At 42.1% G+C, this 72089-nt stretch overlaps 1 protein-coding gene across 1 annotated transcript; it reads left to right on the forward strand.

Annotated features, from left to right (window-relative positions):
* Nucleotides 1–2832: 2832 nt before the first annotated feature.
* Nucleotides 2833–46270, forward strand: htra1b (HtrA serine peptidase 1b). The gene is made up of 9 exons (XM_078564800.1): nt 2833–3388; nt 17779–17878; nt 19173–19377; nt 34485–34679; nt 34787–34819; nt 35276–35390; nt 41976–42033; nt 43829–43924; nt 44675–46270. Exons 1-9 carry the CDS (start codon nt 2959–2961, stop codon nt 44841–44843), a joined length of 1401 nt encoding a protein of 466 aa, XP_078420926.1. The 5' UTR covers nt 2833–2958; the 3' UTR covers nt 44844–46270.
* The last annotated feature ends 25819 nt before the right edge of the window (nt 46271–72089 follow it).

A 72089-nucleotide genomic window follows, 5' to 3' on the forward strand; every position in this document is an offset into this window, starting at 1 on the left:
GAAAACATGAACGAGAATTTTAAAATCAACATGTTCCTTCAACAGGAGCCAATTTAGGTCAGCTAGCTCAAGGGAGTTTGATGGATGGAATGTGGTACGAGTTAAATCACAGGCCTCAGAGTTTTGATGACCTCAAGTTTATGGAGGGTAGAATGTGGTAGACTAGCCATGAGTGCATTGAAATAATCAAGCCTGGAGGTAACAAAAGCAGGAATAAGTGTTTTAACAGCAGATGAGCTAAGGCCAAGTTGGGTGATGTTGCAGAGGTGGAAATAGGCAGCCTTTGCAGTGAATGTGTGGTCAGAAGCTCATCTTGGGTTCAAATATGACACCAAGGTTGTGAACAGACTTACCAGGGGGAGAGATGGAGTTGGTAGCTCAGGAACAGAGTTTCATGAGGGGACTGAAAACGATGGCTTCAGTCATCGCATGCTTTCGGATGATGTCATTGAGGGGCGAGCTGTAAGTGAGAAATAGGAGGGAGCCAAGGATAGATCCTTGGGAGACACCAGAGGTGACTGTATGGGAGCAAGAAGAAAAACCATTGCAAATGATAGATAAGAATGGAACCAGGTGAGAACAGTCCCAACCAGCTGGACAACAGTGGTGAAACATTGAAGGAAGATTAACTGTGTCACAGGCTTCAGACAGGTGGAGAAAGATGAGGAGGAATAGTTTACTCTTATCACAGTCACACACAAGTTCATTTGACGAACCATTTTTGTATTGTGGCATAGGTGGAAACCTGATTGGACGGATTTAAATATGTGTTCCAGGATAGATGGGCATGAATTTGGGAGGTGATAACATGCTGAACGACTTTGAGGAAGAAGGGAGGTTGGAGATGGAGTGGTGTTTTGCAAGGACAATGAGGTCAAGGATTGTTTTTTTTTAGTAGGGTGATGATGGCAAATTTAAAGGACAGAGGAGACCTGAGGAGAGAACTATTCACAATATCAGCTAACATGGGGGCCAACAGGGCAAGTTGGGTGTTCAGCAATTCAATGAATAGAATACAATAGAATAGGGTTTGGGAGCAGGAGGCGAGTCTCATGAACACGGTAAGTTTGAAGAGGGTATGAGGGGAGATGGGAGAAAAACTAAAGGAAGATGCGAGTTCAGGGGAGGGTGGGGGGGATGCTGTAGAAGAGATTTAGCTCGGTCGGATAGTGGAAGGAAAGGGCATGGCAGAGGGCAGCTGATCGAGTGGTCTCGAACTTAGCGACAAAGTAGTCCATGAGCTCCTCACATTTATAGTTAGATCAGATACGAGCTGCATAGGCAGCAAGGGTTAATATTTCACAGTGTAGCTATTACAAATGATACGGACTGGCACTGCCATTTACATCCAGGTCTTTAGTCATTTTGAAATATGAGCATTCAGAAGAGGAAGCACAATTAGTATTGTCAACTTGGTAAATAGGATAATAAAGGACCATTCATAGTAGGAGACTGGTACAGCTGCTGCAACATGTTAGCACATGGTGCAAGTTCTACTGCAAATATTCCAATCATTTTTAGGACGGATGACAATTTCTTTTAAAATACACTATCCTGGAATTAGCCAAACATGCTGGAGTGAAGGTCACAACCTGAAATGTTAACTCCGTTTTCTCTGTCCACAGTTGCTCCTGGATTTGGTGTCAGTATTTTTTGTTTATTTCAAATTTGCAGCATCTGCAATATTTTGATGTTGTGCAGAAGTGTTATGCAGTGATTCCATGTTGTGGCACAAAAAGGGGTGAGATTATTTTTAGGAGAACAGCCCAAAAAATGTACAGACATTATCTTATGCAATTAATTAATTTCCATCTATAAAAAAGTTCTTGAATACTGTTTTACAGGGCTTCCTACTCTGTGCCTTACGACCCCTAGTGGGATCACGCGATGAGATTTTGGGCTGAGGAGCTCAGACTGAATGTTAACAGCTGTGAGGTCTCTTTAAATCAGCATTTCTCCACCCCCACCCCCCCCCCCCCCCCCCCGCCCCCAACCAGTTTTGGATGCGGCCTCACTGACTGATCTTTGAGGCCTGATTCCCTGCTTCAAAGAAGCCAGTGAAAAGGCAGGTGACTTGGTTGGTTTAAAAAGCTGGGGTTCTTTTACCAATTCCCCTTCTGCTCTCTCAGGTCTCCACCCCACCCTCTCAGCTCCATCCCACCTGCCTCACGCTGGATTCACAGCAATTTTCAAGTTTCAGAATGGGATCACAGCGGGGAAAGGTTTGGGAAGTACCGTTGTATTATTTGCCCCCACCCCACCAATTAAGACAAATTAATTTTACAAGTTGTTTTTCAAACTAAAGCCCAGCAATAAAATAAATGGAATTGCCTTCACAAAGTTACAAGATCAGACATCTAGTATTATGTTGTGCAGTGCAGGCTTCAGGGAGATTAATAGGATCATTTGGAGAGGAACTGCTATGCCCAAACTAGAAGGAAAAGGTAAATGCCATACAAGTTTAGTCACCAGTATACTGGGGCGATTTTAACACTTTCCATTTAGCAGCATGTATTAATAATTACAATAGTTAGCTATGTAAGGTCCCTTCAATTTTCAAGTTAATTGACAGGCAAGAAAGCCGGGATGCTGAGCCGAGGAGGGCGGATTGGGGCGGTGACTGAGAGGCAGAGCTCGTCACCCAGAGCAGACCAATGAATGCGGGCGGGTGTTGTGTTGTGCCTGGAGAGTTTGATCCCTCCGACTGTTATAAAGAAGCCGCTCTCGCTGTTATGAAATTGGACCTCCGGGTAAAGCGGACGGTCCCTTGTTCGAGTCGCAGACAAGGGGAAATAACATTTTTTTAAGATCTTAATGCAAAAACTTTGAGTTTTTGAGCTGCTTTTCGCTGTTGATTTCCAAGTTTGTGTAAAGTGTTGAGAAAGAAGCTGTGTTAATAAGGAACAGTTTTTACTGCACTTTGTCTTGCAGAGTTGGTGAAGTTGCCCTTTGCTGAAGATGCTGCTCTCTGCAGTGCTGTGTACCTGCTGGCTGCTGGTAGGTGGCAGGATTACCAAGCGCTCCCCCAGCTGCTCCCAGATGTGCGAGGTGTCCCAGTGCCCCGACCTGCCCCCGGTCTGCCAGGCCGGGCTGGTGCTGGACTCCTGCGGCTGCTGCCAGCTGTGCGGCGCCGCCGAGGGCGAGTCTTGCGGCGGCCTCTGGGACGAGGCCAGGTGCGGAGAGGGGCTCCAGTGTTCGGTGCCCCCGGCGGCCAACCCGGCCAAGCGGCGGATCAAGGGCGTGTGCGTGTGCGCCAGCGGCGAGCCGGTGTGCGGCAGCGATGGCAGCACCTACCGCAACGTGTGCGAGCTGAAGGCGGCAAGCCGGCGGGCAAAGTCATTCAACCAACCGCCTGTCATCTTCATCCAGAGAGGAGCCTGCGGACTGGGTAAGAGAACCCACTGGGAAGGGGACAATTGTGTTAATTTTCACTTCATCAGCATTTCCTTTTTCTTCATTCATGGGATGTGAGCTTCACTGGCTGGACCAGAATTTATTGCCCACCCCTAGTTGCCCTTGAGAAGGTGGTGGTGAGCTGCCTTCTTGAACCGCTGCAGTCCATGAGGTGTAGGTACACCCACGGTGCTGGTAGGAAGGGAGTTCCAGGATTTTGACCCAGCGACAGTGAAGGAACGGCGATATATTTCCAAATCAGGATGGTGAGTGACTTGGAGGGGAACTTCCAGGTGGTGGTATTCCCATCTATCTGCTGCCCTTGTCCTTCTAGATGGTAGTGGTCATGGGTTTGGAAGTTGCTGTCGAAGGAGCCTTGGTAAAATCCTGACCATATGTAACAAGATAAATACGTGGACTAGTGGACAATGTCTGCATATAAGTAAATAGTGTGTAGGCATATCCATATATTATTAGTGGGTTGACCACAGTCTAATCTTTTATCATGTATTTTATTTCGTAGTTATTTTACACCTTGAGTCAGTGATTGTGTGTTAAGCATTCTTATCTACAATCAGGATACACATAAGAATAAGTCCAGACTTTTTCTAGTGAGCCATAATCTGATATTCTATATATCATATTGGCCCAGAACTTCCATTCCGGAGGGCCGGGTGGGGGTAGTCAAACCTGGGAGGTAGCCCAGAAGATGCACTGGGGACTCCCGAAAGTTCCCAGGCAAGGACTATATACCGGTTGCCCGGGAAATTTAAATTTCTAATGGGCAAATACCCTGCACCTGGAACCATCCGATGCTCCGATTTAAATCGGAGACTTCAGATGCTTCCGACTCTCTTAGCAGAATAGTTACCCAGGAAATGTTAGAAGGATTAAAATCACTTCTAACTCCTGGGTAACTATGGCACTGATAGCCCCAGCCCCCCAACTCCTCCAGCTACTCTCCTAGTTGGAAGTGTAAAAGTGTAGTAAAAAGGGGCCGTGGGTTTACTTCCCCTGATGCTGCTGACCTGCACAGGAGAGTCCCAGGAGCTGGTATGCTGCACATTTCACACCAGGCCCGAGTCAGAAGGTCAGGTGAGAAACGTGCAGCTCCCGACTAAGGTAAGTAAAAAATTGACTGTGATTGCCAATCCTTGGAAGTTCTGCCCCATTGTGTTTAAACGTGTACTGTACTGTGATCAGTTTTATGTGTGTATATGCCTGTAAACGATTATGTTTGAGCATCAAATCCTAATGCTGTTGAAGAATGAAACTCTTTCAACTGTAGATTACTCCTGATAATTTAGTCCTTTTTTGCTAAAATTGAATTTTGAATTATCCAATAATTTGAATTAAATGTGGTTGAATTGAGAGGAGAGGTTGTGTGTGTGTCTGTGTGTGTGTAAATGTATGTGTGGTCTTCATTTGCAAATCATTCAGGATGTTTTTGTTGCACTTCAAGATTCTTTCTAAGACTTGTTTTATTCATAAAGTCAAGCCCATAAATATTTTCTATGGCAATGGGCCTACTCTGTCTTCCAAATCCCAGCACTATACAGTGCATAAATTGGTGAATAAGTGTTCTGGTACCAGTGTACATAGAAAAAATGCACAATGAAATCTTGTTCGTTTATGGCTTATGAATTTTCCGCAAGTTTAATTGTGGCGTTGTTGTAGAATGTTTGTGTTAAAGCTGATGGGAACCGAGATGATTGTGCACAAAAGACAGTAGGTTTTTTGTCCACTACTTGGATGGTAAGTTGGCAGAATGCCTGCCCATTATATAACCTGCCTAAGGGGCAAGGTAGATATGTACATGAGAGTGAAAGAAATAGAAGGATCTGTTGACAAGGTGAGATTTTGTAAGGTGGGAGGAGGCTCATATGGAGCATAAACATCAGCATACAGAGCTGTTGGGTTGAATGGCTTGCTTCTGTGCTGTGCATTCTGTGTATTTGTTATTTTGTTACATTGATTTCAATAGAATTATAACAGTATGGTTGATCCACTCTGCCAGATAACAGGAAGTCCTCGCTTAACATCATCGTGCGCGACATCGTTTTGCGTTAAAGTCAATCTCCAACAATGCCCTGTATTTGCATTGCACTGCTGCTGTTTCGCGTGAACGTCACCGTATGCCTGAATGTTCCTGTGTAACTCCCAAATTGAGCCTGCAAGAGCTGAATCTTGGGTGAGATGGGGAGTAGGCAATCTTGGGAAATGTTTATGAGCCTCAAACAGATTAGAAGCAGTCCAGCTTTTCATTTGTGCTGGACCCAGGTTGTGCTGTCCAGCAGTGGTTTCTAGTGATCCTTTCAAAGACCATTGGCTAAACACTCACCTTCTTGTACAGTTTGGCGGGTGGAGTGTGCGCTGTGGAATTTTGTGAACTGCGCAAAACAACAGTTATCTCCCTACCGCCATCTTGGTTGTCTTGAATTGTGAGGTATTATTCATCAATCTTATGGTTACAAAACCATGTTTTACATTTTAAAAAATGACTTATGAATTTACTGGCTGGAAACCACTGATTGGCTTCAATCTTTTTAAAATCCACTTTCCAGTGACTTGAAACCACAGCTTCTAAGATGGTTGAAAATTTACATCACTGATCCTGATAAATTGCAAAGCCATTAAGTAGAGCCAACCTGCCGACTACCCCAGCAGAGCCAATTACTGTGAAGGAGTGTAAGTGGAATCATCTCCTAACCCACTAACAGGACGTTTTGACAATCACCTGGATGGAGTCTCTGCATTAGATATAATCACCTTAAACAATGACCTCTGTCTGAGAAAGGAATCAACCCTAGTCATAATCTAATCAAGTTGAACCAATCCACCTGGAATACTCTAGCCATGACCATATTTGGGTCATTGGCCTGTTGGAGTGAGAGGATCATGTGACAAGCCACCTAAATCTTTTTGTGTTTAAGAAGCAGTTTTATTTCCCTACCAGAAGCAGAAAAGACTCTGAAGTGGCAAGACCTCTCTCTCTCTCTTATAAAAAACATGCTGTAGCCAAATTAGGGTCGGGAAAGAGAGGAGCCATTCAACCCTTCCTCACCTGATTGAAACAGAAATCTGGGGCCTGCATCCATAATGGAAACCATAGACAAATGAGAAATTGGAAGCAGGAAATCAACTTGATCCCTAGAAGTATTTAAAAAACTTTCATACATGTTTTCTTGTGGTTTACAGTATTAGATACTTAAAATGTCTGCATTTGAGGCCAGTACCCTCCTAGAACAGAGTGAAATACTTGGGGCAGTGTACAAGCCTTATCCATTGAAGAGTTAAGGAGCACAGCCAAACATTTAGAAATAGGTTCTCGTCCAAAAGCTAGAAAATCCAAAATCCTAAAACTTGTGACTGCCCGTTTTTCTATTGAATCTGAAGATCAGGAGATGGGCATGGAATCTGAAATGGACAGGCTAGCATGGGCAAAGATAGAGCTGAAGCAGTGGAGATTGGAGTGAGAATTTCAAGTTTTAAAACAAAATGGAAAGACCAAGACAAGAAAAAAGGTAAAGCTAATTCCAAAAAAAAGGATAAGAGAGAGGAAAGGAAGGAGGAAAGAGAATTCCAGGAAAGGGAGAGAGAGCAAACTTTCCAGAGGGAAAAGCAAGAAAGGGAATTAAGGCAGCTCGAACTGAGTAGAGAAAGATCCACTGTACCCAGTGAGGACACCACTAGTGAGGTAACTGCCCCTAGCTCAGGACTAAATATTGATCTCTTAAAGCACTTACAACTGATATCAACGTTTGATGAGGGGCATGTGCAAGTATTTTTTGTCTCACCTGAAAAGCTTGCAAAGAAGTTCAAGTGGCCAACAGAGGTTTGGACCCTTCTACTACAAAGCAAATTAATAGCAAAGGCCCATGAGGTTTATTCTCTATTGTCCAACAAGAGTTTGATAGACTGACATGACCAAAAATGCTATCCTGAGTGCATGCAAGCTGGTACAGGAGGATTTCCAGCGAAAATTCTGAACTTGATGCAAACTTGCATCGAGTTCAAAAAGTGTCAAACAACTTGCTTTCGACTGTTGGATATGAGATAGACTCCACCTATGAGAACCTCAGAGATGTGATTCTACTTGAGTTCAAAAATTAACTTCCCATTTCCATAAAGGCCCATGTGGAGGGGTCCCTCAAAGCCAGACAACCAACCTCCGTAGCATTGACTATATATTAACACTCAGACCCCTTAACTCGAAGTATATTTGGATCTGGTAATTCTTACAGGCTAGTGAGAGGTAGGAGAGGAGTAGATGAAGCCGAAATAGGCCTGAGAGTAAAGGGGAGTAGTGAAGAACAAACAGATCAGTCCCCAGCTTTTAAAAGAAGGAACCAAGATGGTAAACCAGTAGTGGCCCACCCAGTGTGTTGTCAGTGCGGAAAGACTGGACACCTGAGGGAGAATTGTTGGCGTACCAAAAGACCAACAGGGGGTTGCTGCAAGATAGTGTCTGTATCCATGAAGGTTATAAGCCTATGTTACAAAGTGTCAGAAGGCCAGAATATCTACCAGGACTTTTTGTTTCAAGGGAAATTCTTTAAAGGGAAATTGCCCCTCGTTCTTTTAAAAAGCCAGAAAAGGCAACATCTCTATCAATCAGAGTCCACTTGCCAACCAATCAGCACTCTCTTCTCATAGTATAAATTGTTGTTCCCTTTACACTGGTATTCTTATGAATCTGTCCTGAATCATGCAAGACAAAAAGCTTTGATGGCATGTCTCTCTTTTCAGCACTTATTAAAAACACTGATAAAGTAATAAAGTTTGGTAAGCTAACAACTCCTTTGGCTACTGTTAGATTAAGTAGAAATAAGCAGAGTGGAATTATGATGGACATGGAAAGACTGCTGGCAATTTGGATTGAACATCAAACTCAATGCCGCATGCATCTTAGTTTAATGCCTATTCAAGAAAAAGCTACAAGTTTATACATCTTAAGATAGAATATGGTGGAAGTTTAAACATACAGCCATTTAATACTAGTTTTGGGTGGTTTGCAAGGTGCAACAAATGTTTAACTTGCATGATATTGTTGTAAGTGGGGAAGATGCCAACGCTGATGATAAAGCAGTGAATCTTTTGTTAAAACATTAAGTGAAATCCATTGAGAAGGGTAGATATACTCCCCAACAAGTGTTTAATGTGAATGAAACTGGTTTATTCTGGAAAAGGATGCCTCCCAGGACATACATTTTAAGAGAATAAACAATTATACCAGGTTTAAAACAATAAAGGATTGTCTGAGCACCCAGTGCAATGAAAGGATATTCAAAGAACAAGATTTTTCTCTTAAGTAATCCCTTGGGATTGAGGATGACTTGCTTCCACTCCAGGTTAATGGGTTCTGAGATGGCTGATAAGTCCAATGTGTGACTTGCAGACTTGCTACATATGGAGTAGGTGGTGCTTGAGAGGTTCGGTTGGTGGGTTGTTTGGAGGTTTGTGCACTCTCTCCGGCTTGACTTCGCCTTTGCACATTTGTCATGAAGAGATATTAATGTATATAATGTTATTGGAATTTTTTTTTATAAATAGAGGTTTAGTCTGTGTGTGTTAATTGGATTAAAGCCAGCTAGTCTGGGTGCTTTGATGTATAGTAGTTTTGAGATGTAAACAGTAAGGTGAAGGGTGCATTTGCATTTTGTTACATAAACCATTCAAAGACTGGGGTGGGGGTGAAACCTTGCACCTAGCTAGGAGACACCAAGCAATGTTTATATTACTAATAAAATTGGTACTATGAAAGGGGTTCAAAGGGCCTGGTGATACAATGAGAATTTACATTCAAAGGGACAGTTGGGTATAACAAAGGAATTTTGTGTGTGCAGGTCAAAGGCGTGTAAGATCTAAGCCTGCAAACCTACCACTTCGTAAGGTGAAAAATGCTTTGCCTGGTGCATCTTTAATTCTATTGGCTATTGTTGCCTTGGTGGAGATTAGTTTGGGAATTTGTTAAAAGTTATGATAGGACTAGTTTGTAGCCATGTGTATGTGTTTAATTTGTTATAAATTAATAAATGTCTCATTTAGTTTGATATAAAAACCCCTTGAGAACTGGTGCCCTTATTCATGAATTTAGAGCTGCAACTCAAAACATACCAATTGAAAATATAGGTTATGACGGTTGTTTAAAGACCCTTTCTGGGATTTTAAACAGCTCAGCCTTTACAAACTGCTGTGTCATAGCAATGTTCCCGACAAAATCTCTCGATGTGTTTGGTGCCTCCCTAAATGAGCCTTCAGCTACCTGTTGTGTGGAGAGCAGCCAAGAAGGCATGGGTAACCCAAGCAATTTTTGAGGATTGGTTAACATCCTACTCTTGTCCAGCTGTCGAGCATTATTGTTCAGCAAATAATCTTGCCAGCAAGCACTGCTCCTCCTGGCCATCCTACAGCTCTTGATGACCTCAGTGACAATGTCAAAGTGATCTTCCTACCACCTTACACCACCTCTATTTTCAGTGTGTGGATCAAGGGGTGATTGCAACCTTCAAGGCCTGTTACCATAGAAAAATGTTTGGACAGGCCATCACGAAACTGAAGGTGGTGATGATCTTGGTCTAAAGGAATTTTCAAAGAATTATTGCATTGTTAAAGCCATTGATAACATTTCTGTGGCATAATATGAGCCTAGAATTTCATTTAGTTTCAGAATAATCCATAGAACTGGGTCTTGTGGGCAGCATTGGTTAACACCACCTAAAAAAGCAATTGGCCCCATCAAGATGAGGAAAACATTTACTTTATTCTCAGCTGCTATTTTATTTGCTTTCAGCCAAATGTGTAACCTTCATTAGTAATTGTGCCAGTCCTTTTTGTTAAATTTGAATTCCCCTACCAATGACATTTTTTCCAAGTATATACTGTGCAGACTCCGTTTTTATCTAAATATGATGTACTCATGGAGCAATCTTTCAAGTCGTTCAGCTTCCTCAAAATCAACTTTTGGCGTTCCAAAAATGTGTCACAACATTCTTCAATCTTTAATTTCTCAAATGAAGTGTGAAAGAGAATTCCACCCCAGCTTCATTGGGATCTTCCTGTTAAGAATTGCAATGATTAATACTGACGCATTTTCAACTGCAGGCAGCCCTTATTGAACAGCCTCATGAACACATCCCCAGCAGTGAGGATAGTATAACAAAATGCTCGGCTATTGCAATATGTAACAGTCCTGTTTTCCAGGATCCAATTAATGATGTTAAGTGAGGACTTCCTGTACACCCCAGATGGTAAAAATGAAAATCTATCAAGTGTATCAGATTCAGAGCTATAAGTATCTGGCTGAAAGTTATTGCAGCATCAATATCCAAACTTTCTGGTCATGTCCCTGATTTAAGTGTTGATGCTGGGGTTCCTAAAGCTCTCATATTCCTTTCAGTTCTTTCTCTGCTTGTCCTCCTTCCAAAAAGAAGTAGTAACCTACTGACTTAGCACTCTATCAATAAGAGGATGACTTCATCAAATATGTTATAACCCAGCTTTTGGGCACATTGCCTGTGATATTTCCCAATCTGAGTGACACCGTGAGCTTCACATGGAATTAGGGAAGCATTATGATATATGACATCTTTCCAGAGACTCAGCCCACCATCCTTCCCATAATGCCATATGTGACTGGCAACATACTATAATTTATAGTCTTTTGGTAGTACAGAACTTGAGTATTGCTGAAAAGAGGCATTTTTTGCCAAAGATTTTTGTCTTGCATTCATCAGAACAATTCGCAATAAAATGCCAATGTCCAGGGAAACAACATGTTTATACTGTGTGAAAGGAGAATGCTGATTGGTTGGCAAGTGGACTCTGATGGTAGAGATATTACCATGGAGAATGCACCAGTTGACAGTGACTGACAGTTAACTGCCAAGCATTGGCTGAAATTTAAACCAGGCAGCTTGACTCTGATTGGTCAAGACATTGCCCAGGGGAATGAACCAGCGAATGCCTGTCACTTTTTTTGTTTAGGCACAATGTGCATACATGTTCTTTCTGTCTGCAAAGGCAGGGCCCTGTGTATTAATATACATAGCTTCCAAAACACGAGCCTGGTGGATTGCATCAAACAGAATGTCCCTTCCGCTGTTCACAAGGGGCAAGGTATGGACTGTACCCAACCAGCCCGTGCTTTCAAAACTGAATATCCAACATTAGATGTGATTCCACGATTGGGCAACATTTGCTAAATATTCCTCAGTTTGCTAAGAGTTACGCTGACAACTAATTTAACATTGTCAGTCAGGCTCGCAGTGTGATGCATTTGTGTGTATTCAAAACTACATACATTAATACGCACGGCCCTGTTCTTTGCATACAGAAAGAATATGTACACACATTGCGCCTGTTTCAGCTAAACAAAATAAATGACAGCCATTCACTGGTTCATTCCTTGTGGCAATGCCTTGACAAATCAGAGTCAAGCTGCCTGGTTTAAATTCCAAACAATGCTTGGCAGTTAATTGTCAGTCACCATCAACAGGTGCATTCTCCATGGCAATGCCTCTACCAAACAGAGTCCACTTGGCAACCAATCAGCACTCTCCTCTCATACAGTGTAAATATGTTGTTTCCCCTGACATTGGCATTTCGTTGCGAATTGCCCTGATGAGTGCAACATGAAAAGCTTTGACAAGAAGTCTCTTTTTTTCAGCAATATTATAATTTAGCAAAGTATGCAAAAATAATTTGATTGAATAAAAGCCTCTCTTCCCTGGGCCTGTTTTACAGCCTTCTTTGTTATAATTTAGAGGAATGTTTTTTTCAAAGGCAATCATAACTGCCAAATTGTTGAGAGGACTATCTGCAGGTTTTCTTTACAGATATCTGATAAGCAGCTTTGCAAACACATAATACAACAAAATGCCAACCAGTTAGACAAGTCAATAGTATCCTGAAAATCTAGGGGAGGATCTTCTCTGTGCACTATGTTTATGACATTGTAAGCCTGATCTGCACAAATAGTTTGATTTTGTTGCACCTCGCGGCACATGGACAATCATTACCCCAGTTTATAAATTAGTTGAATCATGTGGATTGAGCATGATGGACCACTGACGTTTCCGATGCATTAGATAATATAAGAAATATTTCATGTTCAAAATGCAGTCTAGGATATCTGAAGTTGGTAGGTCTGCCAAATACTAAATGATCATGAATTTTCCGCAGACTGATTCAATGGTATTCCAATTTATAATGACTACTGTTGAATAAGAATTGACAGAAAATGACGGGATGGGTCAACCCAACAGACATTGAGAAAATACTTTGTTCTTTGCTATGACTGGATTGAGGCTTAGTGCTATTTAAAAACATGTTTTCGAGGCTAGCAAATGCTAACCTTCTGTGACATAGTGTTGTTGAGCCAAACCTCACCCAGTGTTGGGCTACATTCTAGTACTTTTTTGGAAGAAAGTTATTATTTAATCTGAACAGCTACATTATTGTTAAATATCATGAGAAGCCTGCTTTACAAAACCCCTCATTTTAAAAAAAAAACAATACTTCAAGCAATTTTATATCATTTTGAAGGTAATATCAGTATTTTGGTTGGTGAACTTCTGTACTCAGCTCAAAGATCATGAGGATAATACAAGTTGAAACTAACCAAACACCACAAACCTGGAGTAAATGAAAATACATTGGCTTGGATTTTCCTTTCCCAATAGCAGCGAATGCTGAGATGTTTGCCACTACTGAAGGCCACAATGGCACCACAACTTCTGGATGTCTCACCACTGAAACCCAGAGCCCATATTGATGATTCTTCTGTTCTGATACTTGAAGTGGGCCATTATTTTGATAATTTTGCCTATTTGACCTCAACTTGCGAGGATTTTTTACATGCAAAGAGTTAAGCCTCAATCACGGGTGTAAGTCAGCAAAGAAGGGCTAAAATATTAGTGAAGAGTAAATTCCATGCAGGTTAGAAGAAAATATCCGACATTGTGTTCTGACATTGTCAGGACCGAGGAGCCGGGGTGGGTCAGTGGGTGTGGGGCGTGCAGGGAGAGGGGGAGTGAGAGGAACTGGGGGTCCAGAGTGAAGCCGGGGGAGTGGGGAGGTGATGGAAGAAGAGCTGGGTTGGGAGGGAGAAGAGCTGGGTGGCATTGATGCCTGAAGCACAGACCCCAGCAGACTTGTAAAAACTGTTATACAAGTGTTAAAAGTATTTAAAATGTTATATTAGTTTTAAAAAGTGTCAACTGTTTTAAAATATTTAAAATCATAATAAAATCTCACCTGTTGAGCTGAAGACTGTCCTCAAGGAGCATGTCTTCAGCTTGTGGTGTCACTAGGGAGCATGGCTTCGTTGGCAATGTGCTAACATTGGAAGACCTCGCTATTTTTCTGAGACTAGGCCCACTCCAGCAAGAAGAGGAAATTCTCGCCACAGCCAATGAACCAGGTAAATTTGTATATATTTGTGCAGTGGCTGCACCAATGATGGGAAAAGCTGGGTCAGTAAGTGACAGAGTATGTGTAGTGGTTTCAGTAATAAATTTCATGCAGCTTTTGGCATAAGCATGTTTTTTTTCTATTCAGGCTATAGCTGATAATGCTGTTGTTGAGATACGGCAGGCAGTATTTGCCAGACTGATCAAATCCACAACGGAAACTTGGCCACACTATCACAATAGTTTTGCAATTTGTATTTATTACAAGAAGGTTTATGCACTGAATTCAGAAGTAATGAGCCCACTAATACCTTTAGAGATTTTAAAAATTAAATTAAAACATTTATTAACAAAAGAAAAGAATAAAACACATTGACACGATTACATTTACACAGTTACTTAATATTATAACAATTCTCAAAACTCATAATTGACCAGACTCCAAACTACACATCCCCTTTTAAGGCAACAGTCCAAAATAGATTTTAAATTTATAGAGACAACCCAGCAAGGTTACCACAAGCACCCACTCAACAGTGGAATTCCAAAGGCTTTTAACACAACTTTGGTTCCTGGAACAGCAGGCTTCTGCAAAGTGGTTAGAAGCTTTTCCCCCAAATTTGTTTCACACGGTGTACCTTTCAGATTTCAAATGGCCACACACCACACAGCCTTCGACCCTTCTTTAAATATATTTCTCCTTATTTGATTTGTAAATCCCGTTGTTCCCCCATGTCTTTGGAATTTACTTTTCCCATAATATAAAAATCTTTCATGTTATTATTATGGTCAGCACTTCTGGGAAAATTAGACAAGGTAACCTTGCCCTATTTATCTTGCTAGCCACAAAAACCTTTGAAAACCTTGTCTCTTTGAAAATCCAGTAATTTTTCCTGTTATCTAAAAATGCAAATTCCCCTTTACTTAGCTCACTCATTAGCATTTCAAATACCTTTTTACAACTAACTCTTTTGATAATTTAAACCTTGCAGCCTACCCATCTCTAATTTAACTAAATCAGCCACACACAGAATCACGCACATGCACACATACAAACACGCAAACACACACACACACATACAAGCCTTCTTTACAATAACCCACAATAATATTATGAAAAATATGATAGCTTTGTGACACTGTGATGATTTTTGTGTTTTTAGTAGGTGAATGAAGTGTGCACCTTTGGTGAAAAAGTCTGCTTACCACTTGATTGAATGCTTATTCCATGATTTGGATCAAATTACTTTATACTCCAGCTCCAGTGTAATCATGCACACCACATTATTTGTAGTCCTCGCCACTACTGTTAGAACAACAATGTGTATTTATATAGCACCTTTACTGCAGTAAATTGTCTGGCACTGTTTCACATATCTGTGCAGCGAGCTTGTTGATGTAAAGTGCATTTCTGCCTGACTTTGTTCTGTACACTAGTAAGCTTTTATTATGTTGCACTCAGGTTTCAAAATTACTGCTGCAAACAGACCAAAAGGCATGCGTGTGATTGATAAGGTATAAATTGTACCTATCCATTCTGCATGTGAAGAGGAAATTCCCCAGTTGCTCTTGGTTTCATTAGGAATTTTGTTCTTAAAAAGAATTCAAACTGGGAAACATATTCTAAAGTTAAAACTCTGCAACAACAACAAAATTCGCATTTCCAGTCCAAGCTCAAACAATGCATTAACTTGGAATACCGGTTAAACATTACGTTTTTTAGTTTTGCCGAGAAACTTCAAAGGGACCAAATTGACACTGTATTTTCCAGATTATTTTGTAAATTTTAAAATGAGTTGGTTCAAATGTCAAAATTTTCCCTAAATTTTGGCCAAAACCCATCCCTACAGCTAGATAGCTGTATGCTGTGCAGTGTTAGGCAATTTAAAAATAAGAGGGAGGCAGCACCTGTCGAAGTGCTGAACTCTCTTGGCAGTAAGATGAAGTCAGGATGACAATTGGATGCAAGGCCAGGCAGGGTGACAGCCAGAGACCTTGCATTTATTTTTTGTCTGGGGAGAGATGGACTTTTTTTGAGAGGGCAATAAACACAGCATTGGATGGAGATAATGCTTTCAATCGAAATGAATTAGGGAATGAGAGATTGGTAGAATTTCTTGGTATTAATAATGAATAATAATGATAAATTACTTAATACGTAACGTGGATTGGAAAATGAAAGTTTCTTTTTAGAATTTGCCAATGGAGAGACGAGTTAGTTTTGTGTTCACCCAGATGTGGAATGTCTTTGCCTTGACTCAGGAGCAACACTTTCACTGCTGAGTCAGACTTGAGCACATAATTTAATGTGATGCACCTGCACAGTACTGAGCGAGTGGTGCAATGCAGGAGGGGCCCTTTTCTTTTTGGATGAGATGTTAAACCGATGCCCCATCTATTCTCTGATCACATGGCATGATTGAAGGAGAGCTGTGGACTTGGAATCATAAAGCATAGAAAGAGACCATTTAGTCTGTTGTGCCCATGCCGGGAAAGAGCTGTCTGAATAATCCCACTCTCCTGCTTCCTTCCGTGTGACCCTGCAATTTTCTGCCCCTTTAAGTATTTATTCAATTGCCTTTTGAAAATTATTATTTAATCTGTTTCCAGCAACCTTTTCAGGCACTGCCATTCCAGGTTGTCATGATTTACTGCGTAAAAAATTCTCAACTTCCTTCCTTCTGTATTTTCTGCCAATTATCTTAAATCTGTATCCTCTGGTTACTGGTCCTTCTGCCAGTGGAATCTGCTTAATGTTAAATGCCTCTACTAAATCTCCTCTTAACCTTCTGTCCTCGAAGGAGAACAACCCTAACTTCTTGCGTTTCTCAGCATAATCAAAGCCCTTCATCCCTGGTACTGTTCTAGTAAATCCCCTCTGAACCCTCCCCAAGGCCTTGACATCCTTTTATTGTAAAGTCTGGTGTGCACAATGGTCCAGCTGAGGCCTAACCAGTGTTTCATAAAGGGTTAGCATAACTTCTTTACTTTATATGCCTGATTTTAAAATTCTCACCCTTGTTTTCAAATCGCTCCATGGCCTTGCCCCTCCCTATCTCTGTAATCTCCTCCAACTTCACAATCCTCCCAGGCACTGTTTGAATTGCGGCCTCCAGCACCCATGATTTTAATCAGAAGGGGAGGCAGTGGCGTAGTGGTATTGTCATTGGACTAGTGCTCCAGAGGCCCAGTATAATTCTTTGGGGACCCGGGTTTGCATCCCACCACAGCAGATGGTGAAATTTGAATTCAATAAAAAAAATCTAGAATTAAAAGTCTAATGGTGACCATTAAACCATTGTCGATTGATGTAAAAACCCATCTAGTTTAGCGATGGAAACCCGGTCTGGCCTACATGTGACTCCAGACCCACAGCATTCTTAAAGCCACTCAGTTTTCGAGGCCAATTAGGGTAATAAATACCCCACCGACACCAACATCCCATGAACAAATATTTTAAAAAATCACTCCACCATTGGTGGTTGTGCCCTTATTTGTCTAGCCCTAAGCTCTGGATATCCTCCCTCCACCTCTCCACCTGTCTGATCTCGCTTTCCTCCTTTTAGACTATCCTTAAAACCGATCTCTGTCATCTGACTTAGTATCTCCCTATGTGGCTCAATGTCATATTTTAGTTTGTTATGCTTTTGTGAAGCACCTTGGGATATTTTATCATGTTTAGGTATTATGTTTAAGGCACTATATAAATATAAGTTGTTGTTGCTTTTATGCTCTGTGGCCTCATGTAAGGCAAGGGCGTTAAAAAATTAAGAAATGTAGAAATACCCCCAATCTGCTGCATATTACTGCTTTATGGTGATGGATTTCATGTCGTGTGGGACTCCTGCTGTCAAGAAGCGGGACACTTCATTAGCACATTAACATCAGGCTGCCATAGTGCAATTGGGAGGCTGATTTATTTCAATAGTTGCCACACGGTTGTCTAATTTGTTTGTTTAAATTTTTCTTGCAGGCCAGAATGACCCAAACAGCCTGCGACATAAATATAATTTTATTGCAGATGTGGTGGATAAGATTGCTCCTGCTGTGGTTCACATTGAACTTTTTCGTAGGTATGTAAGCCCTTTATTGATTTACTTTGTGTATTTGCTCTATAAGTCAGTTTGTTAATAAAATTTCTGCAGACAAGTGATGACTAGGAAATGTCATTTATTGAGAAAATGTTTCTAAACCTAAGTTGTTGAGCTGTGACAATGCAGCAGAAACGCGAAGATGTTTTCCTAAACTATTACTATACATAGATAACGTGCACGTTATCTGCACATTAATTAAACATCCGGTTCAAAGCTTTAATATCAGGTTAGATTCTTTATCATGTTTTTGCAGACCAGTTTCATTCCTTCTGGTTTCTTAATTGAATAGTTTCAAAACGTTGGTTGCTTCAGTTTCGTTCTTTGCATGCAACAAGAAAACTAACAATAAGGGGCAATTTTTCCAGGAAATAAACTAGAACATATTTCCTACTGACTCATTCCTATAAAAAAGTGTAAAATTTACTTGCATGTCATCAAATTACAACTCTGTATTCCATCAAGCATAAAAAAATCTGGTTTATTGATAAGTCCCCATACAATTCTTTCATTCAACTGTAAACATTTTCCTTCCACAACATGCTGCCACTTGTCAATATCCATCACAGGGAAGGGTTTTGAAATTTAATCAGATAGGTGGTTGCAAGCAAAAGCAAACTTTGCAAAGAGATTCTACTTTCTTCATCACTTCATTTCTGAATTTATAAATCTGAGCCAGCAGTGAGCATCCTTCATGGACAGTTTCCCCCCTATCCCTTCATGTCATGCTATACCCATACTCCAATCAGTGGGAAATAGCTCATCAATTAAGAAGCACTGACTTATACTGTCTAAAGGCCTCTGATATCAGTGGTATACCTCTCCTGGAGTAAGTACCTTGAGTGTTATATAAACCCAAGTTGTTGTTGCCATTCCTTCCCACTAATCTAGATAGAGGCAGCAAACCAATAGAGCTCAAAATATTATGGGGCAAGTTTATATTGATTCAGTGTTCAGTTGTAAGGCTGACTGCTGCGAATAATTTAAGTGGTGGAAATCATACTTGCATGCACATAAATGGATAAGAATCTGTTTCGAATATAAATGATTATGTAAATAAACGTTTTAAATAGTTAATTGCATTCAGTAAAGCAAAAGTAATTTGTGTGAAAAATGTCGAGCAAATTGGTAATTTCTGAGCTAAAGCAATTAATTAAGTTTTGCAGTCAAATGTCATACTGGAACAAACAGTGACAAATTTAATGCCACTCTTGTCAAGTTTTGTCAGCAAACTCAGTAAAGTTCTGTAAGTAATTTGTTAATTCATTTATTTTAGGGCAACTTATTCGAACCGCGAACTGTCTGTTGCAAGTGGCTCAGGCTTCATTGTCTCTGAAGATGGAGTGATAGTGACTAATGCACATGTGGTTACAAACAAGCATAGAGTGAAAGTGGAGCTTAAGAGTGGAGCCACATACAACGCCAAAATAAAGGACTTAGACGAAAAAGCAGATCTTGCTTTAATTAAAATAGATCCTCCAGTAAGTTATCTATTCTGTGGCATTTTAGTTAACGCAAAGACTAATGATGAATATTATTTACTATCTCTTACAGATCTTTTCACTATGAATAGAAACTACTGATTCTCTCAGTATTGACCTACTATCTCCTAAAAACTCCAATCTTTCACTGTTTCAGAGTCAGATTTCTAAATTAAGTCTTATTGTTAGACTATGTTAGAAGTTCAGCGGAACTCCATAGAAAGTTGTTCTGTTTATAAAGCATGTATCATTTATGCAAATGACCTGCCAATATGATGCATAGCATTACATAGCAGGTTGGCACACTTAATACAATTTAAATGCTGCTGAGGACATGACTTGCTGACTGGTTTGCATAAATAATATGTTTCTGCTTTAGATGCAATTAGAAAGTTGCACCAAAAATACACTTGAAGAGGTTAGGGTGAAGTTTTGGTTAAAATTCATTTCCATAATCACAAACATCTGGGGCTGAATCTTCCATGGAGTGGCAATCACCATTGGATTGCTATTCTGCTCCTATTTTCCTACCTTGCGCTGCAGCTCCACATTTCTTGTCCGGATTGAAGTGGGCCTCCTGAGAAATGTGGAGTGTACCTTTTCTGGGAGTCCTCCCTTTGTAGTGTAGGAGTGTTGGGGGAAGCCAAGCCATGCCCCCAGCACCAGCTGCCATATTCCGGTAAGTTTAAATGTCCGAACCCCTTTGACAAGCTAGGAGAAAAGGCAAATGGGTGAGGGGATAGGATAGGGCGGGGGGATTAGGTGTTTGGGGATGATTGGGTGGTGGCATAGTCAGGGTTGGGGGGTAGTCAGGGGTAGGTCACACTTTTAAACACTTACTATTGTGGTAAATTATCTTTTTAGTCATCACTTAGTTTCCTTAGTCAATTTATATTAATTATATAATAATTTCTATCATTATCTGGTGTTATAACTTAGTTAATTGTGAGCCTTTAGTAACAAAATAGATTCTAGTCTTGAGATCAGAAACATAAATATCAATTTGCTGCCTCCGCATCACTCTGGAGACCCATTTAATTTTTAAATACAGCCTTCACCCATTTTGAGCTTACCGTCACCACCAATTCCTACAGCTTCAAGTTAATAAATTCAGTTAATATTACCCTCAAACAATTCTGTATTATGTAACAAGTTAAATTTCTTAAGGAAATGCTGGCCGATTTGGGAGGATATTGGTAGATTGTACTTCCTGAAGAACATGATTTAAGCATTGTTCCTGCAGGCATATGATGAAATGTAGTGCATTTGTAAACATCAAAAATGATTTAATAGAATTTGAGCAAACAAGTTAAACTGCATGTTTACTGAATGGACTAAAATTTCCTTTTCATCCATGAAAAAGAGCCAGGGAATTCTCCCTGGTATCCTGGCCAATATCTATCCCTTAATCAACATCGTGAAATAAAGATCTCACAAATTATCTGGTCATTATCATATTGCTGTTTGAGGGAGCTTATTATGCACAAATTGGTAGCTGCATTTCTTACATTGCAACAATAAATGTACTTCAAAAAGTGCTTTATTGTCTACAAAATGCTTTAGGACATGCTAGAATCTCAAGATGCGAGATAAAAGTGACTTTCTTTTTATTGTTTTTGAGAGACTGTGAAACACCTGGTTAAATATCCACTTTAAGAGAAATTAGAGGCTGATTAAACATGAATTTGAAAATGATCCTTTAATTACACATTGGTTTTGCACCTAGTTTTGTCAGTTGATTGATTATTATTGCAACAAAGAGTAAGCACTCATTCCATAACTAACAAATATCTCTCTAAATTGAAATTGTCTTAATTGAACTTGTACATTAGGGACACATAGGGGACTTGCATTAGCTGTTCTTTATTTGCAGGTCCTTTCAAAATGTCGTTTTATATAAAGTAAACTGGATCAGCCAAATAGCCTGGAATTGGCTATATCTCCTTTCCTCGCCCTAACCTGGGATTTTCTGGATCCTGCACTCCTGTCAGTGGATTTGAGTTCATTGAGTATCCCAGTTCACAGCCATCCCAAAATCCTTTTCCATTGAGGAGCGGATGTCCTGATCTTAGGATTCACTGCTCTGGCAGCCTTTACAGGGCAAGGTGGCTGCTGCAGGGTTAGAGATCCCAGCCAGATATTGGCATGGGTGCAGGAGTGGGATTAATGTCTCACAGTCCCCATTCTCTGACTCCCTTGTGTGTTGCAGCTGCTAATGAATGTTCTGGGGATGGATAGGGGGATGTTAACTCATACCTGATGTACTGATGGTGAAAGATGTCTGGGGCTGCCAACTCTGGCATTTCTGGAGGCCTGACCATATGGTCCCTGACCACATGTCCTCATTACTCAATCTTGCCACCTCTTGCGGGCTCCGGAGATGCTCCCCCACCCCCGGGCTCTCCCTGACTACCAACTTTCGATTGTTCCTGACACCAACTCGTTATTCCACAGACTCCCGGACAATTGGTCTCAATTCTCTGCAATGAAGGGAATGACGCAATAGGTTGGAGGCAGGAAATTACACAGTTGAACCCAGTACAATGTTGAGTAGAATGAAGAGTTCTTTACCCAGCCACCATATTGCAGAGAAACCACTCTATCCCAGGGATAAAGCTTTACAACCAGTCAGTCCCAGAGAGTGGTTTTCCTATCACCATGATTGTTGGATGAAGAGATCTCCATTCCACAAAAGCTGCTTCTTTCACCTGCTGCCACCTTGTGCTTACTTGCATGTCCCATGTTTTAGTTGTTAGCAGACTTGGTGCATTGAAGGCTGCCTGAATTTGTAATTTGTGAGTTTCCATAATTTCAGGATGAAGCATGTAATTATTACAATGCAAGGTATTTGGAACTGTCAGTAAATGCCCTTTTATTGCATTTGTCTTTTTGAGGGTGTCAATTTGTATAGGCTTCACTATAATTAATCATATGGTAGTCCTTACTGAAATATATGCAATGCTAAGTCTAGATGGAGGCATTTCAGGGCACCTCAATCCCATTTAGTGCACACCTTGTTCCATGTGGGAACTCCAGGACGCATCAAGTGTCCGGGCATCCACGGGTGCAGGAAGTATCATCAGCTGGTGGAACTCAAGTAGCTTGCTCTTTGAATAACTCTTCATTGCCCTAGGTGTTTGGGAATGGTACACAAGCATGACTTCACATTAAAATCATCTGCATTTTCACCAAGCAGGAATGTCCTTTGCTGCTTTCAAACCTGGCATTTCTTCTCTTGAAATGTGTGTCCTGGAAGGTATCCTTTTCCAGAATAAATGAGTCTCATCCCTATTAAACACTTGTTGAGGAGTATATCCACCTTTCCCAATGGTTTCACTAAATGTTTTAATGAAGGATTCATTTATCGGCATTGGCAACTTCCCCACTTACAACAACGTTATGCGAGTTAGCAGATTTGTTAAACCTTGTAAATCAGTCACAACTGACATTAAGTGGTCCTATGTTTGAACTTTCACCAGAGCCTGTCTTATGATCATTGTGCAAACTCCCTCTCGAATAAGAATTGAACTTAGAGGTATGCGTTGTTGAGTTTGATGTTCAATTCAGATGGTTAGCAGCCTTTCCATGTCCATCATAATCCCACTCTCATGATTCCTACTTGATAAAACAGCAGGCAAAGGAGTTGTTAGTTCACCAAACACCTCTTTGCCCTTTTGTCTATGACATCTTTTGGCAATCTCCACCTATCACTGGCCCTCTATCCAGCTCTACCTGTCCCACCCTCCCTTAAACCAGCTTATATTTCACCTCTTTTCTATTTTTCTGTAGTTCCGATGAAGAGTCATTCGGACTCGAAACGTTAACTGTATTCCTCTCCGCAGATGCTGTCAGACCTGAGTTTTTCCAGGTATTTTTGTTTTTGTCCTATTATTTTATCAGTAGTTTTAATGATTGTTCTCACTTTTGCTGCTGGCCAGTCAAGAGCTCCAGCAATATCCCCTGCATGTTCACCAGTTTCAGAGCACTCATTTGAAGTATAACTTGTTTTTGTTGTCTTTTCTCAGCAGAAAGCATTTCATAATCACTGGCTCTAGCTTATTATGAATGAATTTTATGGGTAAAATTAACAAATAATACCACAACAATTCAAGATAACTAAGATGGTGACAGGCAATATCTGTCATTTTGCATGATTCACAAAATGGTGTGGTGCACACTCCACCTGTCTGTACTGCACAAGGTGCTGAGTGTTTAACCAGTGGTCTTTAAAAAGATCACTGCAGACCACTACTGGACAATGCAACCTGGGCCAGCACAAGTAAAAATCTGGATGGCTTTCCTGTCTGAAGCTCATAACCACCTCCCAAGATTGCCTGCTCCCCCCCCCCCTCATCCGAGCAAGCTCAATAAGGAAGTTACACTGCCAGGCATACGGTGACATTAATGTGAAAAAGCAGTAATGCAATGCAAATGCAGAATATTAATTAGAGATCAATGTTAATGGGAAGCGACTTTGTGTGGCACGAAGCTCAACAAGGCCATGTTGTATTATGTGCAATTCTGGGCATTGTTTTTAAGGAAAGATGAGAAGACTTTGGAGAGGGTGTAGAAAAGATTTACAAGAATGGTTCCATGGATGTGAGCTTCAGTTGCCAGTGGAGTTTAGAAGCTGAGGCTCTTCTTCAAGAAGAGAAGTGTATGAGGAGATTTGATAAAGGTGTTCAAAATCATGAGGGGCTCAAAAAGAGCAGACAGAGAGAAATTATCCCATTGGTGGAAATGTCGAGAACCAGGAATGCACTGCTTGAGAGTGTGGTGGAGCCAAATTCAATCATGAGTTTCAAAAGGGAATTGGATGAGTACCCTGGAGAAATTTTGTAAGATTATGGGGCAAGGGTAGGTTAGTGGGATTAGTAGAGTTGCTTTTGATAAGGACACAATGGGCCAAATTTGTGCTGCAACTATTCAGTGATTCTATATTAGTGTAAATTTGTGTACATTTATGAACTTACTTGCCAAAACACAAAATTTTGATAAACATGATCCAAACATTTAACTTACAGAATATGATTAGAAATTATCTTCATTGTTGAAAATAGGATTCTGAAACTAAGATATCCAGATGGTACAAGCAACAAGGACCTATAATTTAGAAATTAGGACAGTGGTTGTGTAATTGAGGTAATCTTTTCATATCACCATGATAAAAGTTATGTTGAAGGATTTGCTTGCGATATATAACTTCTGAGTGTTTTGCTGTGTTGCAGGCAGAGACAAGCATTTCCACAGTAAAATATGATAGGTAATCATGCTGGCAAAACACTACACTTCAATGGTGAATTTGTATTTATATAGCTCTTACTACATTACTAAAACACTTCAAAGCACTTTACATGTAAGCAGTTTGATTGAAGTGCAGTTAAAGTTCTCAGCCATTTGTTGACAAAGTTCCATAGACAGCAAAGCAACAGGCGGTGGAAGTGGTGGCATGGTGGTATTGTCACTGGACTGGTAATCCAGAGACCCAAGGTGACCATGGCAGAATTTGAATTCAAGAAATTAAAATTAAAAGTCTAATGATGACCATGAAACTATTGTCGATTGTTGTAAAAACCCACCTGGTTCACTAATGTCCTTTAGGGAAGAAAATCTGCTGTCCTCACCTGGTCTGACCTACATGACCCACAGCAATGTGGTTGACTCTTAAAACGGCCCTCTGAACAAGGGCAATTAGGGATGGGCAATAAGTGCTGCCCTAGCCAGTGACAGCCACATCCCATGAACAAATTAAAGAAACAAATGGCCTGTTGAGTTGTTTAGGTTAGTATTAGCTATGGGAGAAATGTTGGCCAGGATAATTACTTTAATAGTACTATAGGATCTTTAAATGTTACCTGAATCATTGAAAGACAGATGGTGCCTAAATTTGATAGCTTGCCCAAAGGTTGGCAACCCAGACAAAGCAGCACTTTCAGAAATTGCGCAATTAATTTAAGTCAAAGCAATACGGAGAAAGAGCTTGAAAATTCAACCCTCTGACTTGAGTTTGCAAAACTGAAACTGACCCATTATTGAGAAATAATATAAAAGTTATATTTCAAACAATTTGTAGGTACTTCTGCAAATTTGTAACTTGCTCTTAGATGATCAGGCTTCCATTACTATCATACAAACATCCCCTTTAAAATACTCTGATATATAAACCACAACTTAACACCCATTGTTTATAACTCTTCATTATTGTTGAGTCCTCCTTTATCGATGCATCTTTTAGCATAGTAAAGATAGAAAACTACTGCATACCCACTGAAGTGCAACTTCTGGCTTGGGTGGACAAAGGATTATATTGGAGGAACCAGTCAGCTTTCTACACAGATTGATGGGTTCTTGCAAGCCTTGAATGGTTGGTTAGATGGAACATTTCAAACATGTTCAGATGTGTTTGCTAGGTAATTTGTTTGGAATTTTTTAATTATCTTTTTAAAAAAAACAGTTAATAGAAATTTATTGTGTAACAGGAATAATTAAAAAGAATCCCCTGTTGATTGACATTTTGCCAACTGAACCATCAGGGCAGCATCAATCATAAGAACTTTAATATCAAAGCCCATTGATTTGTCATATTAAGGAACATTAATATTAATGATTGATAAACACTTATTTCTGTTTTTGAAATGTGATGCCTATAAATTAATACATGTGGCTTGTTTGGACAGAATGTGTGAATTCCAAAATATTATTAAGTAGGAGCCAAAATTGGAGTTATGTGATTAATCTTTGTGCTACTTGGCTTTATGTTTTCAGGGTTGAGCATAATCTTCGCTTCTTTCTTGCCACTGTGCTGCTTCATGCTTGATTATGAAATAAGATAGATTTCCTATTAATGTACTGGATGGATTGTTTTAGCCTCTATGTTTTGGCGACCTTGGTTTAAAAGCAGCTGAGACTATAGTGGTATAAAAGAACAGCACAAAGTTACCCCTGGAGCATTAGAACGCAATCCAACGTTCATTCAGAAGCCAGTGCACAATAATAGCACTTAACATATGTGCAAATAAATTTGGAGCTGGCCAAGAAACCTCTGGTTCAACTATTTCTACTGTCATTGAACAAGATCTATGTTGGGAAACCGTACACTGCCTTAGCTTAAATGTGTTTATTTGTGGTGAAACCTAACAGGTGCTCTTTCATTAGAGACCCCATTATGGCTGATTTTACTGAAGTGAGGGTATGTTCAGTGATTATTTCTGCTTAATGATGTGAATCCAGCTCACCCTCTATTACTTGGCTATACTTCAAATTATGTTTGCAGTGTCACTATGACACCCTCCTTGTTTCTTTTATATTCTCATTTGTAAAACGGCTGTGGAACTTTATGTGGTGGAAAGAGGGGGTTGGTGCAATGGGTAGGAATCCCCTCTCCCTTGTTGGAATACTGTGCTGGCCAGATCGCCTGAGTCCTTGATGTCAACCTACTTCTTTCTTCCATCAGTCTCCTGGTGGAAGCTACTCTACTTTGCTAGTTTTTCATGCTTCCCATGCCAGTTCCTGAATCTTTGGAATGTTTCTCACACTTTAGTGTCCTGATTACTTGGACTTTTCGCGTTATCACTTCTGTCCTCCTACAATTTCCGATTCCCACACTAACCCTGTACAGGTCAATCTATGTCTCTTCCTACATGTGATCATTGTGTTTCTTTCCTTGTTCCTCCTTTCTCCTTCCTCTTGTCCTATTTCTTTTCTTTTTAGGCGCTGTTCATCAGTGATACCCTTCGGTCCTGAGGAATGGTTTATACCAGAAAGGTCAGCTGACTTGTATTTTCTCAACAGCTGCTGCCTGACCTGCTGACATCCCCAACATTTCTGTTTTGTGAAGTTTCTACACCACTTTCTAATGTAGAGTAACTTTAATCTCTCTAACTTTGCCTCTCCTTTTATTGTCATTTTGCAGTTGGCCCAGTTCTTTTCCATAAATCAGTACCCAATTTTCATCCAACAAAGCATTATGTTTATGACACAGCCAAATTAAATGCTTTGAGTTACTGGGATAAAGCTGGTTTTGTTAATGCAGTAATGAAAAATGGCAAATGTAACTACAACAAAACCAATGCCAGTTGCGCACATATTTTTTTTTTACATTTCTCATTTTTTTTCAAGTTAACTAGTTACCCAAGGGCAAAAGGTTTAATGGGTGAATTAATTAGTAGCTGAAGTATTGTTTGGGTATTTTACATAATTTTTCTTAAGCATCTGAAGGAATTTGCAAATAAAAGCAGGTCACACAATTAACAGATCATAACTGATAAATGAATACAGAATAATATTTGAACTGTTAGATATTTTTTATATAATGTAATGACATAAAGGCTGTACTCTGATTACAGTCTGAGCTAATTTAGGTTTTATGGATATTATTTATTACAACTAAAAATATACAAGCCACTTTTCCTCCGTTCTCCCCAATAAAGGGATAGGTTTAAAAACAAAAGCAAAATACTGCAATACAAGAAATAAAATCAGAATATGTTGTAAAACATTCAGTGGGTCGGGCAGCATCTGTGGAGAGAGAACTAAAGTAAATGTTTCAGGTTGATGGCCAGAACAGAAGAGCAAGATAATAACCTGAATAGTGCACATTTTCATGATGAGCTTTTCCTTTGAGTGGGAGTCATTAATTAGCATTACATTTATCCAGAGTTATTGCACAACATAAGGCAGGTTTGATCATGTACACCTTTAAAAAAATTGTCCTGCATTGAATCACCAAACCACAGGCTCACATCTCTCACATGCCAGATTCTGATCATGTTCAGGGGCAGGTTGAAACAAATTGCATCCATTGAGTGGCTAAATAATGACAATGTTGTCATGATTACGCTTTTGTGTATGGCTGAGAAATTTAGGGAGGGCTGAATTCAAAAGCTGCCTTTTACTAAAAGTGCAAGCAGTCTATTGACAGACAAACTGTGTACTAGTTAGAGCTATACTTTTGTCTGTTAAATTAATTAAATTGGCATTTTGGAACTAATAGAGTTTACCATTTTTACAATCCGCAGACTAGCATTTCAGTAATTATAGCACAAAGTATGATCACTATTTAATTGCTACACAGAATTTACTGTAATACTCTCATTTCTGCTGGCTGAAAATAATAGATGTTTCACCTGGGTTGGTTACTTAAATTAACACATGGGGCGGAATTTAATGCCCTCCCCGGGGTGGGTTTTGGAAGTGGGAAGCATTTAATCAGATGAGAGGGTGGTGGGTGGGGATACTGTCACCATCCTGCCTCTGCTCAAATTAAACATGGGATAGGAAGCCTCATGGACAGCCTTCACACCTTGCTGCCAATTGAGGCCATTAATTGGGCATTAATGGGTCTTCAACCAGCGGTGGGCAAGGCAGTCGTGTTTGCTTGTGGGCTTCTCAAGGCATCCTTGGCTGTCAGGTGCTAAGTGCCTGATGGAGGGACTGGGCATTGGAAAGGGGTAGCCCAATGAAAACCATCCCCCTGCCCTTGCTGCCGACCCCCAAGTTACCCTCAAAATCTATTAAGAAGAGTCTTGCTGCGTTCTGACAGGGAGCTACCTTTTCATTTTCATTTGTAATGCTTTAATTGGTGATTTATTTGCTTTGATTAAATAGCCAAATCAAATTAATTGAAATAATTAAAATTAAATTGCTATTTTCTTCTTCAGTTTCAACACATCCAACATTTTCCAGGTTTCATTCATATCAAAAATGAAGAATCCAGAAAATAGTAATGAAAATATGATGACTGGTGATGAAAATGTCTCCTCAGTGTTTTACTACTTCACACCTTCCAAATACACCCACTTTAGTTTATGGTTAAGTTGGCCAACCAGAGAACAGGCTTGCGTCACTGTGTTTGAGAGGGAATCTTCATTTTGTTTCATTAGTGGAACTGTTGAAACACATGGAAATGTTGCTGTGATGTCAGCTGTGTACCAATTCAAGATTACAGTGGAATTTCGGTTACCTCCATTCCAATTCTCTGCTGCTCTGAATATCTGCCAGGTTTTTCACAGCAGAAAATGTTGACCAAGCTGCTGCTTCATTGTGTTACATTATATTACACCAGATAACATAAAATTCTGACACAAATTAACAGAAAAAAAGAGTATGTTTCAATTTATGTTATTTGCATTGTCTTCATTTCTTGACCTAGGCTGTTGGCGTACCCTATGTGAAAGATTAAAGCTGCTATACTGCCAGCTCTTAATGGCCAAGTCGCATGCAGCTGGATACAAGCTAATTTTAACTCTGCTGGGATTTGCTAAGATTGGACCTGAGTAAAGATGATCTTTAATGGATCTTTACGGGCTCACAGAATTAAGGAGTCCCATCGGTTTTATAAGCCCCCAGTTAACTGCATGAGAACTGCATTTTGAAAACTGCAAGTGATCGCATAGCTCTTGAACAATATAAAAGAAGCTTCAAGCTTGGATATTCTTGATTATCCACTCTCTAAATCTGTTGCATTGTAACAGGTGCTGAAGTTTTTACTCTAAAACAAACTAAAAATATATTGTGGAATTTAAATAACTAACATATTTTACCAAGGAATAACAAAAGATAAGGCCATTCAAGAGTCTTCCATTGGAATGTCCCTTCAATTTTTTTTTTCCACAATTCTTTTCTAATTCAATTTAATCTTCAGCTGAACAGCATCAATCGCTGGCTGATGGATGTTCCACAGTTGTCAGTCACTATTCAGAATCTTACTCAAGTAGCCATACTTCACGTGTGTCCATGCAGTGAATATTAGCAAGCTATTTGATCGTGGGATATGATATTTCAATTTATTCCCAAGCCAGTGGAAGTATGAAGCTAGACACTAATACTTTTCTTGATAATGGGTTTATTCACAGAATGCAGAATTACATATGTCTGCTTCCTACCTACCAACCCAGTGCCCCAGAACTCTCTTATTGTACATGCCCTAAGTACTTAAACTATGCCCTTCACCTGCCTAGCTTAACATAATTAACATACCATTAACATGATACAGTCAAAGCTGATCTGTCCACACACAACATCTACACATATGCACTTTGAGCAGTAGTCACTCATAGCAACCAGGAGCAGGAGTTTTAGTCCATTTTCTCCATCTCAACAATGGAGCATAGAGGCCACTTATTGCACTCCCATTGACACCCTAATTGAAATTTGCTAACTCAACAGAGTAAGGATTAAATCTGAAATCTCCCTGGCCTCTATACTTCAACCACTGACTGACTTAAACAGCTGTGCATCTTTCAATGTGTGTGTATATTGTACCAATAGCTTGAGCTCCAAGTCTACCTATTCTAGTCATTTTATATCCGCCATCTGGGCATAATTGAGATTAGTTATGCTGCAACATTCTTCACAGTTTTATTAGCATTTTTAGAAAATTGTTTGATTCCTATGCACTTCTTTCAAGTAATTATATATGAAAGACAGTAACCCAATTATGATTTTCTGCAGCGGAGATTTAATTGAAGTCAATTTATTCATTTAGTTGATGCTTAAGCTTAACTACAATCTGTTGGTGAAGGTTAAGTTTAATGGTCATTGATTCAGTTAGTATACAGAGCAAGTTGGAGCATGCTAAAAGTAAACTATTACAATGATTGTCTAATCATCGTGTATTGTTATGTAGTTCTTTCGATTTAAGGCTGCATTTCTTTCTGTTTCCACAACTAAAATTCTATAGTGTTAGCCAAGTCCATTTCAAGGTCTGCTTTTCATACTCACTTTCTGTTAGTAATTGAAGCATGTCCTATCTTTGGTACCAATAATTTATTTTGACAAATGATTTCAATGCACTCGCCAAACAGGCACTGAGCACTGACAATCCTGAATGTAATGGTAACTCCAATTGGTCCTCTAATTGTTTTAATCTTTGTTATGCTGTCCAATGACATGACTCAGTATCTAGAGCATATTTATAATGTTTAGCTACTAAACTATCTCAACCCTTTAAGGTTTCTTCTGGTACTTTCTGTACCAAAGTGGTGTATATTGTGGTGTTAATTCGTCCTATGCTCAATTATTGTTGAACATTTCTCCAGATTGCTTCCTTGGCACCTCTTCTTGTCATCCTATTGTTCTGTTACAGGATGGCATGACATACTGAAATAGGAAGAGAGCCAAAATGAAGAGAACAGAAGTGTCATAGTGAGACCACAAAATTAGACTAAAGTGATCAATACAAACGAGAAGGATTCAGGAAGTAAAGCATAGGTTTTGCAGCCAATTATGAGCAGAGTTAGACCATATACATCAATACCTAAGTTAAAGTTACCTGTTAAATTAACAGAGATGGTGAAACCTGGAACTAGCTTTAGAATGGCAGGTCAATTGTTTGCTATTATTCCTCATTTCCGTTACCGACAATAACCATTCTGAGTCAAAACATCAAGAAACCTACCCATTTTTTTTTCACTTATTGCAGTTCATAGGAAAGTACAGACACAAGGGAATGATTTCATTTCTTTAGTTGCTAACCGACGCACAAAATGATGCGGGATGATGTTGGGCGGAACCCCCGACATCATCCCACCCATTTAAATTTTCAGGAAATCGGGCCCGCAACAAAATCAGCCGTGCGCCCGCCGACCTGTCAATGGCCAATTGAGGCCATTGACAGGATAATTAAAACAATTAAAGGACCTGCCGGACCAACCTTAAGGTTGGCGGGCAGGCCAGGAGCCCTAGCGCACATAGGAAAAAACATGAAACCGGCGGGATGAGGTTTCATGCAGGGTTTTAAACAGTTTAATAAAGTTTTACTGTAATTTATGAGCATGTTCCATCTTATGTGACATTGTCACATGAGGGGGACATGTTAAGGATTTTTTTTTAGTTTCTATTTTTAATCTTTTTAAAAGTGTCAGTGATCTCCCTGAGGCAGCACTTAGTCTCAGGGAGATGTGCGCTCTTTCATGCACATGCATGAAAGAGTGCACTCTCGCTTTTGGGGAATCCCCCCCACCCACACAGGAAGTGCTTAATGCTTCCCGCTGGGCAAGCCTTAATTGGCCTGCCCACATAAAATGGTGTCGCGGCCTGCTTCTCCGGCGGGAATTGGCTCCCCGCCCGCCGGAGATTAGGTCGGGCCCGCCCGTCCGGCAGGCAGAAAATTCTGCCCATTAGAAACTTTGATCAACACCTGATTTGCAGAAAACAGGGATAGTTCTGAATACACATTTCTATTGTTTTAAGTCTGTGTATTTAATAAGGGAGATGTAGAATTTACTTTTCACACTCAGTGAGCTGACTTTGTCATTGCAGCAGCAATCCTGCCTTGGCTCTATGCGAGGTTCCTGGCTGCATTTTACCTGTGTCAGTTAGTTGCAGTTGGGGCTGACATCCCTTAAGAGGATGGCTGCACAACCCAGGAGCTGCCGGCCAATGGGAGGGTAGCAGCTGAGCATCTTGGCAACGCTACTGTAAATGGTGGCCACTGCTGGGGCTGCACCTTGAAGAAGAGGGCTGCCCTCCCATCCAGGTAATTGGGGTTTGTGGGCCATTCAGGCAGGCCCTCATGAGGGAGGGTGTGGTCTTTGCCTCCAGGAGGCCCTTGTGTGAGCTGCAGAAAGCCTGATTAGGACCTTCCTGACCACAAGCCCACGGGGAGACTACCAGGGTTCACCAGGCTCACCCCCCATCTTTCCCACCACTGGTAAAATAGCGTAGTGGCGGAAAGATGATGGCCTCCACCCCCTCACCTTGCCATTTTGGAGGCCCCTTACCTCCCAGTTGATCTTTAGAGGGCTGGTAAAATACAGCTCAGTATCTGACTCAATTTGGCATTGTGCGCTTTAGGTGACGGTTAACATCCTTCTCCTGTGTCCCAACAATGTGCTTTGACTAAAACCTCAGAAAATCATTTTCTGTTGTACCAGAATAACATTCCAATTACCTGCATTATCCAATCTTGTGACCTCTCAAAATTTAGATGAGTTTTTACTGTCAGTTTACTATCGAGTTATAAGCAGTTTTCTGTTGCCCTCTTGCAACAACAAGAAACGGAATTAAAACAACACAAACTCACAAAGATTCTTTGCAGCTGTCCGAGACAAGATTATCCAGTCCACAAATGAAAAGAAAAATATTTAACTACAGTACCTAGTTCCTGTACAGTGGATTTTTAGTTAAGGCAATAAAATCTGAGAAAGATGTGCTCCATTTAATTTTGAGAAGTATTTTTCTATAAAAAAGATGAGGTTTTTTTCTCTGAGGGTTGCTAGCCTGTGGCACTCTCTTTCCCAGAGAGCAGTGGAGGCTGGGTCATTTAACTTATTCAAGGCTGAGTTAGGTTTTTGATAAGGGAGTCGAGGGTTATGGGGCAGAGAGGAAAGTGGAGTTGAGACCATAGTTGGATCAACCATGATCTTAACAAATGGCGGAGCAGATTCAAAGGGCTGAATGGTCTACTTCTGCTCCTAAGTCCTATGATTCTATAAGTTGATCTTCTATTTCCCTGGTTTTCCTTGGCTTTATACTTCAGAAGAAAGTATAGAAATACAGCATTTAATATTGTACATTAAAAAATCCTATTGCAAATTTTAACCTTGTACTTTTTCATTCTTTCTGCGTGTCGGTTAGATTTATACTTCACTATTCAAATTATTTGTGGACCTTTCCAAAACCAGGTGACCAAGTATGTAAAAGGCTTCAATTCAGATATTGCATGTGGACTTCTCACACCATCCCGATTTCCCCTTCACCATTCCTGGAAAGACATCCAGCCAAGAGAGCAGAGAGGTGAACTGCATCCCAGCTTTTGCCTTTTTGCCACTTGTATGCTGACCACAAATAGCTGAATGAAGTTGGCTTGAGTGATTCAGCTCTTAATTTTTCTGCTCACATTACCGGGCCTCAACCCTGCACCTCAACTCTGACACTATGGGCAAAGTCAGGAGCTTACAATTGAGACAGGAACGTGTGCCCCGCCAGTCCGGACTTTGAGAAATTCAAAAAGATTTCAAAGAATATTTGACATCAAATTCTCTTGGAAAAGTTCCATCATTTTTTATAGTCATAATTAGTCATATTTTTCTCTCTTAATGGCATGCACTGTTTACATTGCAATGTAACCAAACATCCACCCTAACAATGTTACTGTCTGTTGCTAGGGTAAACTGCCAGTGCTGCTGCTAGGTCGCTCCACAGACCTGAGACCAGGCGAGTTTGTGGTTGCCATTGGAAGTCCATTTTCCCTACAAAACACAGTGACCACAGGAATAGTGAGCACAGCTCAGCGAGGTGGAAAGGAACTGGGCCTACGAAACTCCGATATTGATTACATTCAGACGGATGCTATTATCAATGTATGTTTGACACAGATACATTTGTTGTGAGTTAAGGTGTTTTTTTTCATAAACATTGCCATAGTCGCAAATTTTGATCTGAAAATTATTTCTGTTTTTTTTCATAGTATGGAAACTCAGGGGGTCCACTGGTGAATTTGGTAAGAACGTTTTTTCTTTTTTCTGTGACAGTAGCCTAATCTTCATTTAAGTTTAACTATTTTTCTCTTTATCTCTAGTTTTACATTAATTTTATCCACAAGTAGCTCTGTTTAATAAGCACTGGGATTCCAAGCCCAATCCGGTGCTAACACACCAACAGCAGAATGTGCCTGAGCGCTGCCTCTTCACAGCTACAGTTTGAGCCTGAAGGGTTGGTACTGTCATATCTTATGAATGTTGCATGTAGATACTCAGTGCTGTGCATTCTGGGTGTTCTCACTTTCAATAAATCTAATTGTGTTCCATGACACAAAAGGAAAAAAATCTGTCATACCACTCCACATTTCTCACTTTGTATGGATTTCTGTGAAATGCAAATTACATTTAAACATCATGTCTTCCCTATCCTGACAAAGTGACCGGCTAATTGCATTTTTGTACACTGTTTTATTTAGGATGGTGAGGTTGTTGGAATTAACACCCTGAAGGTGACTGCTGGAATATCATTTGCAATTCCGTCAGACAAAATTCGACAGTTTCTAGTTGAATCTCATGACCGGCAAGCAAAAGGTATGTAGAGTATAGAGTTTTCATTCTTTGCTTGATTTTAATAAATTAATTTTAATATAAAATAGTTTTACTAATTTAATAAATTGTAACAGGCCTTGTGTGTAGCAGTGCAGTGTCATTTTAAAATTTTTTTCAAATACTAGAAGTTGCAAAATCTGAATTCAATGTGGTTATAGCATTGCGTTCCAGTGAGATCATGCCCTGGCACTCGGTGCTGTGAAGTGGGTGGCAGTTGAGATTCGCCATAAGGTGAATTCTCCTGAGGGAAACTTGGAAACAAGCATCGGCATGTGTTATTCCTGTCCACCAACTATTTGCAAACTGCCATTGATGGGATCTGGGAACCTCTCACTGCTTATCCAGTGGGGCAGAGCAGGGTACATTGAAGAAACCATTTTAAAGCATTGGAAAATATTAAGACAGTTCCACCTCCAGAAAGTACAACTTGGTTCTGAAATAGAATACTTACTGAAGCCTCAGTCAATTACACATTAGTTATTCCTGTCTGCGACCTGGATTTAAATCCAGCCTGGGCTGATGGGATTAAAACCATTTCTTTCTGTCACTTGTGAGTTTCCTCCATACAATGAGTTTGGCCATTCTTAAGTCAGTTCCCAGTGGCCACAAGGCTGCTCACCTTTGAGTAGCTAAGACAAAGACTTTTAAAGGAAAACAAGATAACCATTTGTAGGGGAAGATACACAGGTATGGGCAGCTAGCAGGGAAGTGGGAATTGTTTTAAATTTCTCTTTTAAAGAGCAGATACTGATGCCTTGGCATGAATGGCCTCCTTTCCTGCTGTAAACTTTGATGGCTCCAAGGCCAGGATTTCCCAGTTGGCGAGTGGGGGGTGGGGCCCACTCGCTGACACGTAAAATGATGCGGGATGATGTCGGGCGGAACTCCCAACATCACCCTGCGTCATTTCAATTTTCAGCTCGGCGGGGGCTCAGCTGAATCAGCTGTGCACTCGCCAACCTGTCAAAGGCCAATTGAGGATATCGCCAAAGTAGTTAAAGTAATTAATGGACCTGCCAGTCCAACCTTAAAGTTGGAGGGCAGGCCGGGAGCCCTGGCGGGCTAAAGAGAAAGCATGAAACCTCATCCACGGGCGGGATGAGGTTTCTTGTAGGTTTTAAAATTTTTAATAAAATTGTCAATGAAAGTGATGGACAGTGTCACATGAGGGGACATGTCAGGGAAATTTATTTCTTCTGTTTTTAAAATTATTTCAGACAGGAGCTGACCTCCCTGAGGCAGCACTTAGCCTCAGGGATATGAGTGTGCGCTTTCGGGCACATGCGCAAAAGAGTGCACTCCCGGCTCAGAGACCCTTCCCCCCCCTCCACCCACACAGGGAGCGCATAGAGCTTCCTTGCGGACATCACGCTGGGCGGGCCTTAAATGGCCCGCCCACGTAAAATGGTGGCCCCCCCCCAATTGGGGGCGCCGATCGGAGGCATGCTTCCATGCGCCTGCTCCTAAACTTCCCCCCCCCAATAGGGGGAAAATTCTGCTCCAAGTCTTTCGGGGCAAAACTGGGACCAAATTGAAAACAGCACCAAATGGAATGCTTTGATATATTGTGTAAGAAAAGGAAAAAAAATCCATTGGTGTCATCTCCATGTTCGTCAGTGTTTGAAATAGAGTCCTGGAGGTAGATGTTTCAACTCATCTTCTGCTTTAGCATTGTTTTTGCAATTTTCTAATAGGATCTGTTGCGTGTATATACATATATTTCATATGTTGCTGAGGCAGAACGGAGCCAGTTTTGCTGTGTATTTGGGTGACGCTTGTGGTTGATAGCCAAAATGGAAAACTTGTTTATTTGCAGAGCGAGTGAGAATAATGGAGTTTAATTGCACAACATTAGAATGCACGACTGAGAGAGGCCCATTTACCATTTTCAGTTCAATTTCAAGTCGAGTTCCCAAACGGTGCTACGTTTATAGATTTTTTTTATTCGGAGAAGCAATGTTGCTGTAATTAGGAATTTTGCCCTTCCTGTGAATGACCAATTTAATTGAATCACCTAAACTCATTAAATTTCAAACATTATGTGACTAGGGGTTTTCTACATGGACAAGAGTCCAAATATACATGGAATTGAATGATTTGAATTAAATATTTAACGAATTGAATGACAAAAATGATTTAGGATAACTTCACTTTTGGCAGGTGTGGGTGGCACTGACAGAGCACACCCTGTTCAATTTTACTATTGCTTGTTGTCCAGCATTGCCAGAAGAGTCTATCAACCCCAATGTTTGCAGAGAAAGCAGCAGATTTTATTGGCGTGTTGGGTTGTACCAAGGGTGAGCAATCCACCCTTCCAGCCAAGTTTACTGAAAATTATCCCACGCTGTTTATTAGAGAGCATCAATGCTCGGAACAAAAGAGGAGTAACTGGGTGCTGATATAGGCAAGAATACACCACCTGCCTCAGTGCCTGTAGAAACTGTCTTTCCAGACTAGCACAAAGTTATATTTACACACTGATGCAAAAGGGGAAACTAGGGGCTGGAGATTGTGTAAACTCGATTTGTGGTTTAAGCTGTAAACATCAGTGAATAAACATCAGGGCAGGCATTCCTGGGTCACTTCTGGGCTATGAATGGAGTTCTTTTTTATGTTAGGTTCAGAGCTGACTGTAAACGTTTTTTTTCCCCTAAAAAGTAGCTTTTAGACGTTTCTTTTGATGTATTAAAGGGATAAATCAGATTGATGTAAAAATGGAAGCTATTAAGAGTTGTAATCTTGTTTGTCCTTCGGGGCAAAGATGACCATGCTTATCATCTGGGGTGTTTGGTAGGGTTCAAGTGGATATATAGGTGATTGCTAAAGCCAATCTGTGCCCAGAAGGACCTGCAAGTAAGACACTATACCGCAGCCGATTGAGCTTTGGACAAGTTGCCGAACTCTCCGTGTGTTTTCCCTCTGCTTCTGATATGTGCTTGTTTTTGAAGGAGGCCATACCATTTTTCATTTGATTGTGCCCCAGGTATGGTGATCATGGACTCTTAAGTCAATGTCAAACTCCTGAGTGAAGCCTTCAGAGTGTCCTTGTAGAGGTTCCTTTGACCACCATGAGAGCGCACCCCAGGCTTGAGATCTCCATAGAAGATTCGCTTTGATTAGTGGTTGTCAGGCATTCTGGCTACAAGACCAGTCTAACTCAGTTGTGACTGCCTCAATATGGCGTGGATGCTTGGCTTGCCAGCTTGGGTGAGCACCTCTGTGCCTGGTATTTTGTCCTGCGCCTGATTATAAGAAGTTTCCGGAGGTAGCTCAAATGAAAGTGTCTGAGCTTCTTGGCATGATGCTGGTACACAGTCCAAGCCTCCCATGCATAGTGCAGAGTGGGTAGGACTATTGCTCTATCACTTTCAATTTGGTGGGCAGACTTACTGCTCTTTATTTCCAGACTGATGTTCAAAGCCTGCCAAAGACTACACTTGCTTTGGCAATTCTTGCATGTATCTCGTCATTAATATAGACAGCTCGAGAGAGTGTACTGCTGAGATGAGTGAACTTATCTACTGTTCACAGGTTCTGCAATGGACTGAAACCTTGGGTTCAATATAGGGCTATCCTGAGCAGGTGGTACATTTACTTCAGTTTTCTTTGTGCTGATCATAAGACTGAAGTTGTTGCATGCATTGGAAAACAATTCCATGCTACATTGTGTGTCTAACACTGAATGGGCAGCTGGTGCACAGTCATCAGCAAGCAGAAAGTCAGAGGAACATGGGGCTTAAGAGCAGGAGTGGGTTATTCGGCCCTTCTAGTCTGCTCTGGCATTTGATAAGATCATGGCTGATTTGGTTGTGGTCTCACCTCCACTTTCCTATCTGCCCCCAAACCCTTGACTCTCTTGTTTATTAAAAATCTATCTGACTCAGCCTTAAATAAATTCAACGACCCAGCCTTCACTGCTTTCTGGGGAAGAGCATTCCACAGACCAACGACTCAAGTGAGAGAAAAAATTCTCTTCATCTCTGTCTTAAAAAGGAGACCTCTTATTCTTAAACTGTGTCCCCTAGTTCTAGTCTCCCCCACAAGAGGAAACATCCTTCTGATATCCATCATATCAAACCACCTCAGAATTTTATACATTTCAGTAAGATCACCTCCCATGCTTTTAAGCTCCATTGGGTAAAGGCACAACCTGTTCAACCTTTCTTCATAAGTTAAACCCTTCATCCCAGAAATGAGTTGAGTGAACCTTCTCTGAACTGCTTCTAATGCAATTATATTGTTTTTCAAATAAAGAGACCAAAACTGTGCACAGTATTCCAGGTCCTCACCAAGGCCTTGTAAGCTGCAGTAAAAACTTCCCTATTTTTATATTCCAATCCCCTTGCAATAAACCCTAACATTCCATTTGCCTCCCTAGTCACTTGCTGTACCTGCATTCCAACTTTTTCAAGATTTATGTACCAGGATACCCAGATCCCTCTGTACAACCAAAAACTGCAATCACTCTCCATTTTAAATAGTGTACTGCTTTCCCCTTCTGCCAAAGTGGACAAGTTCACATTTTCCCACATCATACTCCATCAGGCAAAATTTTGCCCACTCACTTAACCTATCTATATATATTTGTAGACTCTCTATCTCCTCTTGACAACTGACTTTCCTACCTATCTTGGTGTATTTGGCAAATTTTGCTACTATACATTTGGTCCCTTTGTCCAAGTCATTGATACAGATTATGAATAGTTGAGGCCCCAGCACTGATCCCTGTAGCCCTCCACTAGTTACAGCTTGCCATCTCAAAAAGGACCATTTATCCCTGCTCTCGGCTTCCTGTTAGCTAACCACTCATTTATTCATGCTAATATCTTAGCCCCAACACCATGTGCTCTTATCTTGTGTAGTAACCGTTGATGAGGTACCTTACCAAATGTCTTTTGGAAATCCAAGTACACCACACTACAAAGTATGACTTTGGAGAGCTTGCCTGAAGTTATCTCAGATTGAGACAGTTGTAATACTTTGTTAGTAAAATGACAGTTATGAAGATTTGAAACCTGCTGTACTGTCTAGAAGGTGAAATGGTGGCAGAAATCATGTTAAGGATAGTAAAAATGTAACAGTGAAGAGCAAACAGTAACAGAACAATAGGAAAGGAGACAACAGCAATGTGAAGGAAGCATAGACTGTAATAGTGGAACAGTGTGGTGGGTGTTGTAACAGTGTAATGAGCACAGGTGTTTATGGTGCAACAGTGTAAAAGGGAGCTATAAGGTATCTTTTCAAAATCCTACTTACAGGAATGGATTAACACACAGATTCAAGGGACCCTAACCAAATATGGGGCCATGGCCAGGGTCCCCAAACAAATATGTGGCTCCCAGTAAAACCCGCAGATGAAACACACAAATAATGCAGAGAAACTGCATACATTCACTCGATCAAAACAACCTAGCGTTTAAAACACTGCCAGAAGACGGTGAGTCAGAATCTTGAGACTCATGTTTTAATGGATCATGGGGAGCTGTGCAGAGGGGCCCAGGGCCCCAGGAAATCATACACCTGCTCTGTACATTTTATACAGTACTAGTTGGGAATTGCTGCATTAAGTGCTGCAAAGCACCATTACTTGGGTTGAGTGGTTAGATTGCATATTAACAGTACATATAGTAACAGTACATCAGAACATTAAATATACAGAGACTATTTGTCACTTACAATTTAATGCCAGTCAGCACTTGCATTTCATTTGGTGCAATTGTTGTTTGAAAACTGGCTTTATCTGAGATATTGCTCTCAGATTTTGAGCTAGAGCTTACATTTTGTGTCAGAGTACAATAACCAATACTTAAGCGCAGTGCTACTTACTTTTGATAGGATACTATAAACTGAACTTGACCCCACTTTTAGTGGCATTATGCTACCCGTTGCCAATTTTTAAAAAGGTCTTCAAATAAATCTGGTTTCTAATGGCTCAGATTTCTAATGGGCTGAGACTTAGCTGCATTATAGATGGGGCTTTTGGCCATCTATAATACTTGCTGCCAGAAATCAGGAAGCCACATTGTCCCCTATTTCATAAATGCAATAGTGGCACTAAAAGTGACTTAGAAATGTATTAAATAATAGCTTTGCAATCGAGAACATGTTGCTATCAGAACTAGGTTTACCCTGTGGGAAAACTCCCAAGGTATATTCTGACTCAGATCTTTTCATTAAGGGGTGTGTTTATAATGCTGGTCTTAAACAGAACAAACATCATCTTTTAATATTAATCCTAAAGATTTCCAAGTCTGAGCTGGAACAATAAGGGAAAAAGTTACATGATTCCTTTTGCATATAAATATTATTGTGTCAGGATTCCTTCCGTTGCTGTGTGTAGCAACATCATAAATGTTCTTGTGAGAATTTCCTCTGCTCAGTGTCTCTAGCGAAAATAAAAGCATGTTTTAAAAGAACATTTATTTTCTGATGTCAATATTCTGATTGGTGCTTTGAAAATCCAGGCAGACACACAAGTCAAGTGAAATGTGTTCAGAAAAGCTAATTAAGTTCACCAGATGAATTTTCTTTCCCAAATAAGATAGATTTGTGTTTTTTTTTTTGCAGGACAAGCTCCAACAAAAAAGAGATACCTGGGAGTTAGAATGATTACGCTTACCCCTGCGTAAGTAAACCATGGACTTATATCTGTATAGAGCTAGAGATATGGCGGTTTTTGAAGGGTGGTGGTTGTGTCAGAGTTTCATAATATGAATCTTAAAGTATTTTGTACTGCTGCTGCCTCATTGTCAACAAGACATAGTACAATTGTCTCCTGGAAAATGTAGCTGCACATCACATGACATCTTAATGGTTGGTGTAATATGAATACTTGTCATTGTTGGGCTATTTTCTTTCAGCAATGTGGTGAGCTTGTAACTATTGGGTCAACAGCCATGAAGCACCCCTGTCATACTGACAGGATTTCACCTCCTAGCAGTGACTGACACTGAAGTCTACTAGTTTGGTTGTGCATTTGAGTTTTGTTGCTTCATCCCTTGCCCTGCTCTATAAACAGTCACACCATATGGTTTGCATAACACAACTGCAATCAACTGCGGGATGTTAGGATGTCATGAATGCTTGCAGTTGAATGAACATTAATTTCAAAATAGGTTTTGTGGGTGGAAATAATGGAGAGATTGCCTTATGCTTCGCAGTTGCTAAGCTGTCTAATTTATATTGGTGGTTGACGGGAAACAGAAAATTATGTAACAGAATGTAAAATGGATGAAAATTTATTAGCTGACTGCTGGTGGTAATTCCCATGGGTCTTGAGCAGACTTGTGATGTTGAGTTGCTAAGATGGTCTGTCCTTTCGAATAAAAAAGATATTTAGGTGGCACTTGCAGGAAAAAGCTACATAAGACCATCTAAATATAAGCTTTACCTGGGAAATCCTGGCTTGTACTTTTGGGGTGCAGTCAGTTTATCAAGGTCAGGAAAGAAAGGAAGTGACTGACTTTTTCAATGCATTTTTAATGTATATTGTAATGGTTTGTAACGGGCATTCATTAGATACATGACTTCCTCCTTTTGTGCAGATCTTCAATGGCAGTATTTGAGAGGTGGGCTTGCAGCATTAGAGAAGATTATAGAGATGTAAAGGCAGTACAGGGATCTAAACAGAAGAATGAGGGTTTCAGTAGATGACATGAGGGAGGGGCAGAACCAGACGATGTTATGAAGATGAAAGTAAGCAATCTTTGTAATGGAGATGATATGGGACCAAAAACTCACTCAGAACTGAATAGGATGCCAAGGTTGTGAACCATCTGATTCAACCCGAGACAGTGGCCAGGGAGGAGGAGAGGAGTCCATTCCAAAGATGATGGCTTCAATCTTCCCAATGTTAAATGAGGAATTTGCAGCTTTTCCAAATCTGGATGTCCAACCAGAAGGCGGGGAGGGGGTAGAAATTTTGTGTCATTAACTTACATGTGGAAGCTGACCCTGTGCCTGTAGATGACAGTGCCATCTAGCTGAAGAAGAGGAGAGGGCCAAGGGTGGATTGGAAGCAACAATATAGGAATAAGAAGAGCAGTCATTACTAGGTATTCCTTGTCTTTGATTGAATCGAACCAAGTGACCAACCAGGGAAGTTAACATAGCTGACCAATCAAAATTAAAGGTATGTTGATAGCAAGTATAAAATCATTAGTATGATATTCAATGGCTTTTCACTTTAAAATTTAAGAAACAAATTGATGCAGACTGTTATCACAATTTAATGCATAGCATACAGACAATAACTTCAAGCATATTATCCGTCCGTCTTGGCATCTGGATTGGGTATCTCATAATAGTGGAAAATTATTTTGTGGTCATGGAAAGATAACGTTGTCACTAAGTTTAAGAAATTTGGTGCAGATTTCTATTTGCATTCATACAAGTATTGCTGAGTCTTGGTTGTTTTTCAGCCTTGCAAAAGAACTGAAGGAGCGGCAGAAAGATTTCCCTAATGTCAATGCTGGAGCCTATATCATTGAGGTCATTCCACGAACACCAGCTTCCAAGTAAGAGAAAGAAATAACTTCCATGTGTTTTACATTTGGTACTTCTAAGACCCCATTTCAATTCCATGGACATCTTGCTGCGGCTTCAGGTTGTTGGCTGTTCCACTAGCCAACAAAAAAACCTTCCCCTTTAAAATGCTGCAGATCCTTAAGAAGCTGCAGGATTGCCCAATTTTTCTTCCCAAATGGCTAGCTACCTTGGGGATCATGTTTAATGTTGGCTGCACACCTCCACCAGGTTAAGTCACTTGTACCCTTCAGCTCGTTCATTGTCAGCTACCCCTCTGGTTTGGTATTGTTTGTAAATTTGCCTTCAGCTTCTCAATCCTGGTCATTAATGTAAGTTAGATGCAGGTTCAAACTAGGCAAAGAAGCAGAAATTCCTTTTCAATACTATCAATGTGGAATTGATGCCTGAAAGTTCTCACTAATGCAATGGGTGGTCAACATTTAGAATGAATTTCGCAGTAGAGGAGTGAAGTTTAAAATAAAAACTTCTCATTTTTTAGGGAACAATTAGAAGTCATGATGGGGAGAGATTTAGAAACTCTAAGGATGGAAGAGCTAAGATAGGCTGAATGGTCTTCTTCATCTATATTTGTCTTATCCATCTCCTCCTTTCACTGGCTGGAGAAAAATTGTGCGGCGTAAGAAGATAACAAAAACATGTATCAAGGATGGTAATATGTCACTGAGGCTGTATGTATATAAAATGCATCAGGAATAATGAACTTTCTTGTTTCTTCCCAGTGGAGGCCTGAAGGACAATGATGTGATTATTAGTATTAATAATCAATTGGTAACTTCATCCAATGATGTCAGCGAAGCCATTAGAAAGGATCCATCCCTGTCCATATTGGTCCGCCGAAGCAATGAAGATGTGATAATAAATGTTGTGACTGAAGCAATTGAACCTTAAAGTGAGCTGGGTCTCCTTGCCTATGTGAATAAAATAACAAAGAATTTGATGTTTACTGGATGAACGCAGACCTTAGATAATAGCTTATAGTCCTTTTGATATTTCTATTGCACAACACCATCAGGAGATATCTGCAGCTTGGATATATTTCTGCATAGAGTTACAAGCTGAGATGATCTAGAATCTATTGTAAATTAAAATCTGTTTCCACCATGCATTTCTTTAATTCATCTTTTTTTCAATTTTGTTTTATTGTAATCTACTTTCCTTAAAATGTCAGTGTGAACAATTCACTCAGTGAGAATTTCTACTTTATAAGATTGGGAATTATCCTTATTGATATTGGCACTGAATCTCTTAATATGCAGTTACTTAGCTTTCACCATGTGAAGGTAAATGAGATCCATGACATTGCTGGTGTGGGCCTAGCAGGATTTAAGTGTTGGCACAACTTTTTCTTGCCTCAAGATATCAGAGTGCTTTGGCCAGGCTGTCCACCAAATGGGTGAGTGTAATGTGAAATAATTGTCGGGCTATACGTGAAAATTTTTTTGTTCCCCTTCCTCAATCCCCAGTCTTTTTTTCTCCAGACCAGACATTTCATGAGGCTGAGATATAAAGGAGTCAATTTGCTCCAGGGCTCCCTCAAAGCCAGTTTTAGCAATTTTCATGGTAGGGGCTTGAGGATGAACTTTCCTCTGATTTTCTCTTCCATTTTAAATGATCACTTTTCCTTTCCCCAGTGGGTGTCAGCAGTACACTTCACACATATTGCAATATTGTTCAGCAGGGGCTACGTTCAGAGAATGGGGATGTCCATCCAATGGGCCTGATTTATAGCCACTTCACGGTTTTATGCCCCACTTCCTACTTCTGCTGGGACACTCCCTGAGCCTGGATGGCATGTGTGCACACTGCTAATTCCTAGTTAAAGAAAGTTTCAAGTGAAGTTTGATGCACAGATTGGAGAAGGACCAGTGCTAAGACCAGGAGTAACTGGGAATAACTGGGCTTTATATGGTCAAGGTTTTATGCCATTAAATATTTTAAAGTAAAACATTTTCTACCAGTATATATTTTTACTCTGTCCTGCTCACAACTAGCATCTTAAAAATACTCATCCTTTTCCACATATTGTCCAAAACCATGCTGAAACTGATTTTCCCTGCTGGTGTTTCAGGTTGCTGAACTTGACTATGTCTCAAAAGTGTGCAGAAATGTGAATTGGCTATAAATTAATTTCGTCAAGTTCTGCTCAAAAATCTTTCTCTCTAATTGTACTGGGAAGAGATCGGGAACCACTTTCCCATTTAAAAACAGGTGCTACTGCCTCCTGATCTGTTGTTTCCATGATGTCTGACTTAAGGGCCATACTTGTATTGCCAAGAAAGGGCTTTATTGTTGAATAAATATTTTTTCTGTTTCAATGCTTATTGCAGACTGTTGTTTGTCATTTGCACTTGGTGTACTCTGCAAAAAGAGAAGCTTCACATTCAATCAAGAAGCTTCCTTCTGTTCCTGTGCTCCATCGTCCATCATGCTTTCCCTTTTTCAGCACCTGTGGCTTGGCATTATGCTAATTACTAATGTCCTTTAGGGAAGGGAATTTGCCGTCCTTACCTAGTCTGGCCTACATGTGACTCCAGACACACAGCAATGTGGTTGCCTCTTAACTGCCCCCTGGAATGGCCTAACAAGGCACTCAGTTCAAGGATAATTAGGGATGGGCAACCTGCTGGCCTTGCCAGCTATGCCCACATCCCATGAAAGGATAAAGAAAAAAAATGCTGCTGCCCTTTCCCCAACCCCCTTTAAGGCCAACCACAGGAGCATTTGGGCTGCGGTCTTAGCACGCAGTTTTTAACCTCCAATGGGCTTCACCTCTGCCTGTTGTCAGGGAGGAATGCCTGCTGGCACTTGGTGAATCTTCAATGAACGTCCACTGGGTCCTGACTGAGGGCTGGGATGTGAGCGCTCTCTACTTGGAAGAGTTTCTTGCCTTGTATGAGTGAGTGGAGGCTCCAGACCCAAAGCCCCATTCTAGACGTGTCAGCTCAAGGTGTCCCAGCCAAACTTGTGATCACTCTTGTCGACAAGTTTTCATCATTAGGTTTTAGTATTATGCTGCTTTTGCTTGGATTCAAAGTCAAACTTGGGGAGTAATCTTAAAATGTTCAATGTGCTATGCCACTTTTATATTTAAGTAGTTGAGCTGAATTTCTATTAAATTAACAGATTAATCAAGGGCAGCAAATTTCAAAGAACCCTATTTCGCATTAGGCTATATAAGCAAGACGCTGATATATTAAGCCCAAAGATTTTCAGTCTGCATGGTTAAAATTGCTGTATGGAAGCTTATCACCTGCATTTCCGAATTGAATCCTGCTTGCTGACATGTTAACCGACATCATTCCTCTAGGTAGTGTCACAACTCACTGAAGATGGTGCATTGCAATATCAAGCCCCACTGCTCCCCTGTACATATGTGAAAAAGTTTGATCAACCCACCTATCTATTTAATTTAGGTTAACAGAATACAAGCACCAGGTTTGTAAACTTAATAAGTAAATAACTGTTTATTGAACAAATTGTCTTTAACCAGTGGCAAAAGAAAGAAATATGAACTGCTAATTTCTAACCCTATAACCTAAACTTCTTAAATCCCAATACACACACACACAAGATACATAAGACACACAAAAACATGGATTTTAAGGGTAGGATAAAACAATTCAATAGCACCAATTCCGGAGTACAGGATTCAATGGGTTGATTTTGATTGATGTCTTCAAAATTCCTTTCAGTTCTTTGCTGATGACATGAGGTAGGCTTCCAGCACTTTTCAGTCTTTAGTTCACTAGTTGAGTACTTGCCTTTCAATGTCTCTAACGATGATTTTCCCCTTTGCCTATTGACAGGGGTTTTCAGAGAGAGAGAGCAGGTTATAGAGATATGAGGAGAAAAAGCCAGCTAGCTATTATTGTAGGATTACTGGAATCTTATACACGCACAAGAGAGAGGTTTTAGGTATTTTTCTTTTCAGGCTAGGACGAGCTATTCTGCTGCACGGCTCTCTCTCAAACCCTGATCACCTGGTCAGGAGCCAATTAAAATGTTGTTGCCAGGCAGTTCCCCATTAGAACAGACTCCTCCTTGGCACCATCCTGTCTTTCATGGCACACTCTTTTCCAGGGCAGCAACAGTGCATATATCCCTCGCAGTGTTCCAGTAGACATGTCCTTCAAACTGCAACCATTGTAATTTTAATCCATAGTCCAACAGAAATAAAAAGACATGTTAGCTAAAACACCTTTCTGACTTGAGGAGGAACTCTTTTTAATTCTTTCACAGGATGTGAGCATTGCTAGCATTTCTTACCCATCCCTAATTGACCTTGAGAAAGTAGTGGTGAATTGCCACCTTCAACTGCTGCAGTCCATATGGCATAGGTACACCCACAGTGTTGTCAGGGAGGGAGTTCCAGATTTTGTCCCAGTGGTGATGAAGGAGTGGTGATATATTTCCAAGTCAGGGGTTGTATGAATTGGAGGGGACCTTGCTGCTGGAGGGTCCCATACACCAGCTCTATGGTATTTGGGCTCCTATAATATCCATAAGATGCTGTTGATATTCCAATAGCCTAATGTAACAATGTGAGCTTGTCCACTTCTGCAGGAAGAATAAAAGTACAGTATACTATTTAAATGGAGAGTGATTGCAGAACTCAGTGATATAGAGGGATCTGGGTGTCCTAATCCATGAATCACAAGAAGTTAATATGCAGGTACAGCAAGTGACTAGGAAGGCAAATAGAATGCTGTCACTGCAGGGGGAATGGAATAAAAAAGTATGGAAGTTTTACAACTGTACAGGGGCCTTGATGAGACCACATCTGGAGTACTGTGTACAGTTTTGGTCTCCTTATTTGAAAAAGGACATAATTGCATTAGAAGCAGTTCAGAGAAGGTTCACTTAACTCATTCCTGGGATGAGGAGCTTATCTTATGAAAAAAGGTTGAACAGGTTGGACCTATATCCACTGGAGTTTAGAAGAATGAGAAGTGATTTTACTGAAACATATAAGATCCTGAGGGAACTTGATAGGTGGATGCTGAAGAGATGTTTCCTCTTGTGAGGGAGACTAGAACTAGGGGACACAGGTTAAGAATAAGAGGCCTCCCTTTTAAGATGGAGATGAGGAGAAATTTTTTCTGAGTGCCATTAGCCTATGAAATTCTCTTCCCCAGAATACAAACATATGAATTAGGAGCAGAAGTAGGCCATTTGGCCCCTCAAGCCTGCTCCTCCATTCATTAACATCATGGCTGATCTGTTTGTGATTTGAATTCCACAGTCCCATCAACCCCCAATAACCTTTGATTTCCTTGCCTACCTCCGCCTTAAAAAATATTCAACGACCCCGCCTCCAACGCCTTCTGAGGTAGAGAGTTCCAAAGTCACGCTACGCTCAGAGAAAAAAAATTTCTTCATATCTGTCCTAAAAGGGCAACCCCTAATTTTAAAACTGTCTGGCCCTAGTTCTGGACTCACCCACAAGAGGAAACATCCTTTCCATATCCACCTTGTCGAGACCATTCAGGGATTTATGCACTTCAATCAAGTCACCTTTCACTCTTCTAAACTCCAGCAGAAACCGGCCCAGTATGTCTAACCTTTCTTTATAAGATAACCTGCTCATTCTGGGTATCAGCCTAGTAAACCTCCTCTGAACCACCTCCATTGCATTTACATCTTTCCTTAAATAAGGAGACCAAAACTGCGCATAGTTTTCAAGACGTGGTCCAATGCCCTGTATAACTCTTGCTATCCGTTTTTACATTTCTAGCTAGCTTCCTCTCATACTCTAATTTCTTTCTCCTCATTAACATTTTAGTCATTCTCTGCCGCTCTTTATATTCTGACCAATCATCTGACCTGCCACTCATCTTTGTGCAGTTATATGCTTTTCCCTTAAGTTCGATGCTTCCCTTAACTTCTTTAATTAACCACGGATGGTGGGTCCTCCCCTTAGAAATTTCCTTTATAGGAGGAATATACTTATTATGAGTATTCTGAATATCCCCTTAAATAACTGCCACTGCTTCTCTATTTGATCTATCTTCAAACCTAGTATTACAGTTAACTTCAGCTAGCTCAGCTTTCATGCCCACATTGCTGCCCTTATTTAAGTTTAAAGTACCAGTCTTAGATCCACTCTTCTCCCTTTCAAACTAATGTAAAATTCAGTCAAATGGTGGTCACTGCTACCTAGGAGAGCCTTCACTCTGAGGTCATTAATTAATCCTGTCACACTACACAATACCAACTCTAACATATCCTGCTCTCTGGTTGCTTCCAGTACGTGCTGCTCTAAAAAAAACTCTCTCAAAAGCATTTTATGCACTCCTCATCCAGGTTACTACTGCCAATCTGATTTTTCCAGTTCATGTGTAGTTTAAAATCACCCATGATTATTGATGTCACTTTATCACACACACCCAATACTTCTTGTATACTTTGTCTACATTGTGGTTACTGTTAGGGGGCCTATAAACCACTTCCACTAGTGACTTCTTTCCTCTACTATTCCTCATCACCACCCAAACTGAATCTACATCCTGACCTCCTGAACCAAGGTACCAAAATAATGGAGACTAGGTCATTGAATTTATTCAAGGCTGAATTAGATTTTTGATAGACACGGGAGTCAAGGGTTATGGGGGTCAGGTAGGAAAGTGGAATTGAGATCACAATCAGATCAGACATGATCTTATGGCGGAGCAGACTCAAATGTTCCTATGTTCCTAATGAATAGGGCATCTGCAGTAGTAAAACCTGGCAGGGAGCAAGTGGAGGCCCTCTTAAGGTAAGGGAAAACTTTTCTTAATGAGTCCAGGAAGACCAAGAGTGCTCCCCTGTATCTTCAAGTGAGTCTGGGCCTTTTCCCTGGGATGCCCCAACCCCACCCCAAACTTTGCAACTCGAAAGATGGCCCAAATCATGCTCCATGACTCGCTTTAGTGCCAGATGGGGGGTGGGGGGGAGTGGGGGGGGGGGGGGGGGGTGGTTTCTTGAGGCCCTGCAATCCTGACCAGCACAAAGGCAGTCAGCTGCTTGTACTTGCCCACCTCAAGGGGGATGGAAATGTGGCCCAGCCATTAATATTGGTCACTGCAAAATTAAAATAGCAAGTAAATAAAGATAGTGGTGCAAAGAACAAAAGTGTAGACCAGCTAAATCTGTATACAAGGAGTACCTGAAAGAATATGTAATGATGCCTAAAAAGCAGAAGTTTTGAAGTAAGCAGTACCAAGTAGAAGAAATCAGTGGCTAGGTGAGGACAGAGGGTCAACTGTGCCCTTATGCTGACTCACTGTAATACTTAGTGAAGAAACCACTTATATTGCTCACTTTTTATTACCTGTCAGTTTTTCAGTTCACAGTATCCCATTAGCTTCACTTAACTTAGTTTAATCATAAGTGGATCCACAACTTTTCCTTCATTATAGGAAAAAAGAATCAGCACCAGACAACTCTTGCTAAAATTATTATAGTTAATTATATATCTTACCAGGATGAGGACAAATCTTCCACAGAACATATACAAGTTCCTTTTTACTTCTTGCATGCTTTAGAACAGGAACCATTGCTATGTCTGAACAACAATCTGACTGGACAAAGGTGACAATACCTGTTGTAGATGATTTCTTCTACTCAACTCGCAAGTGTCTATCATTTTATTGCTTCTTAAGCACAACAAAATAATTTGATCCAACTTGGAGTACAGTGTGTTTGATAATGTTGAGATGTTCCCTGCACAAGGTGAAAGCAAAGTAAGTACAGCATAAGTAATTGTTTACTGACAAATTACAGAGACAAAATACATCCCTAAGTTGGTTTCAGGTCAATATGTCCATCAATGTTGCAGAGACATCTATATCTATCAGCCTAAAATTAACAAAGGGCTCCCTTCATGGATGTTTGTAAGCCATTCCTGCACACAGCACAAACAAGTTCCTTCTTACTTCTTGCATGCTTTAGAACAGGAACCATTGCTATGTTTGAACAACAATCTGAATGCACAAAGGTGACAATACATGTTGTAGATGATTTCTTCTCCTCAACTCACAAGTGTCTGTCATATTATTGCTTCTTAAACGCAACAAAATAATTATTGTTCTTTGACTGCTTCCAATACATTATAGAAAATGATTCTGAAGACCCAACAAAAATGTTGATTCCACCATACTTTTCCAACCAATGATGTTGCAATATTGCTTTTGATGTCATGTTTCAAATGTAATTTGTACCATTCATGGGTGTAGATTTACTCTGTATGTGACTCTGTAAAATGAGTGATGGCAAGTCAGCAGCCCATTTTATATCTTTTCTGGTTTTTATTATCATCAAAGTTGCACATGTGAAAGTGATCAAGAATTCACACTCCAGTAGTTAGGTGAGGAACAGCAGAAGTCAATGCCTGAGAATGATATATGGAACAGGGAGGTGGGGAAAATGTGAGCAAAAATTCTCACCCAACAACATTGAATGAGTGATTATCTTTTAGACGTGGCCCATTAAATAGCAACCTCATCCATGAAAGTTACAGAAGTGATGGACTATCCCATTAGCCTCACTTAACCTAGTTCAATCATAAGTGGAACCACAACTTTTCTTTCTTTATAGGAAAAAAGAATCAGCACCAGACACCTCTTGCTAAAATTATTATAGTTAATTATATATCTTACCAGGATGAGGACAAGAACAATTCTTCCATTCTTAAGTTTTGTGCAGCTTCATAAGAACATAAGAAATAGGAGCAGGAGTAGGCCATTAGGCCCCTCAAGCCTGCTCCATCATATAGGATCATGGCTGATCTGATTGTGGCCTTAACTCCAATTTCCTGCCTGTTCCTCATAACTCTTGACCAAAATTCTGCCAAACTCAGCCTTGAATATATTCAGTTACCTAGCCTCCACTGCTCTCTGTGGAAGACAATTCCAAAGTCTCACTGAGAGAAAAAAAATTCCCTTCATCTCAGTCTTAAATGTGAGACTCTTATTTTAAACGATGCCCTCTGGTCTTGATTCCCCCATGAGAGGGAACACTCTCTCAGTTACTACCTTGTCAAGCCCCTTCAAAGTCTTATATGTGTCAATAAGATCACCTCTCATTCTTCTGAACTCCAATGAGCAAAGGTCCATTCTTCTCAACCATTCCTTAGAAGACAGCCCCTTCATCCCAGGAATCAGCTGAATGAACCTTCTCTGAACTGCTTCCAGTGCAAGTATGCACCCCCTTAAGTAAGGAGACCAAAATTGCACACAATCCTCTAAGTGTGATCTCATCAATGCCCTTCACACTTGTAGCAAAACTTCCCTACTTTATACTCTGTCTCCTTTGCAATAAGTGCCAATTTTCCATTTGCCTCCCTAAATACTTGCTGTAACTTTGTGCTGACTTTTTGTAATTCATGCACAAGGACACCCAGATCGCACTCTGTACTGCAGTTTTTTTTTTGCAAAAATATACTTTATTCATAAAATATCTTCAATCACATTCCAAACCATTCCAAAAACACCATTACAAGGGTACAATCCGGTTAAACTTTTACAAAATGTATCACCAGGTTTTCTGCAGTCTCTCTCTATTTAAACAATTTTCTGTTTTTCTAGTCTTCCTGCCAAAATGGACAACCTCATATTTTCCCACATTACACTCCATCTGCCAAATTTTTGCCCACGCACTTAACCTATCTATATCATTTTGCAGGGTCTTTGTGTCCTCCTCATAACTTGCTTTCCTACATATCTCGTGTCATCAGCAAATTTGGCTATGATACAGTAGATCTCTTCATCCAAGTCATTAATATGTAAATAGGTGAGGCCCCAGCACTAATCCCTTTGGCAATCCACTAGTTGCAGTTTGCCAAGTTGTATTTATTCCATGTCTCTGTTTCCTGTTAGCTAACCAATCCTCTATCCTTGCTAATGTATCACCCCCAACACCACGAGCTCTTTTCTTGAGTAGTAATCTTTTATGTGGGCAACTTATTGAATGCCTTTTGTAAACCCAAGTACGCTACGTCTACTGGTTCCCCTTTATCCTTGTTTATTCTTCTTACTTCTTTGAAGAACTCTAATGAATTTGTCAAACATGATTTCCTTTTCCCAGAACCATGTTTACTCTGCCTGATTATATTCTGATTTTCGAAATGTCCTGCTACTAGTTCCTTAATAATGGATTCCAGCATTTTCTCAATGACAGATGTTAGGCTAAATGACCTATAGTTTCTTATTTTTTGTCGCTCCTCTTTCTGGAATCAAAGGCCAGGATTTTCCGTGCCCGCTGGCACTGGGTGTGTTCAGTGGCGTGAGTGAACAATATGGAAAAAAGGCCAAAAATTGGTTTCACGACGTCATGAAACCAGTTTGCGGTTGTCCACTCAGCCCGCTAATGGCATGCTGCGTTTCCAGCCATCGGACTTTGGGAACCTCATTGTAATAAATAAGCAGATCATTATAAGGCCAGCCCGCCGGAATCGTCACTGCACCCCCCCCGCTGGATCGTTGGCACGATTGCACACTGACACATTTTCCAACAGCATATAAAAGGTGTACATTTGGCAGGCTGCACTTTGAGGGGAACTCGGAGATGATTACACATTGCGGAGCGCTCATCCAGTTCATCTGTTGAACTTCAAGGTTGAGGCGCGTTTGAATGTAGCGCACAAACACATGTGGGATGGGGACTAGGGTGGGCGAGGGAAGTGGCCGTGCATTCGGGAAAGCTTGTAGAAAGTGACCATTCCTCTGCAGCTGAGACAGTTCAGGCACAGCCACATTGATATGACTGGAGTTGGGCCTTTAGCTTATCTGCCCACTCAAGCAACGCAGAAACATCAAAGTGCCACCAAGTGCTCCAGAGCTTTTCACCCCTTGGGCATTGACTGCAAAGTAATGAGCGTTTCAGTGGATTGCAGAACAGTTGGATGACTGAGCATGTTGTACAATCTCCTTGCTAAAGCTGGCCATGGAGCAGTCAGTGGTGGAGATGCTCACAGGCCCTTGCAATGTCATCATCCCGGTTTGGACCAGTATCCCTCATGATTCAAGCTAACAGTGCAGCCTTGTAACATGGGTTAGGAGAATGCCTGCGCCTGAGCTGAGAGCACAGCATGCCATCCAATGGGCCAAGCTGCCACCAATCGGTCGACTGGGGTGGGGCGGAGGTGGGTGGGGTTTTGGGCAGCCATGCAGCGCACTAAACCCTGGCCATCCAAGTGGTGGCCAGCACTCTCCAGGATGAGCCAAGGGGCCTCCAGACTTAACCAAAAGAGGTTCTTAGTATACCCATGCTGACCCATGCGTCTCTCTGTCTCTTTCATCCTGCAGGAGGAATACATCAGGATCATGGAGCCTGGTGACCTAGCTGTATGCCTCATGGCTTATAGAGAGTGAAGATGACAGCAGAAAGAGTGACAGAGGCGCCTGGCTGTGCAGAGGGAGAAGCAGCACCCTAAGGAATAAGGGGCGGCTGGGGCCCCCGCACAGCTGGCGAAGAGATGCAGCGACCCGTCGCTGCTCTGCGCCTAGCTAGACCCAGGGTCTATAGCCTTACATCCCTGCAGATGACTGAGAACCAGTCGCCAAAGACTGTGCATGTCTAGGGAACTGGTGGGTCACATCTGCCACCTGCTGCAGGATTTGGTGCCCCGAGGATGAGCAGGGGATCCACTGACCGTGGTGCTCAATTTCTACACCAGTGGCTCCTTTCAGGGCTCCACAGGTGACCTCTGTGGAATCTCACAAGCCTCTACCCACAAATGCATCCATGAGATCACAGATGCCATCTTTGCGGCATTTCATCCGGGACCAGGACAGCCAGGACGCAAGAGCGATTTGATTTGCCAGATCTCGGGTTTCCCACAAGTGCAGGGTGTGATCGACTGCACTCAGATCTCCATCACAACACATCAATCGCAGGGGATTCCATTCGCTGAATGTGCAGCTGGTGTGTAACCACCAGAAACACATCCCGCAGATGTGCGCACGGTTTCCAGGGAGTGTGCACGACACCTACCTCCTCAGTCGGTCACAGATCCCTGATATCTTGCAGGGTTCACAGAAGCTGCAGGGATGGCTCCTTCGAGACAAGGGCTACCTGCGGAGGGTGTGGCTGATGACACCCATACGGCGGCCTCAGACTGCAGCAGAGCGATGGTATAATGAGGCTCATGCTGCAGCTCATAACGTGGTGGAGCAGACCACCAGGATGCTGAAGATGATGTCCCGGTGCCTGGACCAGTCTTGTGGAGCCCTGCAATACAGTTCACAGAGGGTGTCACGCATCATTTTCATCTACTGTGACCTTTACAACCTGGCAATGCAACAGGGAGACAAGCTGGGTGAGGAGGTGATGGAGGAGCTAGAGGTCTCCTCCAATGAAGAGGATGCCGACAGGGCAGAGGGTGAGGAGGTCCTGAAGGCGATGATGATGGGGATGAGACTCTCACACTGGCCAGATGAGACAGGAATGCTCAGGAGGCCCTCATAACTGCTAGATTTGTGGAGAATGATGACGATATGCAGTGAGGAGACACCATAGATCCTCACATTGCTTCTATGAACATTTGACTCCAGTCTAGCTTATGGCAGCGCACATACCCTCTGTGAGAATGCTCCTGTCATGGAGATGCAGTGGAGGCCCTAATAATCACTTGATTACAGAAGGATGATGACGACATGCAGTGAGGACACTCCGTAGATCTTCATATAGCCTCTGTGAACGTTTGACTCCTGTCTGGCTGTGGGCAGCTCGCTTGGGCTCTGTGATCAGGGTGATATCATTGAGACGCAGCCACGAAACTTTAGAAGCATCGGATCCTTTGTCAGCTTTCAGCACCTGAGCCCCTCAGGAGCACAGCATCACTGATCACAGATGCTGAAGAGATGGGGGCCAGCCCCACCTTAAAGGCACTAAGATCGCACAGAGAGAATGACGGAACTCTCTGGCGCCTGCCCACAACATTCTGGCAGCAAAGACAAGCACTGTCGAGGTGCAGGCATCAGTAATGTCTCCAGGGAGTGTGAGGCCGGACCATCACTTTGGTCTGAAGGCTGCACAGAGCACAGGCCCTGGGCTGAGACACCTGCCTTTATCTTGTGCAGAAAGGTTTCACATCTGAGTGACCTAGACACTGCTTATCAGTACAAGGAGCCATAGGCAGGGTGACATTCTTGGGAGTTTATTGACAATAGTGAACAGTATGTATGATTGATCAACGCCTAGCTGTGCAACTACATCTTCTTAACTTTTCTAACCTTGCTGCTACGTCTTGGTGCTCCCCAGCCATACCCAGCAGAGGTGGAGGCAGCCTGCTGACTGTGAAGCCCCAGTTGTGATGACCTTAGCGGGCACCCTCTGAAGGGCCGAGACCTGGGGGACACTGGCCTGCTTTCAGGGTCCTGCTGTGTGGCAGTGGCACCCTCCTCGGCCTGTGGAGCTGGAGCTGCTATGGTCACAGGGAGAGGCGATTCGGATGGACAGGACACTCCCGGAGTCACCCGGATGATGGGCCCTGGGGGATACATCGGCTGATTCTCCTCCCTATGGGTGCCCGGGTGGCCCAGGCTGACTCCTTCAGGAGAAGGAGAAGCTGAATTGAGATCGAGCTGCCCCGCACCCATCTCACGTACACACTGTTGGAGGTCAACTATGGCATCGGTGATGGTGTTGAGCCCGCGGAGCAATGCAGGAGCGACGTCCTGGACCAAGGTTTCCATGGCGGCCGTCATCCTACCAAATAAAAGCAAAATACTGCGGATGCTGGAAATCTGAAACAAAAACAAAAATAGCTGGAAAAACTCAGCAGGTCTGACAGCATCTGTGGAGAGAAGGACAGAGTTAACGTTTCGAGTCCTTATGAGTCTTCTTCAGAACTAAGGGGAAGTAAAAATGTGGTGAAATATATACTGTTTAAAGGGGGTGGGACAGGTGAAGCTGGATAGAAGGCCAGTGGTAGAATGGAGGCAAAGGAGAGATTGAAAAAGATGTCATAAACATAAGGTCAAAGGGGTGTTGATGGTGGTGATACTGGCTGAAGAAGGTGCTAATGATGACATTAAGAGTAGAAAGCAGAATGAACAAGTGACAGATGGCCCTGGTGGGGGTGGGGTGGGGGGAGGAGACGGTGTGGGAGAAAAGATCAAAATAGGCTAAAAGGTGGGGATAAAGCAATGAGTGGAAATACATTTTTAAAATATTAATAGAAATAGGTGGGAAAAAATATGTATATAAAAATTAAAAAATAAATATTTGAAAAAAGGGGATCAAAAAGGTGTGAGGATGGAGGAGAGAGTTCATGATCTGAAGTTGTTGAATTCAGTCTTAAGTCCGGAAGGCTGTAAAGTGCCTAATCGGAAGATGAGGTGCTGTTCCTCCAGTTTGTGTTGAGCTTCACTGGAACATTGCAGCAGGCCAAGGACGGACATGTGGGCATGAGAGCAGGGTGGTGTGTTGAAATGGCAAGCGACAGGAAGGTCTGGGTCATGCTTGCGGACAGACCGAAGGTGTTCTGCAAAGCAGTCACCCAGTCTGCGTTTGGTCTCTCCAATGTAGAGGAGACCGCATTGGGAGCAGTGAATGCAGTAGACCAAATTGAGACTTGAAAGCAGTGTTTGGGCCCTTGGACGGTGAGGAGGGGGGAAGTAAACGGGAAGGTGTTGCACCTTCTGCGATTGCATGGGAGATTGCCGTGGGAGAGGGTTGAGATGTTAGGGGTGATGGAGGAGTGGACCAGGGTGTCCTGGAGGGAATGGTCCCTACGGAATGCCGACGGTAGGGGGGAGGGTGATGGGAAGATGTGTTTGGTGGTGGCATCATGCTGGAGTTGGCGGAAATGGTGGAGGATGATCCTTTCAATGCGGAGGCTGGTGGGGTGAGAAGTGAGGACAAAGGGGATCCTATCATGGCTCTGGGAGGGAGAGGAAGGTGTGAGGGTGGATGCGCGGGAGATTGTGCGGACACGGTTGAGGGTCCTGTCAACCACCGTGGTTGGGAAACCTTGGTTAAGGAAGAAGGAAGACATACAGAAGCATTGTTTTGGAAAGTGACATCATCTGAACAGATACGACGGAGGCGAAGGAACTGAGAGAATGGGATGGAGTCCTTACAGGAAGCGGGGTGTGAGGAGCTGTAGTCGAGGAAGCTGTGGGAGTCATTGGGCTTGTAATGAATATTGGTAGACAGTCTATCACCAGAAATTGAGACAGAGGTCAAGGAAGGGAAGGGAAGTGTCAGTGATGGACCATGTGAAAGTGATGGAGGGGTGGAAATTGGAAGCAAAATTAATAAATTTTTCCAGGTCCAGATGAGCCATCTACCAATGTTGGCCTCAGGGTGTTGGCATGCCAGTGCTATCACCTCAGACTGAAGGCGGATAGACTCCTCCATTGTGCCTTGCAATCTGAGGAGTGCAGCAGACATCCCTTCCTGATGTTCCTGAGCGTGTCTTTGCAGCTCCAGCAACTCTGACATGACTGAGCTCGTCCTCTGACTCGAACCCAGGACATTTCTGGCCTCCAGCAGTCCTCCGAGTGCTGGACAGCTGGGAAGTCCCTGCCTCTGCCTGCTGTGGATCAGACAGTGCGATGTGCTCACCAGATTGTGATCCCGAGGCTACTCTAAAGCTAGGTCCTATTGAGGTGCGTGTCTCTGCGCTAGTGGAGGGTCTGGGTAAGCGCTGTGATGGGACTTCAAGGAGGGTGCCTCCAGATTCCTCTTCAGAGGTTTCTTCAGGGCTTGGTGGTTGGGAGACCTGGGTCGTTGGCTCTGTTGCGGCTGTTTCCCAGATGTGCCTGTGAAAGCAACGGGAGATAATTAGTGCATGGCAGTGGCCTGTGAAACAGGACACATCACTCACAGCATGGTTGTCTGATGGATGTTGCACTGCTGAATCCTCACTTGGTTGAGCACCACTGACCTCACCGTCAGCACAGGAACTGTCCAGATCCTTGCCGGCCAGCTGGATGGTTCTGTTTTCAAAGTCTGTGAGGACCTTGATTTCAGGCACTCCTCCACCGGTCTGTGACCTCTCCCTCTTGTTGGGTGCCAGCTGGTCCTGCTTGAATAGAGATGGAGAGAGTGTAAGCAGGATGCCTGCCAGGCCAAATGTTAAGTATGCCTGGCATGTGTGGGTAGTGAGTAGTCCCATGGACAGGATGGGGACTATAAAGGTGTGTGTAAGAGAGTGAATGGTGATGTCCCTTGAACCAGCAGTGAGTGAGGGCCACTGTGGATATGTGATATGTTTGTTGAGTGTGTGAGTTGAGAGTGATAAGAAGAGTGACTTACCCTGGCAGAACGGAGGAGATAATGCATCCTCTTGCAGCACTGGGTGGCTATCCTCTTTTGAAGGTCTTTGGCACTGACCACTACTGCCACCATCTCCCAAGCTAAATTAGTGATATTGCTGCCCATCCTGTGGCCAGAGACGGGGTAGAGGACATCATAGCGAGCCTCCACTGCATTCAAAAGGCGCTTGAGGGACGCTTCATTGAACCAGGGGGATGTAGTCTTTTTGCCTTTCAAGGCCATGTCTTCTGTGCAGTAGTAATGGGCTGGAATCACTGAGATGTGGTGCGCGTGGCTGGGCTTTAAATATGGTGCCCGGTATGCTGAAGCGGCGAGGTGATGGTGTGCTGGCCGAATAAGAGCTCACCCTCTTTAGAAATAGCGTGTTTCCTGGGAGTGCATACTTAATGCGGCGTGTTTGGGACAATATGGTGTGAAAAGCCGCCATTGTGGCCAGTAGATAAAATGTCATTTTACCGGCCTCTTGCTGCACTTAGTGCAAATCTGAGATGATACTGCCCAAAGTGTTACATTTTCGGTTTTCCAATATGCTGGGATTTTGCAAAAGCTAGAGAATTTTGGAAGATTACAACTAATGCATCAGCTATTCCTGCCACCGCTTCTTGTAAGATTCCAGTATACAGGCCATCACGTCCAGATATCTGGTCAGTCTTTTGTCCCATTAGTTTTCCTAGTATATTTTTTCCAATGATTGTCATTGTTTTAAGTTTCCACTCCCTTTTGCCATTGATGTTCTACTATTCTTAGGATACTTCTTTCTTTGCTGTGAAGACAGATACAAAATACTTGCTCAAAGTCTCTGTTGCTTCCTTGTTTCCCGTTATTAATTGCCTAGTGTCATCCACTAATTGACCAATGCTTACTTCAGCAATTCTTTTCCTTTATATATATTTATAGAAACTTTAACTGTCTGTTTTTATATGTCTTGCTAGTTTTCCTACTCACTCACTTTTCCAGAACCACTTCATTGCCTGCTGCATTGTTCCAACGAAGCTCAATGTAAACTGGAGGAACAGCATCTCATCTTCCAAATAGGCGCTTTATAGCCTTCCGGACTTAATATTGAGTTCAACAACTTCAGATCATGAACTCTCTCCTCCATCCCCACCCCATTTCCGATCTCCCTTTTTCTAATAATTTATAATTTTTTATTTTACATACATTTTTCTTTTCCCACCTATTTCCATTATTTTTAAATGTATTTCCATCCATTGTTTTATCTCTACCTTTTAGCCTATTTTGATCCCTTCCCCCCACCTCACCCCCACTAGGGCCATCTGTCACTTACTCATCCTGCATTCTACCCTTAATGTCATCATTAGCACATTCCTCAGTGAATATCACCACCGTCAACAGCCCTTAGTCCTTTTGTCTATGACATCTTTGGCAATCTCTTCTTTGCCTCCACCTATCACTGGCCCTCTATCCAGCTCTACCTGTCCCACCCCCCTCAACCAGCTTATATTCCACCTCATTTCTATCTTTCCTTAGTTCTGCTGAAGAGTCATATGGACTCGAAACATTAACTGTATTCCTGTCCGCAGATGCTGTCAGACCTGCTGAGTTTTCCAGCTATTTTTGTTTTTGTTTCAGCTTTCCAGCATCCGCAGTATTTTGCTTTTATCTTAGTGCTTAATTGACTGCCACTTCTCTTTCAGGAATGCCTACCTTGAAGAAGTACTGCTCTTCTCCCTGACAGGATTTCCGCTTGTCTCTTTTGCCCTGTTCACCTTCATTGCTTTCCATTTCTCTCTTGGTATTTGACAAGGTGTTTGCTAAAACTTGCTTTCACAGCCATATTTCCTTCCTTAGTGACTGTCTCCGTCGCCGACTTACCCCATGTGGATTCCAACTGAAGTTCCATCCCTCATGTTTTGAACCCACCCAGGATTGCAGGTATCTCTGGGACATACAACGCTCCTCGGACTGCTGTTCTCACTGCTTCCTGAGATCCACACTCAGTGCCATGCGTCGTCATATGAACACACTCGACCTCTCCCTCCAGCAGCACTGGCTCACCCTATCTCTAAGCTGTCCTTGCCCCCAGTTTAATTTTATTCTTCGTTTCATCCGGTGCTCAACAAGAAACATTGTCTCTTTCTTTCAGGTGCAAAGGAACACAAGCTCCAACAACTCGTCGACACCAATGCCCATCCAGGACCCTCCACCCCCGCCAGTCCCTCTGTCCCCATCCTGTCTTCCAATCCCAGCCCCGGCCGTGTATTCACCATACCCCTGACCTTCCCCTCTATGATGCTGAACGTTCAGTGCTCAGCAAAGGACTTAGTTTCATACCCTTACGCCCTCACCTCAATGAATTCCAGGCTTGGCTGAACTCTTCTTCCACCGCCTTCATATCCATGCTCACTTCTTTGGGCAGGAGTCCTCTCCCCGTTCAACGGAACCTTTTACCCACCTCCAATATTCTCCCTCCACCTGGACCCCTCCCTCTGGATTCTTACCTTCTCTTGATCTTTTCATTGAGAACTGTCGGCGTGACATCAGTCGTCTCAGTTTCTCTGCTCCTCTCACCCACTCTAACCTGTCTTCTTCTGAACTTGCTGCACTCCGTACTCTCAGGTCCAACCCTGACTTTGTCATCAAACCTGCTGACAAGGGTGGTGCTGTTGTTGTCTGGCACACTGACCTCTACCTCGCAGAGGCTGAGCGTCAACTCGCAGACACTTCCTCCTACCTCTCCCTGGACCATGACCCTACCATTGAACATCAAGCCATTGTTTTCAGGACTGTCATTGACCTCATCTCCTCTGGAGATCTTCCCTCCACAGCTTCCAACCTCATAGTCTCCCAACCTTGGACGGCCCACTTCTACATCCTACCCAAAATCCACAAACAGGACTGTCCCAGCAGACCGATCGTGTCAGCCTGTTCTTACCCCACGGAACCCATTTATTGCTATCTTGACTCCATTCTCTCTCCCCTTGTCCAGTCCCTTCCCACCTACATCCGCGATTCCCCTGACACCCTACATCATATCAACAATTTCCAGTTCCCTGGCCCCAACTGCCTCCTCTTCACCATGGACGTCCAATCCCTCTACACCTTCATCCCCCACCGGGATGGTCTGATGGCTCTCCGCTTCTTCCTCGAACAGAGGCCCGAACAATCGCCATCCACCATTACTCTCCTCCGTCTGGCTGAACTTGTAATCTCACTGAACAATTTCTCCTTAAATTCGTCTCACTTCCTCCAAATAAAAGGTGTGGCTATGGGTACCCGCATGGGCCCCAGTTATGCCTGTCTCTTTATGGGGAATGTGGAACATTCCTTGTTCCTGTCCTACTCAGGCCCCCTCCCGCAACCCTTTCTCTGGTACATCGATGATTACTTCGGTGCTGCTTCATGCTCTCATCTGGACCTGGAAAAATTTATTAATTTTGCTTCCAATTTCCACCCCTCCATCATTTTCGCATGGTCCATCACTGACACTTCCCTTCCCTTCCTTGATCTCTCTGCCTCAATTTCTGGTGTCTGACTGTCCACCAATATTTATTACAAGCCTACCGACTCCCACAGCTACCTCGACTACAGCTCCTCACACCCCGCTTCCTGTAAGGACTCCATCCCATTCTCTCAGTTCCTTCGCCTCCGTTGCCTCTGTTCTGATGATGCCACTTTCAAAAACAATTCCTCTGATATGTCTTCCTTCTTCGTTAACCGAGGTTTTCCACCCACAGTGGTTGACAGGGCCCTCAACCATGTCTGCACAATCTCCCGCGCATCCACCCTACACCTTCCTCTCCCTCCCAGAGCCATGATAGGGTCCCCCTTGTCCCTACTTATAACCCCACCAGCCTTCGCATTCAAAGGATCATCCTCCGCCATTTCCGCCAACTCCAGCATGATGCCACCACCAAACACATCTTCCCTTCATTCCCCTGGCGGCATTCTGCAGGGATCGTTCCCTCCAGGACAGCCTGGTCCACTCCTCCATCACCCTCTACACCTCAACCCCCTCCCACGGCACCTTCCCATGTAACCGCAGAAGGTGCAATACTTTACGTCCCCCCTCCTCACCGTCCAAGGACCCAAACTCTGCTTTCAAGTGAAGCAGCATTTCACTTGCACTTCCTTCAATTTAGTCTACTGCATTCGCTGCTCCCAATGCGGTCTCCTCTACATTGGAGAGACCAAACGCAGACTGGGTGACTACTTTGCAGAACTCCTTCGGTCTGTCGCAAGCATGACCCAGACCTCCCTGTCGCTTGCCATTTCAACATGCCCACATGTCCGTCCTTGGCCTGCTGCAATGTTCCAGTGAAGCTCAACGCAAACTAGAGGTTTACATGATAATTAGGCTACACAAATGGGAAATTTAGTAAAGTAATGTTAATTAAAATACAGTGCTTCATGGGTTGTTAATTTAAATGTTTTTTAAAAATGTTGTATACATTTAAGTAGCTAACATTTTGTACAAATAAAGCAAAAAAGTAAAAAAAAATCACTAAATTGAGTTGTATTAAATATTAAATGGTATACACAAAGTGAATCGGAATTCTGTTTTAAAGTAAACCATGACAGTAGGACCAGAAGACATGGTGGTAAATAATTTTCAAATTGATATTAGAGATAATTTTGTCATTCAATGGGTGGCAAGTGTTTGCAGTGATTTTGCAAGGAGGGTAGAGGCAGAAACCTTGAATTTTTGTTGGGTTTCCTGACACACTTCCACTGTAAATGCGGCTGAAGGCTCAGGAAGTAGGTTTATTTGGATCCAAGCCTTTTCCGGGAGCTTCTGTTGGAGATCTCCATTCTCCCACAATAAGGTCACCCATGACAGAGCGGGTTAAAGTTTGAGGGAGGTATTGCAAGAAGGTGAACCATTTGTTGGAGAGACTACAAGAGGGGGTTAAGTTGGGGGTGCAGTCCTGGACTTGGGTGTTGGACCCATGAAGAAAAGAGGTGAACGTTTTGAATTGCATTGGGGGGAAGGTGAGGGGGCCATTTGGGAATTAATTTCTAAAGCGCCCAGCCTTTGTCACATTATTGATCTCTCGAGTCAGGTGGTTGTCCGAGATGCCTCCTATAGGTGGTGATAGCTAAATAAGGTGAGACCAATACCATTGCATGATTTGCAAGGGTCAGGGATGGAGATCACTGGTAGGAAGATCTTAGCACTTATACCAGGGGTTCAGCCCTGAAGCATTCAACATTCAACTGGATGCTACAATTAAGGGAGTAAGAGTGCTAGAGGAATAAACTAAAATGGGTCAATCACCTTTTCTTACCTCTGATTTATATTTTCTAAATCTCATTGGAGGATTAGGGGTCAATTCCTGCTTGCAGTGAAAAGCATACAATGTTATTGCTTCTTTTCATTTAACACCATGGTACCTGTGTACAAGGATTTTCTATAGATTAAATTTAATATAATGTGACAGTTAACCTAGTAATTAGATATCTCTCCCTTTATATGGTTAATAAGATTGAACAATATGAATATTTCCTAAACCTATTTTTAAAAGTATGCTATTTTATCATAAGTAAAAAAACAAAAACTGTAATGTTGGAAGAGAGCTGGTCGTTCAACTTAAATGGAGGGGAGAGATGGATCAATAATTGGCGCCTTTGGAATCCAGTTCTACATATATGCTGACTAACTTGCTGTGTGTTTCCAATACTTTCTGTTTTTATTTTGTTTTCACAAAATAATCTCACCATGGATGTGATGATACATTTCAAAGTGTTTAATATAATTGTGCCATGCCTCTATAAACAAAGGAAGAAAGTTTACTAATTTTCGCAAATGATGTATTTTTTTAAAGGAAGGCCGTAAGAAAAATGTCAGATGTTTCCTTGATGACAGAAGAGGTGGGAAATTGGAAAGCAAGTCAAGCAAAATGACTCTCACACACTTTCAGAAACCTGCCCACTTGGGTAGGAAATGAAAAACGGAAGAGAGAGAATTACTTGTCGTCTTGGAAAAGAAACACTGAAAATATTTTGGTTTTTTTTAAGTGTTTTCCAATGTTGTAATTCTCATTTCTGTGACGAATGACACACAGAATAACATGTGGATATTACATTGGTCACTGCAGCTGAATAAACATTTCCTGATGAATTTGAATTTGGCAGAAGATTACTTAATATGCTTGCCTTACATGTTAAGTGAATAAGTTTATCCAATTCAATGCATCGCTTCTTTGTGGCCATATCTCATCATTGTGATGAGTTTCACAGGGCTCAATCTGAATTGACTTTTCATGATATGGATCAAGTTATCACTCACACTCAATAATTTTTTAAAAATCAGGGTATTTAGTTTTGGTGTCAGCCTTGGCTGAGTGGTAGCACTCTTGTCTCTGAGTCAGAAGGTTGTGGGTCCAAGTCCCATCCCAGAGACTTGAATGCATAATCTAGGTTTGGCACTCTGGTCAAATACTAAGGTAGTGTTGTAATGTTGGAGGTCTTCTCTTTCAGTTGAGACGTTAAGCTGAGGCCCCATCTGCCCTCTCAGGTGAAAGGTCTCATTGTATTATTCAAGGAAGAGCAGTGAGGTTCTCCTCAGTGTCCTGGCAATATTTAACCTTGAACCGAAACTTAAGACGGATTATCTGGTCATTGCTATTTGTGGAGTCTTGCTGTGTGATATTTGGCTGCCGTGCTTCCTACATTGTAACAGTGACTGTACTTATTAAATACTTCATTGGACATAAAGCGCTTTAAGACACTGTGAGATTGTGAAAAGCACCACATGCACTTTTATCCTTTTCTCACGTTCTCTTTGAAAGCTAGTTCTCTGGATGTATGTATAGCCCTCTGTTACATCACCTGATAATTCTTCCGATGTGATTCTGCAATTAGCATGTTGATAGTTCATTCGATTGTACTGAAGGACACAGTAGAGCCCAGCAGTGCTTATGCACCAGGTGTGTGGACTTTTCACTGCGGGTCACTGAAAAATAACAGAGTGATTTTCTTTCTCCAGGAGTGCTGAGGTCAATTTAAGTGTTTCGATCATGAGGTAATTCATTGCAGACCTGGGACTGAATCTGCAAACACTTGGATCCCGCAGATTAATACCACGCCACCAAATACTGAGTCTCAGAAAATCTCCAGCCAGGAATACTTTGCAAGGGGCACATTACAGTCCATTTTAACTTTTGAGCGGCTAACAGTGGAGTGCCCCTACCTGGAGAAAATAGACGGGAACCATTTTGCAGTCTGGGCCTCATTTAGTTTAACCAGTGTGCTGTGGGCACCAAATGGTGGTATCTTTGCCATTCAGGCTGGTGCAACACTGGCAGCTTGGAGGGGATCTGGCCAATAGAAGAGTAGGCTGTTTGGGAGTACGAGGGGTCACGCTGATGGAGGGAGGATGCTAATTGCTGATATGGCCCAGATTATTTACATTTGCTCTTCCTGGCCTCCAAGAAATAATTTGAGGCAGTTTTGTTTCACAGTAAAACAACGTACAGACATGCTGTGTAGTCTGTAGTGCAATGAGTAATATCTTTGTGTATTTATATTGTAATCTTTATGTCAAAATGTTTCCCACACACACTAAGTTACATTTTGAAGTCTTTGAGTTTTGTGTCTAGTTTTGGTCTCTGAGACACAAGGGAGCTATTCAATCTGTGGAGACAGCTCAGAGAAAGGCCATGAGTTTGATTTCAAACACTGGGGGACTGAGAAGCTTGGACTTTTTAGGCTTGAAAATAGGCCACTGACAGCAAATATCCAGAGAGCTATACAAAATAGTAAACAATTTAGAAAAGGGATAGTTTAAAAACTATTTCAAAGTAAATCATGCCATTAGGTCAAGCAGACATGGGAAAAACATGGAATGAGGTTTGTTTTCAGGAACAGAAGTCACGATGTGTGATTACGCCCCACCTGGTCTTGGTGAGATAGAGAGCACACAAACTTCATGCTATCTCCTCATCCTCATTTCAATGATTTCAACATGCAGTTCAGTGAGTACGCTCAGTTAACTGGCTGAAAGGGGGTCCAGAAGGATGTGTGACTAGCACATGTTTCGGTTCACCTGTACGTCTTAAAGGCAACCTGCTCCTCTTAAAGGGGAGCTTCGCTCGTCATATAGAAAATGCTGCTGATAGTGTTTTCTTCCATTCTTTTACAGGATGTGGGCATTGCAGGCTGGGCCAGCATTTGTGAACCATCCCTAATTGCCACTGCATGTCGGTCATGGCGAGAGTGAATATTGATGGTGGTGGATGGGGTGCCAATCAAGCGGGCTGCTTTGTCCTGGATGATGTCGAGCTTCTTGAGTGTTGTTAGAGCTGCACTCATCCAGGCAATGGAGGGAAGATCATTGATGAAGCAGCTGAAGATTGTTCGGCCTAAGACACTAACCTGAGGAAGTCCTGCAGCAATGTCCTGGGACTGACTTATGTGTGGAGGAATTGGCTACAAGGAGAAGGATACCAGAAGGAGCAACTGGCAAAAGAAAGGGCCCTCAGTTTTTCCAAAGCAGCACTGAAGCAAATCAAGAGGAAGAAGTCAAGTTTCTACAACAAGATGCACGTGAGTCGGGAATGGAAGCAGTTGGCTAGAGAGGCTAATTCCCAGAGTCTGGCCCTTATAACCTGGCAACTGTGCCGCAATAAGTCTAATGACCTACACAGATGATTAATGTCAGCAAATGCATTTTCAAAGGACATTTCCTACACGCCATACCAGCAACCTCTCACACCACTAAATACACCACACCCCCATCAGCATTTCCTGGCACTCAGGATTCAGGCCTAACATTAAGATACTTCACCTCACCCTCAAACACCTTCCAATGCTGGCAGCCTCACACCCACCACTCGCTGCTTCCACATACACCCAGCTATTCATCCATGATAGACATGTCACCCAAACACAGTGTTACACAATCATTAACACTCCTCCTTCTGTCTTGCAGGACAAACTGGCACATAACAGGAAGGAGCAGAGCAGAACTGGAGAGGGAGATGCAAAAGCCCACCTAATACCTTGGCGCTGCTGTGGAAGTTCAGACTGAAGTCATGAGATTCCTGCTTGTTGCCATGCAGGCTCAGACTGCTGCCATCATGGCTGGAGATGTCAGCATTCAAGGGGCATGCAGGCTCTCACCATAGTTCAGCAATCTGTCCTTCAACAGATTACTAGGATTGTCAGTGACTCTGTTGTGCATGTACCTGCTGTCCTCTCTCAGATGACAGCATTCAAGCTCCCACAACTGCCACTCTGCCAGTGACCTTGCTGTTGCTGTCAGCCAGCCAACCCAGACTGCACCACCCAGGCTGAGGTGGTGAAGTACAAAGCCGGGCCCGCAAGGCCATCTGCAGTCTCCCCCCTGTGAAAGTCAACAGTCTTCTATCAGCCATGCTACAGCCACTAAGGTAGCACTGTGTTGGCACACTGGGCCTGACAAAGGGATCAGCAAAACAGCCACTGAGGGGATGCAGAAGGGTGAACAGTTCAGTTTCATATGTATTTTTGGATGTGTTGTTGGATAAAGTTAATATGGAATGGTTTTTTGCTAGTGGCTTTTATTTCAGGATTTTTCCCAGCACAACACTGATGATATGTAGCAGATGAATTGACAGGCAGGAACTGTGAAGCAATGATAGTGATAGGACGATAACTTATGGGAACTGAAGCCTCAGTTGTCATTCACAAACAACCTGTCTAAAGTAAAGGAGCCCCTGATGCCTACTTCCTGCCATCTCTCCCTTTAGGAACATAGGAAATAGGAGCAGGAGTAAGTCATTTGGCTCCTTGAGCCTGTTGCATCATTCAATTAGATCATGGCTGATTGTCTAACTCAACATCATTTTCCTGAGCTATCCCCATATCTCTTGATATCTTTAATATCTAGAAATCTGTCAATCTCTGTCTTGAACATACTCAATAACTGAGTCTCCACAGCCCTCTGGGGTACAGAATTCCAAAGATTCACCACCCTCTGAGTGAAGAAATTCTTCCTCATCTCAGTCCAAAATGGCCTACCCTTTTTCTGAGACTGTGCTCTCCTGGTTCTAGACTCCCCAGCCAGGGGAAATATCCTTCCTGCTCTTCCTCCTTCTCCTCCTGGAGGTGGCCTCAGCAAGCCTTCTGGCAAGGACCACATCCTCAAAGTAACCATGTTGTGGACATCCTGTCAGTGAGTACTAGAAGGCTTCCCCACACCCCTCCAGCACCAAGAGGTCCAGACAGCAGAATCATTGCTTCAGAACATCAATGGTTTGCTCCACCCTATTCCTTGTGGCTGCAGGGAACTTGTTACAGTGCAGTGCCTTAAAAGATTAGGTGGAGGAGAAGGAGAATAGACAGAATATCAATCAAATCAGCCTCAGAGGTTGTTTTACAACATGATCGGATGACTCTGCACACTTCAGGTGCATGGATGGCATGTCTGTGCTACCATCCTCAGAAGCATGGCACACTGCTCAGGCCATGCTGCCAGTATCCAAAGGTGGTGTGCTGGCAAGTTTCAGCTGCTCCAGCTTCCTTGGCCCCGACTCCAGTGGCAAGAGAGAGCCAAATTTTTTGGCCCATTTATTGATAGAACATTCTTCACAGCAAAGAGTTATCAACAGGTGAGATGGATGTCTGGGTAGGTCTAAACCAGCTGGGAGCGCTGAGTACATGGAGAGTTTTCAGGGCCTAGTTGAAGACAGAAAGCCCCTGGGAAGAAAATGTAAATAAAGTTAATTTTAGAAGGTGTCCTACATTTCTCGAAGAATGTATAACACAACAGGTTAATGGTCGGACAGTCTCTCCTCTCTGCTGACTATTAAAGTCCTAAACTAATGTAATATGAGTTCACAGCACAAAACAAGTCATAATTATAAACAGACTACGCTTGATTGGCACTTACATTCAAAGAGATCGTAACTATGGCTCACATGTCAAAATGTTTCTTGCTCACCGGTGCAGCAGGGGATGTTTTGATGAAGTTGTGGTTATGGAAAAAGCTTCCCGTTGTGTGCTCTGTGTAGTGAAATTGTAAACACATTTGTAAAAAAACATTGTTACAAATGCAAGTTTTTATAAGATTGTCATTATTATGATTGTCTCTTTAATTTAGGGTCAATTGGAGGAATGAAGGGGGTCATATGATCTGTACTGAACTCTGCTGACAACAAGCTTGGGTGGCTTGGTTGTTAAAGGTCAAAGTGGGGGCCAGGTTGTTTTAATGGGGAGAAAGTGCCGGGTAATCAGACCTGTAAGCAACGACCAGAGTGGCTGTGCTGATGGTGGATTGACTGTTAATCTCCAAGTCTGAGGGAGGTGTTAGGACACCTAACTGAACCTCACAGGCAGGGTCAGTCTGCAAGAATCTGGGAGAGAGAAAGAGACGAAGAGGGCAGAGAGATAGAGGCAGCAAGTGTCTATTGTTCACCATGCAGAATGCAGGTGGGGGCTTGCACTCAAATTGAAGAGAACCAGGCTGTGAGGGTTTAAGTGAAGCTGGAAGATTTGGCTAGCTAACTAGAGGGAGAGACCTTCAGGGTAACTCATACCGTGAAAGTCAGTTTGGGGATTAGAAGTTATCTGGCTGGAAAAGGAAAAAGGAGCTAAGAATCACTTTAGACTGGAACCTGGAGAATGAATGCCTACTTAAGGGACAAAATAAAGTATGAACCTAGAGGGAGGTTTATGGTAATTTTAAATGTTAAATGGGGGATCCTTTCTGCAGTTTAAAGTATAAGTTGCTGACTGAAATAGTGTTTAGCTAATGTTGCTTTTAGTTTGCCTGTTACAGTTAAAGTCTTAAAACCTGAAACCTTGTTCAGTCCTTTCAGCCATTCAATGGAAGTTCAAATTTCTTTTAAAAAGTTATCAGTTTCTATGGGAATCATAACACATTCATTATTTTATTACAACTCCTGGACAGAGAAAATATCCTCTCCT

The sequence above is a fragment of the Cetorhinus maximus genome, chromosome 20 (assembly GCF_964194155.1).
Source record: "Cetorhinus maximus chromosome 20, sCetMax3.hap1.1, whole genome shotgun sequence".
Lineage (NCBI taxonomy): Eukaryota > Metazoa > Chordata > Chondrichthyes > Lamniformes > Cetorhinidae > Cetorhinus > Cetorhinus maximus.

What these genes read in the sequence shown, in the direction of transcription:
- htra1b (XM_078564800.1), top strand. Translation starts at nt 2,959, where the DNA reads ATGCTGCTCTCTGCAGTGCTGTGTACCTGCTGGCTGCTGGTAGGTGGC. An exon ending in TAATTAAAATAGATCCTCCA is followed by an intron (nt 19,378 to 34,484) that starts GTAAGTTATCTA and finishes GTCTGTTGCTAG; the next exon opens with GGTAAACTGCCAGTGCTGCT. An exon ending in TCATGACCGGCAAGCAAAAG is followed by an intron (nt 35,391 to 41,975) that starts GTATGTAGAGTA and finishes TTTTTTTTGCAG; the next exon opens with GACAAGCTCCAACAAAAAAG.